The sequence below is a fragment of the Olea europaea genome, chromosome 16 (genome assembly GCF_002742605.1).
Source record: "Olea europaea var. sylvestris chromosome 16, O_europaea_v1, whole genome shotgun sequence".
Lineage (NCBI taxonomy): Eukaryota > Viridiplantae > Streptophyta > Magnoliopsida > Lamiales > Oleaceae > Olea > Olea europaea.
Window position 1 is genome coordinate 19,203,147 of NC_036252.1, and position 72,089 is coordinate 19,275,235.

Below are 72,089 nucleotides of genomic sequence, written 5' to 3' on the forward strand. Positions count from 1 at the left end.
TCAAAACATTTGGTGCGCCTTCTTTTTCATGCACATACTTTTTCTTTTCTTTTCTTTTCTTTTTTTTCCCTCAATTTTCTTCTTTTCATCCTTTTTTTTATTTGCAGCATTCTCCTCTTTAAACTTTCTAAATGAACTATGTAACAAATTTTAGGTCGATGACTTCCAAACCAGTTGATTTTATGGCAATAGGTTTTAACACCCTTACACACTTAATAACTCGAGTCATAAAGGCTACGAAAAGAAATTTTCAAATAAATTATTTTTTGTTTTGATTAGTGCAATATCCCTCATTAAACACATATCCAAGTAAACTAACTTCCAACTTGGGACTTTCTCTTAGTTTCATCCTATTAACTTTAGACAATCCACACAAGATTTTTAATTTCACACTAGAATTCTCATTTATCTCCATATCTTCATACAATAATGAAATATTCTCAAACTATTCTAAATTTGGTCTAAGGGTGTAAAATTTAGTGGTTTTGGGTTTAGCATGTATAGTCCACTATTTCAACCTATCTAATTATGAAATCAACTAGTTCCTACACAATGTTTAGCTTAATTCACATGCTCAATGTATATCAACTTTCACACGGAAAAGTAAAAATTAACCTAAGTATGCAACATATTCACCATTCATAAATCAAATCATAATTCAATATATTCATCATTGCCAATTAGGCTAACTAACTCACACAAACACAAAAAAAAATAAAAAATTTCTGGTTTTTTTTTTTTTTTTTTGATATCTAAAGAAATAAAGCACACAAAATCAAAAGAAGACTCACGTTTTCGACCCTCAAACTTAAACTAGACATTGTTCTCAATGTCTTAAATTTTAAATTTACATATAACTGGGGAAGGGGGGAGGGGGGAGAAAATGAAGAAAATACTCCCCTAATATGTGCGTGAAATCCAATACTATTCCTATTGCTCTCCGTTGTTTCTTAATCATTACTGGTTTAAGTTTTCTACAACATCACGTTCCTGCACAATACGATTATATAAAACATTTAAGATCAAATATCTAAAACAAGTGTCGCTTAGTTCAAACATCTAATAGACCAACCAAATCTCGAGGACCTAAGGGGAAACGACCAAAAGATGATGAAACTCTAACTAAAACTAATAATTAATATAAATTATCATATGACTAAAAAACATAATAAATAATGGGAAGAAAGATTGGGTTGCCTCCCAATAAGTGCTTTGTTTAAAGTCTTTAGCTTGACTTTATTGTTTCAGCATCATGGATTTTGAAGAACGCTTTTGATACCTTGCTTAGTTTGCCTATTTTGATTTTGCTCCACTCTTCGTTGCTTCTACAAATCTTCGCATTGTCCATTCCAATGTGATATGACTCGCCTAGCTTATCCGATTCAAATTCAACTATATAGACTTTTTCCTCCTCTTCGAGTTTAATTACAACTTCAATAATAGGGCAATCAATGAAGTTGACAGAATGTGAGTTAATGTCTTCTTCGTTAATTACCTCATCTTCATTTTGTTCATTTGTAATTGAACTTTCATCATTTTCATTCTCCTCTTCTATAATTGATATCTTCTCGGATTGAGTGGCTAGTTCACAATCGACATCCACGAGCAATGGAAACTCTTTTCTTTCAAATTTTTCAAGTGGATTATAACCCCACATTTTAAATTCATACCAAAATACGTCATCCCCTACACACAGTTTGTTTTCATCCAACTTTGCAAAATCAATGTAGTATTTTGCAATTACCTCTTCATTCAACATGGAAGGACCAATCCCACAAGAGTGTCAGAAGAAAGACACTTGCCCACAAGCATGTATCATTCAAAAGATGTGTCAATTACTAATCTTCGACATCCTATATATTGTTTAAACCGTAGGAGCTTGAGCTAATAGGGATTAGTGCATGTATTTAAGCAGTAGCCAGTATAATGCACTCCATAGCATAATTCACAATAGATATCTTCTTAGTTATAGTTCATGTTGATATTATTTATTGCAAAATTTTTTTACCATGCCAACGTCAGAATCCTAGATACACTGCTGAACGACACCTGAAAAGAATACAAAATAAGAGAGATCAGGGTTGGTAGCTAAAATCAACAAAAAAATAAAATAAAAATCGAATCTAATATAAACTACTAAACTAAAATTGAATCTGTTATTCCCTGGCAACGACGCCAAAAACTTGTTCATAAAAAAACCCGCAAGCGTACGAGATTGTTATACAAATAATAGAAATAGTGAATTTCAAGTTTATCATTCTCACGAGGAATAAAGTTTAAAATATGGTTAAACAGTTTCTATTATATTCGAGTGAGTAGTGATAGGAAAAGAGTGATTTTGTGATTGTTTATACTACTTCTAATCTATACTAATAAAGCAAGTAAATTTTGATTTTATCGTATGTTAATGCTTGTATTGTATTCATGATTCCCCCTACTTCCATCTATATCAATTATCGATAAATAATCTAGTTAATTTCATGTATTTTTGACAACTGATAACGCTAATATGTTAAATGCTCTCTTCTAAGATACATCAACCTATGATTAACACGACCCGATCATATTCCTAGTCCGAATTCATTTGAAAATAATGCATTTATGTTAGGGTTATCTACATGATTACACATACCATAGATATTATTCATAATACCTATTGTTCATGTATTATTTTACCGTATTCTAAACTTATTGTGAGTATTCGTATACTACAAGTAACTAACTATTTATTGATAACCAAACAATTAAATGGTGCAATGGGAATGCAAAATCAATTAAGAAATAGATAAATTAAAATTTTAAATTGAAATAAACCAAAATAAGGCTCATCATCCATCCAATACAATAGAAAAACTTGCATAACATTCTAATTATTAAATTATACAAGAAAGATTGGAAACATCACCCGAAAAGAAGAAATAATGAAGAAAGTGGAGAAATCCAATTGCTTGGCTTGAATCTTGAAAATGGATGAATATTTTTCAATAAACTTGTATAATTTGTCTTGATCTTGATGCTTAGCCTCGTTCTTCACCTCCAAAATATGTAGAATATAGGGATGTTTAGGTTTAAGGGAGGTTTCCCACGATTTGGACGGCTCTTGGTATAAATAGGGTGCCAAAAATCACACACCAAGAGTTTCCAAAACCAAATAAGGAAGCATAATTTTTTTTGCCGAAGTTGAAACATGCGTACGCATGGCTCATTTTGTGCATACGCATAATACTCTTGTTTTGGTCTTTGGAATGGATTTTTAGAATTTCGAGTATGCAAGGTCAGTAAGCCTATGCTTAAACATAGTACAATTTTTTGCGCGAACTGTCTCACGTGTATTTTAATCCTTTTCAAGAAATTCTCATCCCATTAACTTATCTTCAATTTCATTTGACTCTTGGCATTCTTGAATCATCGTTTTGCAATCCGATCAACTTTTGAAGTATTGCATTTTAGTCCCCAAACTTTGTATTTGATTTGATCTAGCTATTTTCTCTTGTAATCTTGTTCCTTAATCTTCCAATTATATCCAATTAAATCCTTGACATTTTTTATCTTCATTTTGTCGCTCGTCTCATCTATGGATTGTTTGCAATTTAGTCATCAACTTTTGAATTTCGCCATTTTTCACTATTTTTGCATTCCTTTCTCCAATTCTTCATCAAACATAGAGTTTTACCTATTTAACACATTGTAACATGAATTATGCGATATTTCATCAAAAGAACTACAAAATATTATTATTTAAAGCCCTGAATAAGCATATAAGAAACACTTATCAATACCACACAGTACTTTCTATCATACCATCTATATTGTACAATGAATACTAGAGTTTAATGTGCCTATCGTGTAATTTGGTACATCAATTATTTTTCACACAGCACAACTGATATCGACAACATATAGTGTCATGGATTCATTTTTGCAAATAACTAAAAATATGCAATTATTAATTTGTTCTTTCTTTTATTTTGCAAGGACATAACGTAGATAGAACCTACACGTAAGAGGAGGTCCACAATTTCCTCAATGTAAGCGACGAACAAATTAACTATGTCCATTCCTGCATTGCAACAGCCATACTTCAATGTCATCACCCAATCAACAATGAATTACAACACAAGATAGTATTTACGAAAATTAACATGAATCCGCATAACATTTTTTGGTCATATTTCGTCTCAGAAACATGAACATGGAAAACATATATATCGAATACCACATATCATACAATGTGTACCGATGGAATAATGAGATGTTATCATATCAAATTGTCACGTATAGCATACAAGGAACAAGAGATGTACACTTGGAAACAAACTAATCAAATAACAAACAGATTATATGTACTGTAAATTATATTTCATGTTATTGTACACCAATCAATGACATTAATAATATTAGAGATATAACATAAAGAGCAATACTAGAATACTACCAAATATGTGAATGATAATGTTACATGAATTTCAGCCAAATCATAAAGGCCAATTCGATTATTCAATCTAACAAATAGCACGTTATATCATTTCTAACTGAAATAGCACTTTGTACAATCAATAGCCAAAGTAACACAATAAACAAAATAACAAACAAATATGATGTATTATATAAGCTGCACTTCGTGTTATACTGTACACCAAACGCATTAACATGCATGTGATGTTTGATATATAGAGGCATAATAGATTATGTTAGATGAGCAATCAACGCATTCTTTATATCAACTACGGTGTTACATGGATTTTGGCCAACTATAAAGCAACAGCTTCTAATTCAGCCTAACATCTAGCAATTTTGTGACAATAAAAGCACAATACTTGATATGATAATACTAAATGCTCCACTTCGAATTACTAACCAACAACTAGCAATTGATAGCATTCTCACCTATGTCATTTGGCATGGCGAATGATACTAAACCATGTAATGTGTGTATATTACATACCAATCTAATAAACAAATCTATAACAATCTATTAATTGTTCAATTTATAACGTGGGCAGATGAATGATGTAGCACAAAGCATATGTTCCCACAAATTAAATGAAGATATCAGGTTTCAAGACATTCACACAGCTATAGCATTTTGATTCATGAAAATGAGACTCTTATAGGTAGTAGAGATATCATCTAGGATCAACGCACTACTACATTTTAACTACATATTGAAGAATTAATCTTTTTTTCCATATAAATAGTACCTTGTATCTTGAAGCCTTTTGTCATGTGCCAGTGACTATGACGAAAAGAGTATTCCTGATAATGAGGTCTGTGTTAGTCGGTATGACCAGCATTCAAATTCAAATTGTAAGTTTTAGTGCAGAAAGATTTTAGGGATCTCTCAATTAGATGGACATTGTATCTAATTTGCCGGGATTGAATGCAGCAAGATTTTAGGAATTCAGTCACCAAATATATCGCCAATATGGTCCATGTATATTTGGTATATATTATCATAATTTGTAGTACTTTTGGTATTTAAAATCTTCTGTAGTCGTTCTTCAATTTGTTTTTAAATTGGACCTGGAAGTTAAAATTTGGGAAAAGGTAAGATGCACAAAATCAATTTTCAGACATTAAGTTTAAAAATGCAAAAGTTGGATGTTAATTTAATATTTTAATTTTAAATAATAATATTATCAAATTAAATTAATCTTCCTGCACCCATCCCACCAAACAACTATTTGATCTGTGACAAGTCCTCTTTGTACAATCTCAATTCAAACCCAACCCAACCCAACCAAAAACCAGCACCACAACCACCACAATGCATCGAATAAGATCACCCACTACAAAACTACCAACAAATCCCCACATCCTTCTCGACCGACACAACAACCACCTTGACTGCTTGAACAAACCAAACTCTACCCTTTTCAATTCCATTTTCACCTCAGCCAAGTCCACTAGCCTCCCCCATCTCTCCTACATTCTTCACATCTACCGTACAACCACCATCAATGCAGTCATCGTATTATTGACGCTCCATGCAGACCATGCCACCACGTGATAGTATTTCATACATAAATGATACAAAAATTTAAATGTCTCCTAATCATATGGATTTCATACTCTATTGGGCTAGTTTGTTCTTCACCCCATCCCACTTTGATACACCTTCATTGGCCTCTTGGTCCTGTAGTGATGAATTCCACCGCCACCACGTGCAAAACCGGGCTCAGTTTACCACAACATCGACACCAACACCTTGAGACAACTCCAACACCACCCTATGCCGCCGTCGGTCCGGTTGCTATCAATTGGGAAGGAGAAGACCAATAATATTCCCACAGTAGGTTAACCACTAAGGTCACAGTGAAAGGGAAAGGGAGAGGCCGAGAGAGAGAGACCCACAAAGAGGGGAAAATTTCACTCCAATGGAGGCCGAGAAAGGGAAGGGATTATATGCCAAGTATAGTGTCCAAAATAAGAAAGTTACAATTAGGGTTAAGTGGTGGACCAACAAATAAGGCTCGACTCAAATAAGTGGGCTTCAACAATAATAATATAGCCTTCCAAGGAATGGTGCGGGAACCGTGAGCAACACTATAAAATAGGTTGCTTCGAACGGTCCATAACAAAGTGGATTGTGTTGTCTCGATAATTGTGTCGATGTACTAATCAATCATTAGGCCGAGGCCGATTGATAATAAACAACCGAGGTTACATCATCGCCCGGGAGGTCGTTTGACAACAAAATTGCCTAACAACCTCCACCTTGGTGTCAAAGGACCTGCAAAGAAAATTGTCTCCCATTAGTGACACCTCTAATAGAAAAACAATAAAATTGGAAATCATTTACCTGTACCAATGTTTAGAAGTTCCTTGCAACTCCTAAACTTTGCCAGTGGCAGTACCTTCGTCCCCATATCAGATGGGTTGTAGTGGGTATGGACTTTCTCAAGTCTTACCACCTCTTGAGATACTATATCTCTAATGAAGTGGAGTCTAACATCAATGTGTTTAGTGCGCTCATGAAAAATAGGATTTTTGCATAAATGTATAGATGACTGACTATCAGAATACACTACCACATAATCATTTAGGACACATAGTTCATGAAGTAGACCTCTAAGCCATAGAGCTTCTTTAATAGCTTCAGTGGTAGCAATATATTCTGATTCTGTAGTGGATAGTGCAACAATATGTTGTAACTGTGATTTCCAACTTACACATGAATTAGATAAGGTAAACACGTAAGATGAAGTAGATTTCCTACCATCCCTATCTCCCGCATAGTCAGTATCTACAAAACTCTTTAATTTTATGTCTTCTTTATTAGCACTAAACTTTAAGCCTACGTTACTAGTACCCTTCAAGTACTTTAACAGTCACTTTAACGCTTCCCAATGTTCAGGTCCCGGATTAGCCATATATCTACTGAGAGTACTAACAGCAAAACCTAAATCAGGTCTAGTGCAAACCATCAAATACATTATGGAACCAATCATATTTGAGTAAGGTACTCTACTCATGTATTCAACTTCACGCTCATTGCAGGAGATTGTTCCTTAGATAAAACAAAATGATTAGCAAGGGGCAACGTGATAGGTTTGCATTCACTCATATTGAACTTCTTCAATGCTTTGGATATATATGGAGACTGATGCAAAAACAAAATAGAATTTGACCTATCTCTTTCGATTTCAATACCTAAGATTCTCTTAGCCTTACCTAGGTCTTTCATGTCAAATTCACCACTTAGTTTTGTTTTTATGTTATTTATCCACTTAGAGGATGATCCAATCAAAAGCATGTCGTCCACATAGAGCAACAAAAAACAGATAATTATCATCAATCTCATTGTGTTGAAAGTACAGGCAGTGATCAAATTTACTTCTTTGAAACCCTATAATGAGTACAAAGGAATCAAACCTCTTGTACCACTGTCTAGGAGATTGTTTTAACCCATACAAGGATCTTCTCAGAAAACACATATAATCAGGTTTTGACTTATCCTTAAAGCCTTTAGGTTGATTCATGAAATTTGTTCATCAAGCTCACCATGTAAGAAAGCAGTTTTTACGTCAAGTTGTTCAAGTTCCCAGTCAAATTGTGCAACTAATGCAAGCATGACCCTAATAGTGGTGAACTTAACAACTGGTTAGAAAATTTCATTATAATCAACGCCCTCCTTCTGTGTGTAGCCTTTAGCCACTAACCTAGCTTTAAACCTTAGGGGTTCCAAACTGCTAGTTCCTTCCTTAACCTTAAAAACCCATTTGCAATCAACAATTGATTTATTCTTAGGCCTAGGTACTAGCTCCCAAGTATGGTTCTTTTCTAGAGAACTCATCTCTTCTTTCATTGCCTTAAGCTATTCATTAGATTGATCACTGCCTATTACTTCTTCAAAAGTTTTTGGCTCTTTATCAGCTAGTTCTTCATAACTAGCCTGGGCAAAAGCTAATTTAGATTCAAAACCAAACCTTCTAGGTTCCCTCGACTGTCTCCTATCTCTATCTCTAACTAAGTTATAGTTAGCTGATTCTCTTCCTCATAGTGTTCTTCTGTCACTATTTCGTTACTATTTTCCACTTCGGATTCCTGAGTTTGAGTCTCCACCTCATTTGAGATAGTAGGGACAGGTAGACTGAGTTTTCCTAACTCCATTTTAAATTGGTCTCTCTCTTCACCTGATTCCACTTCACTCTCAGGTTCAGTTTTCCCTTTAATACACGGAATTTCTTTTTCGTTAAACGTGACACTCTACTTATGATAATTTTAACTCCGTTTTGGCTTCTATCCCATAATCTATAACCCTTAACACCTTCGGGGTATCCTAAGAAAACACACTTCCTAGCTCTAGGTTCCAGCTTACCCTCACTTTGATGAGAAAAAGCTGTACAGCCAAAAGTTCTAAGTATCGAGTAATCACTCAGTTTACCCGACCATCTCTCATGTGGAGTATCACCATTCAATGCAGCAGAGGGTGTAAGATTAATCAAATAGCAAGCTGTCATAACAGCCTCACCCCAAAATGACTTGGGAACACCCGAACTGATCATCATGCAACGTACTTTATCAAGTATGGTTCTATTCATCCTTTCTGCTACCCCATTTTGTTGAGGGGTGTAGGGAACAGTCTTATGTCTAGTTATGCCGGTTTCTTTACACATACTATCAAATTCTTTATTGCAGAATTCTAGACCATTATCTGTCCTTAAAAATTTGATTTTCTTGCCAGTCTCGTTCTCCACTTGTCTCTTCCAATTATTAAAACTATTGAAGGTCTCAGATTTATCCTTCAAAAGATAGACCCACACTTTCCTAGTGTAGTCATCAATAATAGACAGGAAATACCTATTACCACCCGATGTGGGGTTACTGAGAGGGCCCCAAAGATCAGAGTGCACATATTCGAGCATGCCTTTAGCTCTATTAACACTCGTGGAGAAAGAAGTTTTGTGATGCTTACCAAGCACACAATGATCACAAAATGGCAAATCTGACACACGGTCATTACCAAAAGCACCCTTTTCATTAAGTAGCTTAAGTCCCTTGACTCCTACGTGAGCAAGCCTATTGTGCCGTGTGTGTGTGATCAATCTTGGCAGAGGAGATAGAAGAATTCATATCTCTAATCACTTCCCCAGTAGTAATGTATATATCGTTTTTCTTAATTCCCTTAATGGAAACTAAAGCACCCTTGATCATTTTTAGCATACCATTTCCAATTTTACCAGTAAAGTCATCCTTCTCAAGTCTCCCTACTGAAATCAAATTTCTAGACAAATCAGGAATATATCTAACATCCTTTAACGTATACACGAAACCCGTGTCAAATTTTACGTTTATGTCACCAATTCCAGCGATAGTATAGACAAAGTTATCACACAGCACAACATGCCCAACTTTAGATTCATGCAACTTACAAAACCAGTTCTTTTCAGACGTCACATGAAAAGATGCACCAGAATCAAGTATCCACTCATGGATGCAGGAATTAGCAGTTAGATTTAATTCAGCAGTGTATGCAGCTGGACTTGTAATCATATAGACCTCATCACCATTTATATCAGAAGTAGATGCTAACACATTTACCTCATCTCTCTCCTTAGCTTTTAGCTTACCCTTCTCCTTATGACAATCTTTTATAAAATGGCCTGTGTTTCCACAACCATAGCATTTTCTCGCATTAGTTCTAGATTTTGATCTAGACCTACCTTTGCTCTTCTTTTTCCATCCATTACCACTTGACTCGCCACTAGTTTGATATCCCTCATGACTATTTTGTCTAAATTGAGTTCTACCCTGCATCATATGTACTTCACCATTCTTTTTATCATGTTTTTCAGCCTTAATTTCCATTTCTTTACTTCTAAGGGAATCTATGACAATTTCAGGTGTTAACGTGTCTCTACCATACTTAATAGCGTTCTTAACTTCCTTATAGGAATCAGGGATTGCATTGAGCAAAATTATAGCCTTATAAGTTTCGGACACAGTCTCATCATAATTAACTATGTCTTGCACCAATTTGTTAAACACGTCTAGATTGTCATCAAGATCTTTTGAGGGATCCATTTTAAAACTGAAAAAACGTTCAAGCAGGTAAAGTTTATTAGGTGTAGACTTAAGCAAATACAAGTCTTCTAATTTCTTCCAAAGTTCTTTGATGTTTTTTAATTTACCCATCTTTCTTAAAACGGCGTCAGACAAGTGTAAGATAATTGAGGTATAAGCAAGCTCATCGGCTTCTTCTCTTTGTTCTTGTGAAAAATCAGTTGAAAAATTGCTTTCAATGGCTTTTGAAACTTTTTGTTGGAATAAAATACCCTTCACTTTTTGTTGCCAAATAGCAAAGTCACCCTTTCCGTTAAAAATTCCCAAATCAAAACTGTGAGTTGTCATCTTCACACAATAGCCAAAAATGCAAAAACCACAATCAAACCACACAAAGTAGTCCTAGGGGTCACAGACAATATACACCGTTCTAGATTCCGAGGGTTTCTTAAGACTCGCGGTCTTAGATCAAGTGAATGTTCGAAAGGGTAAAGTCATGGTATTTCTAACGGGATAAGTAAGCAGCGAAAATAACAGTGCAGCAAAAAATACGTCTAGCAGATAACTAGTCCCACAATAATTTTGATCACTAAGAATTATAAAACTGGTTTTAAACCCAAAAAACAAATACTCAATCAAAAAGATCAATCAAGAGCACAAAACCCTAATTCTAGCACAAGCAATGGTTGCCAAGCAATGACAACCCCCAACCTATTGTCACTCCACACGGTGACGCGCTAATGCTGAAAAATTAACGGGTTAAGCCAATTTACTAGAGCGGACGTGTCTGAGTCCGTATAATCGAGAGAGATGCAAATCTACTGCTTTAGGACCGCAATCTTGGCCTAAAGTAATTCAGAGATATATGCAGATTCAACCGTCGATCCACCGGGGGCAAAATTGTCCAACTTTTTCTATATAACCTGAAACAGAAAATAAATAGTGTCAGTGCGTTCAGGGGATTAAAATAAGCAAACTGCCCGAAGGAAGTTCGCCCGAAATCGCCGCCACGCGCCGCCGCCACGCCTCAGCCAGTTGATCCCGAATATGGGATCGGTTTCGCCGGAAAGTGGCTGGATTGGCTGGAAATAGAGGTTGCAGCCACGATTTTTCCACCCCAAATCGCGACTACCACCGGTTTTTGTTGATTTTCAGGCTGGAAAGCTGCTCGCTCTAATACCAGATGTAGTGATGAATTCCACCGCCACCACGTGCAAAACCGGGCTCAGTTTACCACAACATCGACACCAACACCTTGAGACAACTCCAACACCACCCTATGCCGCCGCCGGTCCGGTTGCTATCAATTGGGAAGGAGAAGACCAATAATATTCCCACAGTAGGTTAACCACTAAGGTCACAGTGAAAGGGAAAGGGAGAGGCCGAGAGAGAGAGACTCACAAAGAGGGGAAAATTTCACTCTAATGGAGGCCGAGAAAGGGAAGGGATTATATGCCAAGTATAGTGTCCAAAATAGGTAAGTTACAATTAGGGTTAAGTGGTGGACCAACAAACAAGGCTCGACTCAAATAAGTGGGCTTCAACAATAATAATATAGCCTTCCAAGGAATGGTGCGAGAACCGTGAGCAACACTATAAAGTAGGTTGCTTCGAACGGTCCATAACAAAGTGAATTGTGTTGTCTCGATAATTGTGTCGATGTACTAATCAATCATTAGGCCGATGCCGATTGATAATAAACAACCGAGGTTATATCATCGCCCGGGGAGGTCGTTTGACAACAAAATTGCCTAACAGGTCCTTCTATGACCACTTTCATTAGGACTAAATTTGTTGCATTGGCATTATCACCTCAGTGCAATGACAATACCCCTGAGCGATGACATTGCTCAAAGTGAGCGTCGCTTCATGACATCATAATGGTCGCCTCTGTGGTGTCTTGTAGTTAGCGGGTGTCTTGAGTTGCAGCAAAGCGTCAAGACTTCATATCGGAGCTACATCGTCGAAAGGGAGAAGACGATAAGGAAGAAGAGAGAGATTTAAGTTTTGAAATTGTGATTGGGTATGAGATGAGGTTGATTTATTTTTATCAATATTAAAATATATAATTAACACGTCATTTATGATTATTTAAATCTTACACCCGATTTTAACATTGTAATCTTGAAAAATAGACTGCAACTTAATTTCCACTTAAATTTTTCGACAAAAAATTTAACTGGCTGCAATATTGAAAAACAAATTACGCTAAACAATTGGATCATGGCCCCAAGCATGGATAAACAGATGTACCAAGCTTCTTGACTCAACTTTTCAGCCCTAATCACACTTAAAACCTCGAAAAGACATGCATATCCAAATTTAAGTCGAAGACGGTGCACTATTAAATAAATTAATAATTCTTAGCAACTCAATCATGAAACAAATTGCATAAACATAATTTACAGTAACTCAATTTCAAAGAGTAAACGTCAATTTCAATTTTCAAATTTAAACAAATATTTCAATAAGTCAGAAGTTGGAAGCCATATTATGTCAAACAATTAGATAAGCAAAATGGAATATCATCAACTGTACATAATTTTTTTCTGAAGATTTAAAGAATTAAAAGTTTAGGGATTAGGATGTTATCTTTTGCAGATTGGGACAACAGATCGCCACATGGACAAAGAAATAGTAAGGACTTTAGACGGTGGCGTCTTGGCTCGAGATGCGAAGGAGAGTAGGCTATAAGGCGACGACAGACGGAGAATAGGCTGTAGTAATCAAAATAACATGTTCAAGTGCGAGTCCGAGAGATGGTGGTTTGAAGAATCGGGTTAATTACATGAATAGTTATTAAATTTTGACATGTGTTACTACTTAATAATTGAATTAAAAAAATATATTTCAATGGTTATTGAACTTTGTTAAGTGTTACTACTTCATAATCGAACTCACAAATGTATCTCAATGATCACAAGTTATGCATCGTGTTGCTCATTCATCACTTAAATGGAAAAAAATTGTTTAGTTTGTGTGGAGACAAAACATTGAAGTGGGTGACAGTTTTTACATTGGCCAGGTCAAATTTGTCATTCATCATATAAGTTTAACTTACTCTTTATTCACCACAATGGTCTTTTCAATCGCAAAAGACAAAAATATCCTTAATAAGGTTATTAAACTACAAAAACAAACACTTCCAATTGAAAATTTCAAAATCAAGTCCCTTTTTTCATTTGTTTTCTTCAACACAGAAAGCGATTCTTCCATTTTTCATCTACTTAAAACTTCATAAATTTATCAAACGTTCAACAAAATATTTTTGTTTATATCCAACATTTCGAATCGATAAGTATATTTATGTACATTTAATTTCGTTTCTGAATTAATATAGTTTTAATCGTTAAATTTTATTTTGACAGCAAAATGGGAGAAAATAATCTTGATGGCTATAGAGCCGTCGGGCTCTTTGTTAATGGATGGCCATGCCTTTTTTTGATTAATTCCTTATTGTTAATCTAATTTTTCCAATGTTTTGATTCGTAATGCAGATATGACATCAGCATATCTCTCGATTTGCTACTTTAATGAATTAAAATAATGAAATTGTTCGATGGGAATGAAAATTGACATGTTCCCGTCCCTTAGAACAAAATGTAGCTCATTGCTATCGACTGGCTAAAGCAGTTGAAGTAACATTGAATCAATGATATGACTAGAAAACTACATGTTCTTCAATGAATTGGACCATAGGAATGATCGACGTAGTATGGTTATATGCTCCTCATCGAACCCCTCTAAAGTTGTTGCATAGTTAGAAAAGTTATAATACGACGTAACTTCCCTAGATGATCTCTCTTATTGGTGTCGAGATGGTACTACATCTTGCAAAAATAATAAACGTTAAAGCCATGTACAAGATATTATGGAATAAAATCTAATATTTTAAAATTTAACCAACCAGATGATATTCTACTGTATGCAAGAAATAAATTCATTTCCTTACACATTAAAAGGAAAAACAAAAATGAAATCAAGGTAAAAGGTAAATTGAAATAGAAAAAAAAATTAAAGTAAAGTAAAATAACAAAATAATTTAAAGTAAATAATAAAAATAAAAATAAATCAAAGAGAAATACAAAATAAAAGGAATTAAATAATTTAAATGAAAGAGAAATAAAAAATAGCATACAAAAATTTAAATCGAAAAAATAAATTAAAAAGGAAAAAAAAAGAAAACAAGAAAAGATTAATAATTTCCAAAAAATTGATTAAAAAAAGGAAATTATATTAAGGAAAAAATAATAAATAAATTTTAAAAGATTTAAAACTTAAAAAAAAAGGAAAATCGAAATTGAGAAAAAAAAAAAAGAGGAAAAAATGAAAAAGAAAAACAATTGATGGAAAATACATTAAATCAAGAAAAAAGAAAAAAGAAATTAAAAAAAATTATAAGATTTGAAATGGAAAAACTAAAAGAAAATTAAAAAACTAAAAGGAAAAGGAAAAGGAAAAGGAAAAAAGAAATTGAAAGGAAAAGCAAAAAATTAAATAAAAAAATATTAAATTAAGGAAAAAAAAAGAAATTGAAAATAAAAAGAGAAAATGAAAATGAAAAATAATCGATGGAAAAGAAATTAAATTAAGGAAAAAATAAAAAAGAAATTGAAAAAAATATATAAGATTTAAAATCGAAAAAAGAGGAAATAAAAAAATAAAACAAAAAGGAAAAAAGAAATGGAAAAATTAAAAACGAAAAAAATAATAATAAACCGAATTGTCCAAGTTGTTGGGCTAGCCCTAAAGTAACGGATGGCATGTTATTCAGGCCGTCTGAATTTGGAAGTTTGGACGAGGTCGGCTCGAAAGTTCTAATATGTTCATCTGAAAATCAACGAATTTGCTTGAATTGTCATTTCTAACTAGATCCGCCACAAAATCACACAAAAATTGCCAAATTTGACTTTTCTTTCGTTTCAACTATAAATAAACCTTAATACTTGTATTAAACACAATATCTCATGTTAAAAATCAAATCTCTACATTCATATTTTGCAGAACAATGAACTATTAAGATTTCAAATAAATACAGTAAGCTATTCATTTCGTCTGTAAGCGGTAGTCTGGATCTCAGCCTTCTCTTTTTTCTTATTCTCTCTCTCCTCTTCAAATGGAACTATGGGCAACTTAATGTTTTGGTATTTTTACGTTATTATATTTTCATCTTTTCATTTAAAATTAGGCAATGCCATTTTATAATGGGGTTAGGTCTACCAATGATTGAATGTAGGTTTAAAATTTATCTTAGATTTCCAAATTGTTCCTTCGACTGAATCAATTGGAAAGCCCAATATTAGGAAAAAATGGAAATTACGCCTCACCATACTTTTAAAAATTAGTATTCTAAAATCAGATTAGATGTTTCATTATTCAAAAATCAGATATTTCATTATTTAAATATTAAATATTATAAAACAAATTTCATCCAACCCTAATTATTTTCATTTCCCTCCTCTCTCTACATCTTTCCCTTCTCTCTCTTCCTTTCTATCTCTTTAATGTTGATAACACATTTAAACTCCGATGACTGACAGTGAAAGAGCTAGTCCGACCGACAACACACCACAAGTACCCGTTGCTACCGTCGTCGTTGCAGACGAGAACTGCTACTTAAACACAAACCCTAATTAATTTCCCTACATCCTCTTTCCATCATCCCTCTTTTTTCCTCTCTCTCTACACAATATGGCCGACACAGACCCTCTTTTGTAGTAGCATCGTTGCGAGCATCACTGAGTGCATCGAGGCCCACTGCCACTTGCACACAAAGGTACTGAAAGCATGCAGTGATGTCACCATTGGACTGTTGTCCACTGTTGATTGAGAAGGTCGTGGTGGTTATTGTTCATAAGGCGATGGTAGTGATAAAGTGGTGCGACGACCGCATCGGATTTGGGGATCTTTTTGGTGGATGTGGTGATTGAGATGGTGATTGTGATTTTTGTTACATGAGGTAGTGCTGCTGGCCGTGATGTTGATGGTGGTGGCATTTGCGGTGATGGTGGATATTGCAATGGCAAATCACTGGCGATTTTCTAATGTTTTACGATAGTTTCTGGTGATTAGTGGTGACTTTTGCAATAGTAGTTTCTTAGGTGGGCTTGTGATGGTGTTGTTGGTGTTTTGAGGTTGTATTGCGTTGTTGTGGTGTGTGGTAGTGATTTTGTGCTATCTGGTGATGGTGGTTATTGCGGTGGTATTGCTGTCGGAGGTGGTGGCGGTAGATCTGGCGAAGACGGTGGTGGTGTTGCGTTGCTGTAGTGTGTGGTGGTATTTTGTGCAGTGTGGTAATGGTGGTGTGTGTTGCTGTCGATGGTGACGATGTTGGTTCTGGCAATGACAGTGGTTGTGCTGCTGTTGGAGGCAGTAACAAGAAGGTGGTCACATGACAATTTATTTGGTTGACTGTGATCATTAAATTGGTTAATCTTTGACCAATAAACAATATGTGACCAGTGAAAAAGATAAATTGTGACCAAGAAATAGTGTATGATCTAAAAAATTGTTAATTTGTGATCGATAATTTGATAATTTGTGACTGCATAATAAGTTGTGACTTATAGTATTTGTGATTTGTGACCGATAAATTGTAACTTATAAATTTTTGATTTGTGATATATGAACAAATTGTGACCTATAAATTTTTTAAATTGTGATCGTAAAATAATTTGTGATATATAAAAATTTTGATTTGTGAAAGAAAAATAATATGTGACTAATTAAGTCGTTAATTTGTGATCAAATGAAATAGATCTATGGCATTAATATAATTAATTAATTAAATCATAAATAAATTTTAATAAATATATGATTTTTGAAAGTTGAAACTTTTGTTATTAATTTTGAAATGAATGATACTTAACCTCTTAATTATGAATTTTTTTAAAAAAATAAAAATTAATGAATAAATTGGATTGGATTGGATTGGGCCCAAACTTATGCACTAGAATCTACTGGGCTCCATCACTGCCTCAAAAAATATAAACTAAATAAAAAAAAAAAAACCCCAAATCTCCTAACATATACGTTGGTTATAAAGATTATATCATGAAAAAAGAATTAATTACCACAATTGTTACTTGATTTAGTCTTCGAGGCAGCTGGCAGGAGACTTTGGGGATGATTCATAGGGCAACTTACAAAAATGTCCTTAAAATTAGATGTGCTTTGAAAAATCATATGAAAAATTTTTTGGAAGTAAAAAATATTGTGTAAAATGAAAAAAGTGACACAATGTCTCTTTTTTTTTTAATAAGCATTGTCACTTTTTTGACTTTTTTTTTTTTAATTTAAACTCAAAAAAAAAGAGACAAACACTTAAAAAATAACAAAATTCAAAAAAGTGACAAACTCAAAAAAATGACAAACAAAACTAGCACCATCCATTTGTACAACACTAGTAATCATATTCTTAACAAAATCAGCATATCCAGGACAATTCACATGAGCGTAGTAGCGGTTCTTAACATAACCAACATCTACAGGACAATCTAGATGCTGATTATGTTAGGAAAATATAACATATCAGGTCACTTTTTATCTTATTAAATAAATGACAAAAAATTAAAAGGTGACGTAAACTCAAAAAAAGTTACAATGTTACTTTTGAAAGTTCATTGTCACATTTTTATTAGAGAATGACTTAAAATGGCACTTTTATTAAAAAGTGATGTTTGTCACTAAAAAAGTTATAGAAATTTCAAGAACGAGATTGATAAAAAAGTGACAAAACTAAAAAAAAAAAGTAACAAAAAGTTTAAAAAGTTAAAAATACTAAAAAAAGCGACAAAAATTTAAAAAAGTGATGAAAATTTAAAAAAGTGACAAATTTAAAAAAAAATGATACAAATTAAAAAAAGCTACACAGATTAGAAAAAAGTGACAAACAGTCAAGAAAGTGACAAAACTTAAAAAAGTGACAAAACATCGATTAAAACCTTAAAATATATCATTTTATGCAAATTCAATTCAAACTACAACTGAAAATGTACAACAACTACTTGCATAAAATTGATTCAATGCAAACACAATCATTACAAACATAAATACTGTTTATCGAGGAGGAAAATTTCTCTTGACACCAGAATGAAGTAATATATAATAAATACACTTCAATAAAGGGTGAACTGCTACAAATTTCTCTTACTAGTTAAGATTGTAGAAATTTACGGCAGTTGCAACTCATTGGTGTACAGTGGACTAGTTTCACACTGAGAAAATCATCAATAATTAAACCTTTTCCACTCTTTCCATATATATGTTGCAAAAGTTGACAAATAGATAAATTACAAGTCACGGCTTTATCAATCAGCAAAGAGCTAAGGATTCATTAACCTAGCACATAAAACCAGCAAACCTAACATAGAATTAACATGGCCAATTGATTCAAAAATGAAACCATCTTCAAATTCTACTAAGTTCTTCCCACTAACTCTCGGTCCCTCCTCAAGCCATCAAAAGTACCACAATGGATAGTGACAACTTAGGATCTTTCTGCCACAAATTGAACATCAAAGGCTTAAACAGCTGAAGAAATAAAATACCCAAACTCTCAAATAAATCCTTGAGCGAATCTTGCCTCAAAAGAAATTCAAAATAAAAAAGTACACAACAACTAATTTCTTATTCTCATTTCAGTCTTCCTACTCTCCCTATCTCCAATAAATTGGCACAAACTGGCCTAAAATCAAGAAAACAAATAGAGACTAGGGAGATAGCAAGGGAGTAACGTCTTTTTTCATTTTTTGCCATATATCATATTCAACACATTCTTGAGAAATCACTTTGGAAGAATCTTTCAAACCATATTGACATATGGAATTAGATGAATAAATACATTGAACACTTGGTGCACAATTTGATGAACCTGCAGAAGTTACTTAACTAGCATCTGCAATGTAAATCCGCCAAGAAATTTCTCTCATGGTCGGTAGAAGAAGCGTGGTCGATCCGGCCTGAGGTTGATGCAGATGCCAAGGATTGTGACGGACATTGGACTTGCCTTAGACTTGTGAGAAAGTCCCACTAGTTCGTAGAGGTGTAGAGGCGATTCAGTCTGTGTTCTGTAGGTTGTTGGCTTGGATACGACTATGGCGCTGACCGTGACATCAAGGTGCTTGTCAGGTTGAGCTCCACCATCCATGTGCTGCACTTTTCTATCTATTACAGTAATGAAAATGGGAAATAGTGAAGAAACACCAATCAGTTCTCTCTCTATGTTTTGGGACTTGAGATTTTAGACATATAAATTATGTTTTGAATTGTTTAATTAGTTTAAAGTGTATTTTTCAATTTTGTTCCTCATAGGCCGTACTGGGCCTAATTTCCTTATGATTGGTATAACAATGATTCAATTCAACTTGGGTTGGGTACGTCAATAGTGATTGGGAATTGGGTTAGGTTAAGATGTTATATAGATTTGTAGCATTTGGGCTTTAAAATTTACACAAGCTAGCCCTTTTTCTTTAAAAATTACTATATTTACTATTCAACATTTTTTATCACAAAAATACTGATGTAAATAAGTAGAAATAAAAATCATCTAATGAACCCATTCTTCTTATTACATCAAATAAATTCCACCATTCATGCTCCCTTAATCACTTAACTCCTTAAAATAATTCAATTAATTAACCGATTTTGCTCTATTATCAATTAAGCCCCTGTTTGGTGACAAATTTTCATCCTAAAAAATCAATTATTGACCATTATTTTACTATTTCAGTCGTCATTTTTGACTTCTTTCATTCACAGATGTGACTCACTTTTCTATCTAACGGTCAATAAATGAATTCTCATAATAACTACCGAACATGCCCTAAATTTCAATTAATTAAGAGATTGTGATCATCTCATCATTTAGTTGTATATAGATCTGCACCGTAAAAAGCACAAGTTATATGCAAAGCCCTTGTAACTTTCGGGCGGTGTAGTGGATGTATGCACTTTGATATCAAGTCAGATTCTAGATTCGATGCGAAAATATACAAAATTCTGGTTACATTATCATCTTTGGGATAGCATGTAGCTCTTGGTGTCAATATTAGAGTAGCTATCTTTACCTTTTCTAAGAGGCATCACATCTTAAGAAGTGTAGGTAACCCATGGGCGGACTCAAGGAGGGTCTTATAGGGTAACTTGACCCTCCAATTTTTTCCAAAAAATAAAAAATAAAAAGAAAAAATAAATAAATAAATTTGGTTTTAGTTTTCGGGCTCACTATAAAATATCAAACGAAATTAAAATATTACATTCTTAATATCATTTTGAAGTACTCACGGTATAGTATTTCACGTCATTAATAGTGTGCGAAATGGCCAATCGTAGCAAATATTACGACAAGTCAAAGTAGGCAATTCCAAACTAATATTTCGAGAATTTTGATAACAAGCTAACTTTAAAAATTCTTTAACGATTATACGCTAGCCGTTTTCATAAATCTTCTATATCCTCTCGAAACTCATTTCGAAAACTATACTATAAATATATCCAATAATCTAAATGAATATCGAAAATAGTTAAACGTACGTCAAACGTGTATGCTAAAAAAGAGATGTATAACTCGTCTTTGTTGAAAAAAAAATCAATTATTTTATTAATGTTTATTATTTTGCGCGACAAATTTCTTAATATAATTTACATAATTTTATTAGGAAATTTTATGTGGTATGACGTCAAATTTTATTTTTTTTTGACGTAAAAATTCTTAATAAAATTTTTATTACTTCATAGAGGTTATAAATTGTTATACTTCATCTTGATTATTTTTATATTTGAAAAAAAATTATATATAAAAAAATTCAATCATTTTTAGGATTTTTTTTCCTATTTTGTTAAATTTTCATCTCGATTAATTAAATTTTTTTTTTTCAAATGACATCAAAATTTTTATTAGGAAATTTATTAGATTATTTTAAAAAAATTAATTGATTGAGAGGAAAAAGTAACAGTAATAAAAAAAATCCTAAAAATGATTGATTTCTTATATATATATATATATAAATTTAGATGCAAAAATAATTAAGATTGAAAGTAGTATAACAGTTTATAACTCATATAAAGGAAAAAAAAATATTCGTCACTTTTTTTAATAGTTTGATTGTGACCCCTCTAATGTAAAATATTTTGATTGTGACCCCCTTAATGTAAAATATCTGCGTCCGCCCCAGAGGTAATTCCATAGGTTAACGTACCAATATCATGTAATTTTTGACACTTTATGAAAACTATTATTGTAGACGTTGGTTGAGCTAATGATAGCGTATAACATTGCAAAGGCTTGCGGACAATGCAATACAAGGTATCATGCATGCGTAGTTGTTAACTCACTTTCAATATAGATTTTGTAATCAATTCTTTGTCTAGAGATGAAATATTCGCTTGGAGAATAAAGTCTTAGTTGTGCTGATAAAGAATAATAACCATTAGGTTTTCAAATAAAAATAATAATATAAGTTAGATCGAAATGATTTATAAGAACCTGTCCTGACGCTTATAAAGACTAGTCAAAGTTGAAAGTATATAGTAAGTTATTTTAAAATACTTTATAAGTGATGTAAAAATAATATTTGGTACCAGTTTGTTAGAAGATTTGATAAGTCTCGGACGAATTAAAAAAAATAAAATTTAGTATAGAAATTTAAGAGAAAAAATTGTACTCAAATTATACTCTTAAAACTCAATTTCTACGTTCAAATTTTTTGTAATGAAAAAATACTATAAAATAAATTGTTAATAAATAAATTTAAACACCCATTAAAATTTGTAGATATATGAATATGAATAAATTCATCTATAATAATTCTAAATTCATATAATTCAAGATTCATCAAGTGAAAATTCATTGAATCTAGATTAATGTGAATATTAATTAATTGAGAATTAAAAACACAAATTTCATAAACAACAATAATTATGTAATATTTATTACATATCAAAAAACGAAAAGCAATGTATTATTGAAATAATTAAATTGTAAGAGGTTAAAATCGTCAAAAAGTGATTTTCCATTGATATGATACTTTAATAGATTATAGATATTGACTTATACTAAAGTACCTTAACGTGAATCACCTTTTTCTTTTTCTTTTTGTTTGGAGAGTAAAATCATAACATTACTCTGTACAATTTTAAGTTTCTTATGTTGCAGCTAGAAAATTAGAACAAAAAATAAGAAAAACAAGAAGGAATTGGTGATTAACAATTTTTTAATCTCCCAAACAAATAAAAGGGGAAAAAAATAAATATAAATCCAAGAAATTTATTTCAAAAAAGTCAAGATGCCAAGCAAGCTTCCCAGAAGAGCCTATCTTTGTCCCTCTGATTCATCATCTTCGTATCTGGATCATCGCAAACCTTAGGTTTCTTGAATTTCTCGGCCACCTCAGATTCTTCGGATGCATTAGGCGGCCGCGGAGGAGGCACCACCACCTCCGCCGCCTTATAATTACCACAATAATATTGCTCTACCACATCCTCCACTTCCCCATGGTTGCCATCATTTTCAACCTCTTCATCATCTTTCAAGCAAAAAATATCCACCCTTTGATCGGAGTCATTTTCAATCTTCTTAATGCATTTCCAATCAGATGATTCATAACTGCATGATTCTGCATCATCCTCGTCCTCCTCGAATGAGCCCACAGTCGCATCATCAACACCGTCAATCTCAGAATCACCACTGGCCTCAAAAAGCATCAAACAAGACACATCAAGGACTGCCCTCTTATCCATATTATTATCAGAAGAACCCTAAAAACTCACAAAGAAAATCAACAAAAATGAACGTATAGATACACTTTATATACATTTCTTTTTCCTCTGAGAATTTACACGAAAAGATGAAGTGGGCTGTCTTGTTTGACACTTCATTTTCTTTATTGCGTTAACTGTTTGGTTTTGGCAATCTTTAGGGGCCTACTATATACACATTCTTTGCATTTTTGGGGGTGGCGTGGCGTGGTATTAAAAAGCATTAGACAGATTTAGACAGATATGCCTTCTTCTAGAAGGTCAGCACAGAGTAAAAATTCCACCAAAACCCCTATTTTTCTAGGAAAATATTGGAACTAATCACCTCGTACCTGCCAGATAATCATTCACTTAGGATTTAGGACACATCTGTCCAGAAAAACCAACGAGAATTTTTTTTTTCCATGTGTATTTTATTATTCATTTTCTATGTTTTTAAATAAAGAGCACGTTTAATTTCATATTAGACGAGCACTAAGTTTAAATCCATGTTATTTATAATCCGTTATAAGACTTGTGCATAGTTGGGAATTTAGAAAGTCTTAAGTCAAAGAATTGTTGCAAATTACATTATTGATCCAAGAACACCTTGACAAAAATACTAATTACACTAAATCAGTAAACTTAATTTTGAGTTTGTAGAGAAATGATAGTTAAAAGATAGTTTATCTAAGAGTTTACAGTAATTATCTTAGGATGCGTTTAATTACGAGCATGAAATGTGCATGGAAAGAAAATAAATTTTAGGTAATCCAATTGTTTAGAACTTATTTGTATAAATATTATTAATTAAATGTATTTGATTGATATAGTTTTCAACCAAAAAATATTATATTCGTCTATTTTTTATTAATGGGTAGACGAGATAGATGAGAGAGGGAGAGAGAATGAATTACCTGAAAATAAAATTCACACCTCCCTGAAGAAAATATAATCTTGTTTTTGAGAAAAATGTGGCCACGTGATCAAAAGTTAGAAAATATTTTATATGAAAAAATTGTCAATCAAATATTCCAAAAATAGAAATTTAGATAGAAAATTGATATTTTTCATTGAAAATAAAGTCAATCAAACATACTCTTATATTAATTTTTAATATATATCCAAAAGGATAAAGCAGAAAAGAATTGCAAAATATTGTTTAGTGTTTAAGAAAGATTGCTTTGTTAAACAAAAAATGGTAAGACCATAGATTTTAACTGGAATTTGTTATAGACGACTATAATGACCAATTCTCTACTTGACTTGGTGTTGAAAGTAACAGAAATTTTTTAGAGTTTCTAGAATCACGAATAAATTATTATGTTCAAGCAAAAATAAATAAATAAATAAAAATACAATTTTTTTTTTATCTATTATGCGACTTTAGAAAGTTGACTGATAACAAGTCAGCACGATGTGATATATCATGTTTAAACATGAGACGACCGTTCGATAAAAGTTGTTTTTATATATCAAATAATAAAAGGAAAAAGTTGATTGTACAACATTTCTTTTACAGTTTTTTTCACAGTCTCCTCGCAAAGGTGAGATTTACGATTATTTTAATTATGGACCCCACCAATTACATGTGTGTGTGTTGTAGACCATGCTATGAAAATTGATGTACCCATAGCATGTTTCATAATAAAATTCTACAAAAAGGTAAAAGAGAGATAAAATCCTTGGGACACTATTTTATGAGTTACATTGAAGTTATTGTACTTGCATATATGAAATTTCGTATTACATTTGATTTGTGTCAAATAATGATCATCATCCAATTTTCGAAGCATTTTAATAACTAGAAAGAAATAAAGCATCCCGAAAAAAACACTTTTTTAATTTTTTTTCCTCAATTTCATTTAGATTCACCCATTCTATCAATAAAATAATTTTGCACTTATCTTTATAACTTCTCTTTTCATTTTAAGCACATATTCTATAGAAAAAAATTCAATTTTAACAAAATCTATTCTTGAAAAGCTAAGCCAAACAGGGTTTGGTGTTTTGTGCAAATTTCAATGCAAGATTAAGGGTTGTTGGACTCAAGACCCAATAGTTCAGTGGAATGACAGACTACCTAATAAGATTTGACTTTATTAAAATATCACTAATAATTGTGCTTTGTTACATATTTGTTGTACACAATTAATGAATTACAAGTCAATATTTCATCAATATCCAGCATCAAGTTGTACAAATGGGCATAAGTAGCCATTAAGATCTAGACAACAAAATTATAAAGTTTTTGTTTGGAAATTGATTGTCAATATTGGTATGATTATATATTCCAATGTTATATAGTGTATTTATCTTAAACAATATTGTAAAAATTAGTTTGAACATTGATCTAAAAATGATAAACGATCAAATCGATAATAAAATATAAATATAATTCTAACATAAATCAACCAACTTTGGGGTGAAAGGCTGGTTCTTGAATTACTTGGGGTTCTAATTTTCGATTTTTAGATGTAATTATATCTATTTTTGAACTGAATATCGATTTTGTTATTATAATTTGGCGTAAAGATTAAATATTGTAGCAATAGTTTTGACAAAAGTCACAAAACTATTAAAACGTGTAATTGAATTAGACTGCATGGAGGTATGTGGCACTTTGTCCCTCAGACTTGACCCAAATGTAGTATTTTTCGAAGACTTTCACTACCCTTTGGGTCCTTTGGACGACCTTGGGAGCAGTCTACTTTGATAATTTATTTTTACTTATAAATAAAAAATTAAATATTTTAAAAGTAGAGAAACGATTTTATGAGCATAAGTGTTTATTTTATGTTAAATACTAAAAGCATTACATATCAATTTTTTGGTGAATAAATTTGTGGTGAATCTCAGGATTTGAGTTTGTGCATAAATAAGATGAACATTAATACTTATAGATTATTTTTTTTTTATGTAAACTTACTAGTTCGATCGCAAATTCTCAAATCCAATATTTTGGATCCTATCTTTTCATTTTTGATTTATAAAAGAAAATTAGAGGTCGAGTTGGATCACTTGTAGCCGTGGACCTAGGTTCAATATTATGTAGGTAATTGTAGTTTGTCGAGGCAATCTTGCGAAAATTGCAAAGCCTCTAACAAATTTTTTCAACGTCAGATAGATAACTGATTAATTAATGCAAGATAACATCAAATATAACTCAAGGTAACATTATAGCTTGTTCATTACTACTTTGACAACCACTAGGTGGCTTAAGCAAGCATCTTGGGCGAGGAGAGAAGGTAGGTAGTCTTCAAAATAATACAAAACGATTAGGTGCGTACTCGAAATGCGGTACTAGATGGGATTGTAAAGTACTGTCATACCCAACCTCCCAAGTCCCAACCACATGCTTAGGGTACATGTAGAACTCGACCTTTGTAGAGACCCTGATGACCTTCTACTAGTAGAACCTGGAATCATATACAAATGGATTACTAAAAGAACAAGGTACTCAATGATGCACAGTGGAGTCCCTTTTTATGGCTCACTGCAACACAAGTCGGGTTTTAACCATGTCAAAGGCAGCTGTGATCGTGGTACTCGAGCTTCACAATATGCGAACTATAGTTCAATTCTTCAAACATGGATTGGAACTCTTTGTGGATATCAGTGTACAGACAGCTCTTATTTCTTGGCCTGTTGGGACATATCCGCGATTAACCTCTCTCACGCTACTCCAGGAACAGGACGGTGGAGGACCATTAAGGTTGGGGTTCAAATTTTTAGAAATGGTTGACAAAATTGACAAATGAGAGAACTTGACACTTGTATTATCTACACAGAGACTAATCAAAATTAGGGATTCAGAACTTCAAAAATGTAGGTGAGATCATTTCATCGTTTTATTTATTCAATTCTCGTTGGTATTCACATCATGTTTGGAACGAGGATTGACTTCTAAATTTCCACATTATGGTAAAAAGGCTTTCGTATAAACTTGCATGTATATACCAAGATGAGTTATATTACATAATGCCAAGAAAATCAAGAGCTTTCATACAATTAAGTGTGAGACACCACGTATAGAGGGAAGAAAATGTTGGAGACTAGAGTTATTTTGGCATAATTTTGATTGAGGTCGATTATTCTTTTTGAAAGATCGACGTAGATTCACATTCTCCTTTGTAGAAGCATCGAAATCGTATATTTACTTGTCCAATACGATGTTCGAGTAAATGGGAAATTAAAATTTAAAATGTACTCGTTGGAGGTGATTTAAGTGTTGGAGGGAAAGCAATTGTAATTCGTCACTCATGGAAAAAATGATAAGAAAATGACTAATTTGTATATGGCCACATTTTATGAGAGCGTAATAATTTGTAAGATAGATACTTTCTCTTGCACATGCATGTAGGGGTGCAAATCATGAACTTGTGTGTGTGTGTCCTCAGGATTCATAATATGTTTCTATTGTCCGAATTCTAGTGTTTATAAAAGGTTTAGTCCACAAAAATAGAAGTTTGGTACCCGACTTGTTATTGGATTCACCATTATATCCTGATAGACATATCGACTTGGATTTGTCATATGTTGCCAATGGGGATGTAGTTAACGTCGGCCAAGCCCGACCTCGTGGTGAGCGGCCACCTCAGGCACATAAGAGAATAATACATAACTTTTACATATAAGAATCACATTCAAAACTAACCAACTTGTTAAATTATTTCAAAATTCAGGTGTCAATTCCACTATATATATATATATATATATATATATATAAATATTTAATAATTAAATATAATAAAAGTAACAATTACACAATTAATGGTCACATATCTCCAATTATAAGTCACATATTTATTTACTGATCACATATCATCAAATTAATTGGTTACAAATATTTTCGTGGCCACAGATTTTTTCCTGGTCACAAATCAAAAAGTTTTGTTGGTCAAAGATTATTTTGAGGTCGCAAATCAAAATTTTTATATGTCACAGTTCTCATCATTGATCGCAGATGAAAAATTATAGGTCATAGATTATATATTTGTCACATATTTTCGAATTTGTTAGCCACAATTATCAAATTTTAAGGTCACATTGGTCACAGGTCAAACGGTGGATCACATACCACCACCACCTCCTCCGTCACCATCACCCTCACCCTATCACTATCGCTATCGCCCCCACCACCTCGACTAAACCACCATGACATCACCACCAACAAAATCGTCACTACCAGATTTGGTCAACTCTACCAGCTCTCCAGCCACCTCCACCGCCACCGGAAACCACCCAACCTCCACCACCAAACACAATAATAACACCCAAAGCACAATCTCACCACCATTTCCACCCAAATTGCCACTACCAACAACCATCGCCAACAACACCACCACCACACACAGCCATCGTCAGGGGCACCATCATCGCAAAACACAAAATGAAATTTTTTTTAATGACTTGTTGCCTAACCACACCATCTGCAACCAAAACTGCTCGCAAGATCACCACCTTGCCCCCACCTGCATAATCACACCATCTGCGACTACTAATCATGACCAACAATCCACACACCACCACCAAAACCACTGCCTATCCAACAACCCCCAACACGATAGTCGAATCCATCCTTATGCCACTACTGCCACAAACAAAAACCATTCCACAAACAAAAATAAGTAGTCGTCGGAGTGAGTGAGTGAGATCTAAATCTACCAACGATGAGATCGAAAAACCTGATTGGAGATCGAAGAGAGGTGTTACAGAGCCATTGAGTGAGGTTGCTTCAGAGGAGTAGAGAGAGAAAAAAAAAAACATAATCGTCGCCTGTAAGGACTTAAGGTTGACTCAATGCGTCGTCGCCGTTATGAACCCTACTGTCGTCGCCGTGTTTTGTGATGAAAAAAGTGAGAGAATAAGGAGAGATAGAGAAGATGGTAGAGAGAGAAATATGAGGAAAAATATTAGGGATTGGAAATTGAATTGGGTGAAATTAATATTTAAATTATTAAATCAATACCTGAATTTGTATAATGAAGCTTCAACCATGATTTTTGAATTGTGATGTTTAAACCCCTGCTATTGTGTAATTTCCTCTTCTTTAAATGTAGATTTCTAGGTAATTTTTCACACGGGTCCAAAATTTGATATTATTATTTTGATTTAGAACATTGGCCCATTTAGTAACATCCAGCCCAAGCCCAAATCGTATTCTCCCAAATTCTGAAATTGCCGACGTCTCCTCAGTTCCCAGCAATCTCAGTATCTCATCGCAAATCGATATTCGTCCCAACTTCTTCCCTAATCCAATCTCGTCAACCGACTGCAATAATTCGGGTAAGCAATATAAGTATTAGCATAGTGTAGTTTTTATGGTTACGCCCAACAATTTGAGTATGTCTTTTTGCATACCGAAACTTCCTTGATTTCGTCCAAGGGTAGAAGTAGGCCATTTTTGTAATTTTTGTTTGGTTTGATATCTTTAATAGTACTTGTTATGTTCTTTATCTTTGTTTGGGATATGCTTATTGCAATACTTGTGTTTGTTTCTAATTATCATTGATCTAAATAGAACTATACATTGGGTTAGCTTTGAATAGACTATGTTCAATGGGTATGGATGAATTAATGTACCAAGATGAGTAATAGTATTGAATTTGGCTGAATCATTATTGTTTTTGTCGCTAATTCTTGGCTGTGCTGTTGGAATTCCGTGCTTACCTTTGGCAAAATATCTTTAGTTTTGGATAGAAGAATATCTTCGGATTTTTGCTTCTTTTTCCTTTTTATTTTTATTTTTTATCAATCTTTGTTGTATTACTTTGTTTGGGCTGCATCACATCAAATGGCCTGTGTTGCTAATTTTTGTTGTATTTCTGTTTGATTAGGTTTAATCATTTATATGAATTTATGCTTGGTTGTTCTTAAAAGTTACTAGAAGCTACTTTTTGTTGATAAATTTTGTTTCTGATGGAATTCTATTCTCGTGGGAAGATTTGTACTCTCACTTTCTGAGCATCTATGCTGCTGTGGTGAAATCTGTTGCATTCAGTTGGAAGTGGTTCATTCTTGCTTATTTCTGTTGATATGTGGTTTGGTTTGAATAAATGAATACATCATGTTTGCAGACAAGGTGATTATCATAATATTTGACGAAGATTTGTGTTAGTTGAGTAGGTCAAACAAAAAAATAGAAAGACAAAAAAGTATCCCTTTATTTGTTTGAGCTTGATTTTTCAGGGATTGGCTGTATAAAAGACAACTACTTAAGGGCACAACTTCTAAATTCGACTTGGGTCTCAAAATCTCAATTAGAAAACTAGTTGAGTTATGCAGTAAATATGAATGTGTGATTTTCTGAATGTAGGAAATTGTTGTTATGCTTCATGCGATCTAGGGTTTTGTTCTTCCTTCTGGTCTATGATTTTTTTGTTTTGGTTTTGATCTTCCTCAGGTTGTTAACGAAGTTCTTCATATCAGACGATGCCTAGGTCTCTCTCTCTCTCTCTCTAATAAACCTGAATATAGTGTTCATTTTATTTCAATTTTTTATTTATTTGTTTATGTCTTCAGGTATTACTGTGATTATTGCGACACCTACTTGACACATGATTCCGTAAGTCATCACCCTTCTTCTGTAAAAATTTTTTATTTTCCCTTTCAGTTGTTCGTTTGAATAGTTTCTTCTTAATGAGTTCCTGATATTCATAATCTATCCATGGAAAAAGAAACGAGACACTGATGCTATTGCTCCAATATTGTGTAAATTTATTACCATTGTTGTCGTGTGAAAAATTGTTCTCTGTTCATTTTCTGTTATTATTTCTTATGAATTGGTTTTGCAAGCATAAAAAAATAGGGGGCTTAACTTTATATCCCTTTTCTTTCTCCTCATGGTTATTTAGCCTTTTTAGTAAATTTGGTTTTTGAAGAACTATCTGGATCATTCCTCACACTTCTAGCATTTATTTGATATTTAATTTAGTAGAGTCTTCACTTAGATATTGCTTATTTTTTTGGGTGTAATTACAGCCTTCTGTTAGGAAACAACATAATGCTGGATACAAACATAAGGTATTTTCTCAATTCCACCTGCCTGCAACTTTGTATTATTTCACGCTTGAAGGGTTACATAAATGTCATTTTATACATTTATCTGCTAACTGAGCAGGCAAATGTGAGAACTTACTATCAGCAATATGAGGCACAATTGAACCAAAGTTTGATTGATCAAAAAGTCAAAGAACATCTTGGGGCATTTAGGCCTCCTGCTCCATACCCTCAGCTGAGACCTGGTCTACCGATTCTACCTACTCCCATGCCGATTCCAGGTGCACAATTTCCAGGATTTAGGCCTCCAGTTTTGCCAAGGCCCACGCCTGGAGCTCCAGGTATGTGAAACGTTTTGATGTGATGCCAGTCTTTTCCCTTAAATTTTACTTCCTTGTTTGCTGTTGCCCAGCTCATATTGGATCCAGCCAAATGTCCCAGGAATAACACGAGTTCTAGTCTTCTAGGTTATCTATGTGTCTTACGATTTAAGATAGCAAAACACTGAATGATCTGGGACTTATAATCCTAGGAATTTTTGTATGGATATCATTAGCTAATAGATATTCTTTAGAGCATGTTTGGCTAAGCTTAAAAAGAAGTAAGAGATGAATTTAAGTACAATGCATTTCCAAACATGTTTTGAAAACGTTAACTTTTTCTTTGAGTAAGAAAAAGGTAATGTTACCTAACTGTCAATATAAGCCTCCATTTGGGAAGAATTTATAGACAATTTAAGTTATAAATACATAGAATTGTGTGGTGGATAAGTGTATAGTAATAGTGGGTCCATTGGCATGTGGTTGAAAATGAAATTTGACCATATTATGAATTTTGTCAAACTGGGGCTAAGTAACTTATTTTCAAGACCTATAAAATGGTTATTTATTTTAAAAGTTACTTATTTACTTATAAGTTAACTTTTAAGGTTTTCAAATTTTCTTTTTCACTTTTGTTTGAATTCACATGACCTGGCCAGTCCAGGGCACCACCACGTGCCAAAATGCTCTTAGTCTGGTCTATCTGAATGGTTAAGTTAACTTTTAAGCTTTTCAAATTTTCTTTTTCACTTTTGTTTGAATTCACATGACCTTGGCAGTCCAGGGCACCACCATGTGCCAAACATGCTCTTAGTCTGGTCTATCTGAATGCTATTCTGCTTCTACAGAACTTCATATCTACCGTCCTTTTATGTTGCCAGGTTATGTGGGTCCTCCGATGCCCCAGATGGCACCTCCACCTGGTGCTCTATTGCCTGGACAACCAAATGGTCTCCAAATGCCTGCAAGTGCTCCTCCTCCTCCAACGGTTCCTGGAAGTGCAGGAACGCCTACTTCTGGTGGTGCCCCACCAATGTTTACACCACAATTGTATCAAGGGAATGCCCCTGTACCAACAAGTGGAGGCACTGATGTTTCTAATATGAATGCCCATGCTTCTGAGACTAATCAGTAGTTCGTTACTAATGCATTCTTGGGCAGTGGCATCAGTATGAGATTGCTGTAAGATGACTGATAAATTGTGCTGAGAAGTTAGTGGTCTTGGCCTTTTTTCTTCCTTAATAGAACCGTAGACTGCAAATATGTACCTAGAACTGAAACCATCATTTGAGGGAGGGGCTTCAGAACGCTTAATGTCCTCTGATCCCCTCTGCAGTTGTTTCCTTGAAATGAATTGTCATTTTTGGCATTCGAAAATGTTATGTACACCGTTTTAAGGTTGAAGTTTGATGCTAGTGAACTTTTGAATCTAAGGGGGAGAGTATTCAATCGAGAATTTTAATGACTTTTTGGGATTTAAAAAGTTTAGGGTATTCAATTGAGACTTTTTGAGATTCTTTGAAAGTGATGGTGTATTCAATTGATACTTTTATAGACTTTTAAAGAGTCTCTAAAAATTACGGTGTATTTAATTAAAACTTTTTAGAAGTCTCTATAAATTTTGGGATATTCAAATTTTAAGTCTTTTGAGTACTAACTTCAAAGTAGAAGTACTCATATAAAATTTTAAAATTTATCTCTCATTAATTACAAGATCTTGGGAGGCTCTCACGGAAAAAAATACCATTTTTTTTTCCAATATTTCTTTCGTTTAACCTTTCATGGACATAATTTTTTTTTTAATTGATTATATTTCATTTCTCTCTCTCTCTCTCACGTTATTTATCTCCATTTTCTATGAAAAAAGTGAACTGGATTCTTGTAGCTTCTTTTCTTTTTTCATTCATTTTTTTTTATATTTGATTATTATTCATTTATTTAAGGTCTTAAATCATTATTATTATAATATAGGAAGAAGAAGGAGAAAGAGAAGGGGAATTGTGGGAATTTACACCTCATATATGATAATTTCACACTAAATCTAAGTGAATTTTATTATAAATGAAAGTTTTCAAAAGTTTTTTGAATTCCATAAAAACCTATAAAAATTTTAAAATGAAAATTCATAGAAGCCTCCGAAAAGTCACAAAAGTCATCACTTAAAAAAGTCTCAAAATTTTCAAAAGTCTCAATTTAATAAGCTCCCTAACTAAGGGTCCGTTTGGTAGGGATTTTGAGAATTGATTTTTTGACCGTTAGAAGAAAAGTAGGGTCCACATATGAGAGAAGAAGTCAAAAATTACGGCTTGAATAGTAAAATAACGGTCAAAAAATCAAATTTTTGGGGCAAAAAATCCCTACCAAACGGAGCCTAAGTCTATGCAATTGTTGATTTCAATATACAAGCACATTAGCATATTAGAAAAGAATTACATGTTGGGTTTGTTTAGGGAAAATTTCATAAGTGAAAGATTAAGTATGGTAGATTTCAAAATTAAAAAAACAAGTTTCAAAATTCAAAAATCAGATTTTTATTAAAATCTATTTATAATTTAATTAATTATTTTATTAATTAATATATTTAGGTCACAGTTATTTAATTAATTAATCACAGATTAATTTTTAGTCGCAACTTATCAAATTATTGATCGTAACTTATTTATTCAGTCACAAATCAAAAACTTTATAGGTTACAGAATATTTTTTGGTCACAAATCCAAAAATTTTATTGGTCACATATTATTTATGGACCACATATTCAGAACTTTTATTTGTCACAATTTATTTACTCATTGCAAATTATTGAATTAATTGATCACGATTAATTTTTCGATCACAACTTAATCAATTGTGAGTCACAATTGAAAGTCATAGTCACAATTGAAAGTCACATATACAATTGCTAGTCACAATTTTCCTCCACCACCATATCCACCATCTCAAAACAAACTAACACCCACTACCAAAAACCATTACAGGAACCATCACCACGGCACCACCAAAAACGAAACTAGCTCACAACCAGCACCACCATGAGAACTACCGTAACCGCCAGATAGACCACAACTAATAGCGCCGCCACCACCCAAATTCACTACATAACCACACTACCGCAAAACACCACCACATCACAAAAACCACCAACTGCAGGAACCTAGTGAACTCTCGCTATCATCATAAACACCACCAATGGTATAGGAATGTGTAAATCGCTCGTCGCTCTACTCGCACAGCAACATCCCCAACCACCGTCACACACTGCCTCACCATCCCAAAACTAACAAAAACCACCAGCACAACTGCCAACAACAACGAATCAATCTGTGACCATCACCAAACAAGATCATTGCTGCCACCACAACCACCAACAAAATCGTCGTCAAAACACCAACCACCACCCCAAAACCAACAAACCAATTAACCTGATTAGAGAAGCGTTTGGCGGTGGAAAGAAGGCGGTTGGACCGCAGAAGAGAGAGGAGGATGGAGAAGATCTCCTATCCGATCTATGAACACCGAATCCTGAGTCGGTCGGATTGAAAGATCAGATATAGGGAGTCCCGACCCCGGATCGGATGGTGGATACAGTAGTCTCGAAAATGTTGCCTTTGACGTTGAAATGTTGCCTTTGACGTTGAGCTTGATGCAGTCACCTCCGATGGCTTGGGTGGCGAAAGTATTGTTGGAAATTCTGTCCTTCGTGTACAATTGTTACTAGGAGCTTATTGCTTGGGATCAGTTCACGATCTGTCGTCGCGAGTGGCAATGGTGCGAGGGAGGAGTGGCGGCAATGTCGTGAGTGGCTGTGGTGGAGGGAGGAGAGAAGATGAAGAGAGGGGGAAAATGATGGAGGGAGAGACGGCCATGAAGAAAGGGAAAAATGGTGGAAATAATTTTAGGGTTTGGGATGAAAATTGTATATTTAATATTTAACATTTAAAAATAATATATCTGATATTTGAAAGGTGAAACTTGCCATCTGATTTTAGAACTCACATTTTTAAAAGTATGATTTTTTGTAATTTCCACGTTTGTTTATTAGGATACAAGTCCAAAAATTGTGGTAGTTATTTTCTCTTAGTTTTCTGACACTGATTATATTTGAGGAAATTTCTAAAAGTGAACCCAAGTAGGTACTTTCAAATGTTATTTGCAACAAAAATTGAGCTAACAATAATTAAAACTTAATTTCTCGGTACTAGAAACAACGAAAGAAGAAAAGTATTACAGGTTTCTCAAAATGTTTTGCATCCGTTAAGCAGAGAAATAAACACAGGGAATGGATCGTCTGCGCTTGAAGAGCTCAATATCAGTTAAATAACAGCGACAACACATAATATTTTCGCTGAAATCCAATCCCAGACCAGAAATTTCCGACATCCTCCTGCATTCACATGGTGGTCTTGAACGAGATTTTCTTTAGCAAATGTGACCAAAATCATTCACTGTTGGTGGAGAAGTAGAAGACCAATAATATTCATTGGAAGTATACGATGAGCCGATGATATACATTAGCTAAAAAATGCTACTGGAATCCATGATGTACCATCTATCTTGTTTGGAAATTCCATCCTGAATTAAGATTGATTACCAATCCCGGGGAGCAACCCACAGTTTATATCTGAATTGCAGCAAACTGGTGGAACAAATTCTCAGATTAAACAGTAAGGATAGTGCTAATCCCGACAGATTCAGACAAGAATAGACCCACGCGACTCATCAATCAGCATGCAAAGTCTTAGCATAAAAGGTACATCACATCCTCTCAACAGTTAATCTGATATTCTTCACGCAGATGGGTTTTAGGAGTCTTGAACTCAAGTACAGAAATATAATGTACAACAAAGAGAATTTATGCAAAGTTACAACTCTTCGATGAAATCTTGATCCACACAAGAAAGCTTGAGAGTGGAAGATGTACCTCTTAAAACATAATTTTTGATGAAGATAACGAGACAAATACAAAGATTACACTCAGCGCCGCGAGACAGAGGGTCCTCCAAAAGAATAGCGGTCGGAGACTGTTGTGGATGTGGATTTGCTCTTGCCGCCAAGGAGGTTGTATCTCTGATTGTATTCAGATGGTTCCCTGGAAGCATGTGATGGATATGGTCTTCGATTGTATTCTGACAGTTCATGAGGAAAATATGATGAATATGATCTTTCTCCATCAGGAATCATTCTTCCAGGATTAACTGCAGCACCACTGGTGGAGTTTGGATAATTTATAGGAGAATGTAATCTGGCAGGTGCTGTTGCTGTCATTGGTGGCAGCGAGAGATATCGATTTACCAACGATGTGGTGCTTTCATCATAAGGATTATATGCCTCTTTGGCAGCTTGATTAGTTCTTATGACAGGAGACACTTCAGTCGGCATTTCATGGGGACCTCTGAGTCCATAAGTGCGGTACTCTTTTTCACTGAGAAAAGTAGCATCAGGTCGACTGACTTCTCTCTGTTGTAAAGTTACATTGTTCATAGGAGCAGGGTTCCTTTGAAACTGATCCTTCTCTTGTTCAAGATTTCTAGGCTCCCGTGCATGGCCAACAATACCACCTACAGCAGTTGGCAAGAGATTACTTCCCTGTCGAAGACCATAATTTCTGTATTCTTGCTCTGTGAGAAAAAGCGGACGCTGTGAAGGAACATCAGTAGAAATTAATTGGTGCTCAGATAATTTCTTCTCTTTATCAAACTGGAGAATATCTTCTCCTGTTTTGCTACTGCCTTGACGCTTGAATTTCTCCCCAGTGTGCAAAATTGCTGTTGGCAAAATGTTTGGTGCAGGCACGGGTTCCGAACCCCGGACCAAAGATTTACCACTTGAATGCAACTTTGGGGTTGGCTGGAATAAGCTTGACAGGTGCTTTACCTGCAAGGAAGAGACAGGGGTTGGGAATATTTGCAGTTCGACTTTTACAAATAAACATTTTGAAAAATATAAAAATGCTGATAAATGAAAAAGACATGGTTATCTTCTTACTTGGGATGCGGTTAACTCTGTCTTGAACTTGCGTGTCCGTTCATCATAATTGTCTTTGATTGCTTTCTTAAATATATTCTCAGGTAGTGGAAGGCAGTCACTATGAACAGTGAAGCGGACCTGTAGAATGACAAATCATCATTGTAAAAATATCCTCGGGTTAAGAATGAATGCAAAACAAAGATGGGGTATCTAAAGAGAGCAACCTGAGCAGGGAAGGCCCCCCCATATGCAGCCGGTTCAAGTTTCATGCCACCAGCAGAAGATGCTTCATAGATTCCATACAGGAGCTTGAGATCAAAATCATAGAGGAAAAGCTTAAGACCAGGCTTGATGCCCATAACAAACTCTTTCCGGCTAGCTGAGATTCCCATCACGTGGTAACGGAAACAATCCGGTTTGGTTTTGGTATTGCACATAAAAATCAGTCCACCAAGATTTTTCCCAGACTTCTCATCTTCCTTTTTCCCCTCTTCATTCTTCTCCTTTATAATTCCCCTTTTCTCTTTCCCATGATGTGAACTTGCATCGCTTATATCTTCTTTTTTATTATTATTACTTTCTCCCACTCCTTCATTTGTTCTCTTCCTTTTATTGCCTTTTATGGCCTGAACTTCTGAAATGGTTTCTGCTTCGTTGCCTGGTGCATAATTCTTAATCAGACATTTGCCTGCAATCTGAGATTCAGGCTCAAGAGCCCTGAGAGGCTTCTTGCCAGAAAGTCCTGCTATTGAAACAGAATCCACAGCAATTTCGCCTTTTCTCTTGTTTTCCACTGGTTTTTTGACAGAAACTACTTGTTTAAATTCCGTGGCATCCCCACCTTTTTTCTTGTTTTTTGGCATTTTCTTGTTAGAAACCACCTCTTCAGAAGTAGATTCAGTGGCTACACGACCTTTTTTCTTCTGCTATCCAAACCTCTTCTCAACATCAGATGAAATATTGCAAATACCTGAGATGCGACAATTGTATGCATGAGGAAAGTGAATTCATTTCTAAATCACAAAGAGCATTCTGACATTAAGCAACAGCAAATATAGACACTCAATGGAGAATCTCAGGCCAATAAGCTATGACTACGAAACGAATTGGATCGGTTTTCTTCCATTTATTCCAAGGCAAGAATTCAACAATCCCTTAACCAAAACTAGGACTTCCAAAAACTAAAGAAAGAGCGGAATCTCCTCCGATTGCTGCTTTCGCGACCTGACTCCTGGGTAGGAGGGAGGCAGGAGCGTAGGGGGCGTAGGCCTCCCAAAAGGTAACGGAGGCGTGCAAAGGTTAAGAATTCCAAAAAGCATAATACTTAAAGAGTAAATGAAAGTCTTTTGCAGCTAAACAAAATGTATTGTTTTGGATCAAACAGAAAAATTGACAAGTTTCTTTTTTAGTTCAGCCATTTGGAAATGAGAAGAACATTTTCCGTGTGATATATTCGCATTTGAAACACCAGCAAGACAATAATTTTACACTTATGAAAATGGTCTCGAGTATGAGAAAGAACAAGAACAGTTCATAACAAGTGATATCTTTACAATCAAATGTACTATAACTTTCTAGTACTTTTTGATAGCCAGATACTCCTACCTTTTCATTTTCCCCTTACTTTCAAAATTGGTTTAACTCAATGCCTCTCCATAACTTTCCTTGTGTATTCACATATGGTAGCTAGGTTTCACATCTGATTTTAATTGTCTTCAGTTCATACAATTGACAGGGGCAGAAACTGAATTCACCTAAAATTTACGAACTTTTCTACTCCCATTATCTTCTTTTTTGCAGCAAGAAATCATAAGCAAATTAAAACATGATTCAAAATCCTACTCGGAAAAACCTTTATTAATTTTGCATATATTCGGTAATAACGTATTCAAAAACCTAATTTCTACTCCCCAAAATTAAGTACTGCCAAAAGTTAGACAAGAGAAAATCTCGAGCAAAATTGAAACAACCGGAGAAAACTTACAGCGAAAACAACATAAAAATCACAGGAAATGTTTATTCATCCCTATACAACCATTAATTGCAAAAAAATAAAAAATAAAAATAATAATAATAACAACAACAATTTCATAATTAAGTAAAATTTCTAGAAATGACCTCGAATTGATGCTTGGTCAATCTGAAGAAAAGAGTCGATCAAAAGAGAGCTGAACGAATAGATCAGATGCAGTTTTCAGGAAATTTTATACCGGTAAAAAACGATGATTACGTTTACATACGGGCTGGGCTATTAGAGTATGAAGTTATATTGGGCCCAAATTCAGCGTATCATTCAGGCTACCCTAAAACAATAATTTATATAGGACTTTATATTCCCCGTTTGAACCGCATTAATTTTCATTATTTTACATTTCATTTTTTTTTTCTTTTATTTTCAACCATACAATCTTCCATAAAATAATATTACACGTAAATCAAAAAATTTTCCTTCTTTTTATGTTTTACAAAAACATTTGATTTTGTTGCGTTTTTTGAAATAACTCATAGTCAGTTTTGGTGATAGATTTGACATCTAGTCAGCATCTATCATCGGCGCATGTCACTTTCGAGTCCACTAGGGTGATTCGGGACGGGTCGTGTCAGTAGATTTGCATCGTGAGGAAGATATAGACAGGAAGATGGAGAATTAAAGTAAGAATAGATTATTACAGTTTAAAAATGGTCTGAATTTTGATGGTCACGTGTCGGCACTCGGAGTTGGAGGAATCTTCGATGACGGTCGCTCCTTGACGACGATGATAGTGGAAGGATAAGGTAGAGAGATAGAGAGAGAGACGGGATATGATAAGGGAAGAATTTAGGGGAAATGATTAGGGCTTTAATTGAATTGGATGGATTAAATATATATAATACCAGATTTTTGCATAAGTAAACTTCATCCCCTAATTTTGAATTTGAAAGTTTTAATACTTAGTTTTATGCAATTTCCTCAATTTTATACTCCTAAAATCTTAATCCGTCAAATGAAAATTCGAAATTCTCTTTTCAAAAAATCGTTAATAATGAATAAATCGAAGGGTGCCAGTGAAAACAGTTAAACCCATCAAATCAAATCGAAACAATCTTTTTCAATGGTTAGTAATCCCACGTGCTTCTATCAATAGCCGTAAATATTTAAAAATTTGTTTTCTAATTGACTATTTAGGCCTCGTTTGATTGCGAAGAATGAAAAGGAAAATGAATTCCACCTAAGTTGGAAAACAAAAAATCACCATACCCATAAAAATTCGTTTTTCATGGAATTGACAAAAAACGTGCTTTAAATGGTTGTACATAAGAATTCGAATTCCATTTCCACATGCGAATCAAATAGTCAAAGTAAAAATTATTTTCCTTGGACGAGACATTTTCCATTGAAAATGTTGCAATCAAACAGGGCCACTAATTGAGCTGATTTTTAATTAATTCATTTTGTAATTGTTTTCCTCTTAGAGATAATTATGAATTTCAATTAATAAAAGAAACTTGATATTTTATTTAGTGCATGTGTCAAGGTCGATAATTTAGATTATACACAAAACATTCTTAATTTCTTGCTGGATTATTAATTTATATTGTTACTAATTATAGAATTGTAAATACTACTCATTTTAACTAAAATAAATTACTAATTGTCTATCTTTATATTGTTAATCCCAACTTATGTTATATAATTCTCATGAACATTGTGAATAATTAATCCATTTAATGAAGGAAAATAAGATTAGTTTATATTTCAAAAAATAGAATTAATAATTTCACCAAAAATATTCAGATTATACAAATATAGCACTCTTTTTCTGCTTCTCCAGAAATATAGAAAACAGTGGCTTTCTATTTAAATTTTAGTTGAAAAAGTGCCATATAAAATTAGCTTACAAATCAAAATAAGAAGGGAAAAGGGGCATTCCGAGAATCGAACTCGGGACCTCTCGCACCCAAAGCGAGAATCATACCACTAGACCAAATGCCCAGATATGCATTTTGCATTTTACTACTAATATATCTCCATTTTCATTTCAGAAGTTTATGAAAAATACAGTCTCCGTACAATCGTAAGAACGTGTATGGAGACTGTTAAAGATTATTTTTATTATAATTATTTTTCTTAAACTATTTTATCGATTGTGAATGGTTCCATTTAATGTATACGATTCCAAATTTAAGGTCGACCGTGCAGACAGAGACATATACATGTACAATTGGTACCCGACTCCCATTTACTCGATATATATAACTAATGCGACTTTAAATGTGCAAGTAATATTACTGGACTAGGAATTCTAAATAAAGTAGGATTCAAGAAAAGTTCAAACAAATAGAGTTTAGTTATTATACTTCACTGTACCTCTCTCTGTTATGAATTTCTCGCCAGTCACAGCGATCGTCCTCTCAAATGGCATATTTCCCCACAAATTCTAATGGGTAAGTGCAGAAATTCGATTATTTCCTCAATGATATGCTGTTATAGTTTTTATTTTTTCCATTTTTTGTTTTCCCGCGCTGTGTTTTTCTTCAATTTGAAGATTTTGTTTGCAGGATGTGAAAAACTGTCTATTATATTTCGTTTTTCCCGAACAAATAGATAGTTTTATTGTTTTTGAATTTTTTTATTTATTTTTTTAAATTGGGATTAAACATTATGTATCACTCTGAATCTGAGTTGGATGTTTTGGGATAAATGGAATGTCTTGATAATAATTTTCTCTAATTAACCTGAAATCATGTTAATTATGCCCTATATTTTTTCCGCAGAATTAAATTGATTTATGAAAAAAATTTAGACGGACGTCACGGGGAATCCATTGCTCAATGGTGTTAAAAGCATTTAACATCGAAATCGAGCAGTTTACATGTGAGGCTCAGATACTGATCCTCAACTGCATATTGTTTCCTACGAATTAGCCTATTTGGTGAACATAGAGGGATTATTTGTCATTTTTTTCAGTTATATGTGAGCACAATCATTATGTGAATAGGACGCAATCCGAGTGTGAATTTAGAAGTTATGAATCTGAGTTTGAAGTATATGCAAGTGCAACGAGAATTAACCTTCTTTCAAGTTAGATGTTTTTTTGGTATCTTATATATTTTTCATGCAATTAGCGTTTTCCTTGATCATTATTCTTTTATTCTTTGTCAAATTCAGTAGTTGCTTCGTCCCTTGATTTCATCATCGCATTACACTAATTTTCTTTTGGAGATTCGAGCAACAAGAAGCTCTGATAATATTACTTGTTTATTTCGTATTTATTTTTCTTATTTATACAGGTGGGTGATGATCATTTATACAATGTGTGTCAATGTTTTTTTAGGCCGTCTTTGAGTGAAGTTTGAAAACGTATGTTATATTTAGTTATTTATTTTAGCATAATATGTAATTTTCATTTATTGTAAGTTTCCTATTATTTTTAGGTTTCCTTGTAGTAGTATAAAACCTGTTTTATACTTTCTTTGAAAACTCAATTGATGGCTTAATAGATTTTGGTTCCCTCTTTATTCTTCTTCTCTTTTCTTCCTTTTGAATTGATTCAACATATTGATTTGAGATTCATTATATTGTTATCATGGTATCAGAGCCTATAATTGAGTTAAAATTTGTGAAATTTCTGTTTGGGTCGTGCTGAAATCAAGATAGAAATCAGGTAAAGAAAGTTTGTATGAAAAACCTATTCGACAGCAACTTAAAATCAAGATTCCGACCAAACTGGAGATCCATTAAGAAAACGGAGACCAGATCCTTGTTCAGCAGGTTGAGACGAAACGTCCGGTCAGACGCGTATCGGTTTTTGGCAGCGCGTGGCGGTGGCGCGTGAGAACCACGCGCAGAGGCGGTGGTGGCGCGTGAAGGCGCGTGAGTGGTTTTTTCGGGGTTATTCCAAAAGGCAGTTTATTCCTTGGTAAATTTCTGATCTTTTGGTGGTATTAATTTGGTTATACGTATACTGTGCTGTATATTTTAACTATAGTTTGTGGAAGTACGTTGGTTATTGTTGGTATTTATTGACTTTATGATGGCTACTGAAAGAGATGATTCACTTCAATTCATTAGTGTCAGACTAAATGGTAAAAATTACTCGTATTGGAGTACAGTGATGAGAAATTTTTTAAAGGGAAAAAGATTATGGGGCTATGTTAGCGGAACTATTGTGAAACCCGAGAACACTGCTCAGAATTATGTAACAGAGTTAGATAATTGGGAGTCAAACAATGCGAAAATTCTCACTTGGATTCACAATTCCGTTGAGCAATCTATTGGTACACAATCAGCAAAGTTTGAAACAGCAAAAGAAGTTTGTGAGCATTTTCAAACGTTATACACTAAATCTAACTTTGCAAAACGGTATCAGTTGGAAATTGATATACGGGCTTTACATCAGAAAGATATGAGTATTCTTGAGTTCTACGCTGCTATGAACTCTATCTGGGATGAGCTGGCTCTTACGGAATCAGCAGGACTGAAAGCATGTGAGGAATATATTACTTTTAGAGAGGAGCAGCGATTAGTTCAATTTTTGATGGCACTTCGCAGTGATTTTGAGGGACTCGGAAGCTCTATTTTACATCGCACTCCACTTCCTTCAGTTGATTCGGTGGTTAGTGAACTTGTAGCTGAAGAAATACGTTTAAAATCTCTTGTAGGAGAAGTATCTCTTCCTCCATCTAGCACCTCAGTGTTGGCTGTACCTTCTCGACTGTTCACACAGAACCAGAATAAGGGTTATGTGCGAGCTGCTACTGATGAGTGTAACTTTTGTAAACAAAAAGGACATTGGAAGTCTCAATGTCCAAAGCTATTGAAAAAGCAGCAACCTCAATCACACCAGCGATCTTATCGTCCCAATGCTAACATAGCTGCCACCATGCCACCTAATGATTCATCCATACTTGGAGCACCACCTTCATCCAATCCCATGTTGACGGACTTAGCAGAGCAGTTTCAGAAATTCTTAGCCACACAACCACATGCTATGTCAGCCTCCACTCATATAGGTTTGTTATCACAGAATCACTCAGGTATTTCTTCCTCATGGATCTTTGACTCAGGTGCTTTCAAACACATGTCGTCTAATTCAAAACTCTTTAATGACTTGCGTCCTTCTAACCCATCTATGTCTGTTATGACTGCTGATGGTACACCATTACCTTTAGCAGGTGTTGGTTCAGTTAATACACATAATTTGTCACTGTCAGATGTCTATTGTGTTCCAGCTCTTACTTTGAATCTTATCTCTATTGGTCAATTGTGTGATTCTGGATACTTAGTTCAGTTTTCTTCTACTGGTTGTCATGTGCAGGATCCTCAATCTCAGAAGTTGATTGGGATAGGCCGTAGACAATGGGGGTTATATGTTCTGGACAATCTAAGATCATCACACGTTGCAGCCTCTAGTGTTGATTTGTCATCTTTTTCTTTGAATTCATCGTCTTCTAGTTTTTATTTATGGCATTCTCGCCTTGGACATGTTTCCGCTAGTCGTTTAAAAATTTTAGTTTCTAAGGGTCAATTGGGAAATATACAAACTCATGATATTTCTGATTGTAGTGGTTGCAAATTAGCAAAATTTTTTGCTTTACCTTTTCCTCGAAGTATTTCTCATTCTATTGCACCATTTGATCTTGTTCATTCTGATGTGTGGGGACCTGCTCCAGTTACTACAAAAGGAGGGTCTCGATATTATGTGTCCTTTATTGATGATTATAGTCGTTATTGTTGGGTTTATCTTATGAAGCGACGATCTGACTTTCTTTCTATTTATCGATCATTTAGAGCACTTATTAAAACTCAACATTCAACTGCAATCAAATGCTTTAGATGTGACTTGGGTGGAGAGTATACTTCATCCGAATTCTCTAAATTGCTTACTCTTGACGGCACAATTCATCAAACCTCTTGTGCTAATACCCCACAACAAAATGGCATTGCTGAACGAAAGTATAGGCATATTGTGGAAACTGCTCGTTCACTTCTTTTATCTGCCAAAGTTCCCAGTGAGTTTTGGGGAGAAGCAGCTCTTACTGCTGTTTCTTTAATTAATAAGATTCCATCTTCCCACAATTTAGGTTTATCACCCTTTGAAACATTGTATGGGCATCCTCCGGATTACTCCTCATTGAGGGTCTTTGGTTGTACTTGCTTTGTTCTTCGTCCTGAAGTTGAACGTAATAAGTTGACATCTCGGTCTGCTATTTGTGTTTTCTTGGGTTATGGGCAAGGGCAAAAGGGTTAACGTTGTTTCGATCCCATTAATAATAAATTATATGTCTCTCGTCATATCGTGTTTCTTGAGCACATTCCACTCTTCTCCGTTTCTGATAATACTCATAACGTAACCAAAATCGATCTCATTTATATTGATCCATTCTCTGATGATATAAACAATTCACCTTCCCATACCCCATGTACTATTGATTCTTCATGTCCTGCAGGTACACATGCTTCAGATCATGCTACCCCTCCTCCTTCTATGGCTTCCCAAGCACCGCCTGAGATTGTTGATCCAACTCCTGCTTCATCTCTTCCTCGTTATTCTCAACGTATTCGTAAGTCCACTCAGTTACCTGATTTTGATTATTCTTGTTATTCTGAGTCCTTTTGCTATCTTCTAACATCCATTCATAAGTTAGTTGAACCATCTTCCTATAAAGAAGCTATTTTGGATCCTCTTTGGCAACAAGCTATGGCTGATGAACTTTCTGCTCTACATAAGACAGACACTTGGGACTTGGTTCAATTGCCTTCAGGTAAACATACTATCGGTTGTTGTTGGGTTTATAAGATTAAAACCAAATCTGATGGTTCGATTGAACGCTACAAGGCTAGATTGGTTGCTAAAGGTTTTAATCAACAGTATGGTTTGGATTATGAGGAGACTTTTGCTCCTGTTGCCAAGATGACCACTGTTCTACACTTATTGCAGTTGCATCTGTTCGTCAGTGGAGTCTCTCTCAATTGGATGTTAAAAATGCCTTTTTAAATGGAAATCTTCAAGAGGAGGTTTATATGGTTCCTCCTCCTAGTCTTTCTCACACTCCTGGATTTGTTTGTAAACTCAAGAAGGCACTTTATGGCCTCAAACAAGCACCTCGTGCCTGGTTTGAAAAAATTTCCACTGTTGTTAGCTCTCTTGATTTTACATCCAGTCATCATGACTCCGCTTTATTCTTTAGATGCACTTCAGCTGGTCGCATTCTATTATTGCTATATGTTGACGATATGATTATTACTGGTGATGATGTTGATGGAATTGCAAGTTTGAAATCAGAATTGGCTTGTCGTTTTGAAATGAAGGACTTGGGCACACTGTCTTATTTTTTGGGGATCGAAGTTGCTTCTTCTCCTAGAGGTTATCTTATCTCTCAGTCCAAGTATACTATGGATGTCATTGAGCGTGCTCGTCTTACTGATAATAAATCTGCTGATACTCCTCTTGAGTCCAATGCTCGATATTCATCCTCTGATGGTGTCCCATTGACTGATCCCACTTTGTATCGCACTATTGTTGGATGTCTAGTTTATCTTACCATCACACGTCCTGATATTGCCTATGCTGTTCATATTGTCAGTCAATTTGTTTCAGCTCCTATTACAGTTCATTGGGCAGCAGTTGTTCGTATTTTGTGTTATCTTCGTGGTACATGCTTTCAGAGTCTTTTGTTTCCATCAACCTCATCCTTAGTGCTCCGTGCCTACTCTGATGCTGATTGGGCCTGCGACCCTATTGATTGCAAGTCCACTACGGGTTTTTGTGTATTTTTGGGTGATTCACTTATCTCTTGGAAAAGTAAGAAGCAGACTGTTGTTTCCCGCTCCTCTATAGAAGTAGAATATCGAGCTATGGCATCCACCACCATTGAGATTGTGTGGTTGCGATGGTTACTTGCAGACATGGGTGTTTCTCATTCCTCCCCAACTCCCATGTATTGTGATAATACTAGTGCCATTCAGATTTCTCACAACTCTGTGTTCCATGAACGCACAAAGCATATTGAGATTGATTGTCATCTGGTTCGTCATCATCTGCAGACTGGCACCATTTCCCTACCTTTTGTTTCTTCATTGTTGCAGTTTGCTGACTTCTTCACTAAGTCTCATCCAGTTCATCGTTTTCGCTTTTTGCGTAACAAACTCTCGCTTCTTCTTGCTTTAGCATCTTGAGTTTGAGGGGGGATGAAAACGTATGTTATATTTAGTTATTTACTTATATTTAGTTATTTATTTTAGCATAATATGTAATTTCCATTTATTGTAAGTTTCCTATTATTTTTAGGTTTCCTTGTAGTAGTATAAAACCTGTTTTATACTTTCTTTGAAAACTCAATTGATGGCTTAATAGATTTTGGTTCCCTCTTTATTCTTCTTCTCTTTCTTTTCTCTTTTCTTCCTTTTGAATTGATTCAACATATTGGTTTGAGATTCATTATATTGTTATCAAAGTTTAGATTGTTCCATGGGTTGATCTACCGCCCGAGCTTCTGTCACTAATTACCAGTTCTTTGGGCATAATTGATCTTCTTAGTTTCCGTGGTGTTTGTAAGGATTGGCGCTTGGCTCCTTGCACGGCTTCGGCCGAGGTTGAGTCCGATCCAAGCTCTAAGCCCTGGTTTATACTCTTTGGAGAGACTGAATATTGTACCTTGTACAATCCAAATGACAAGATCTATAGTATCAATTTTCCGGAGCTAAAACATTCGACTTGCCTTGCATCAAACCAGGGATGGCTACTTCTCTTCCAAGAAGGCTCCATTTTCTTCTTCTGCCCCTTCTCACAAGCCAGAATCGATCTCCCATGGTTTCCTCACCAAGAAATCTCCGAACATATTGCGGCATTCTCATGCCCTCCCACTTCATTGGAATGCATCGTGTCAATCATCAATCGATGTGATGAAAACACATTGGAGATAAACGTGCTTAAGAGAGGAGAAAATGCATGGACTACACACACATTTGAACTCAACAAACAGAGCTTTGGCACGATTATTGGAGGCATATTCGATGATGAAATGGGAACCTTTTATTATTTAGATAATGCCAGCCAAACTTTGACCTTCTCTATGGAGGCAAGCAAGGAGACAAACTACGTTATATATCAAATTGTAACCGATTCACCTGATGACAAGAGTGTTGGCTACCTGCCATTTTGTTTCGAGAAGAGTTATTTCAGACATTCGGATTTACAAGATAGGATAGGACTCAAGGATGAATTTTCGATTTCAATCTGTGGGGCAATCATACGGGGACATGGGGTGAACATTCTTATTAACAACGAATGCATCGAGGCATCAAACAGGTCAGAAAAATGCCAAATGAAAGGAATATGGATTCAACCAAGATTCTTCAAAATTCCTACAACTCAGAGCTGGTAAATTTGATGGTTTGTTGTTCTTCTAGCATTAGCAACATTCTAATTTTTGTGCTATTTATTCATTAGGCAATTTTGAACACTGGGAGCAACGTATTCATTAGCATGTAAAACTTTAGCCGTTTCTTGTTTTTCCTTTTCCTTTCCTTTTCCCCCCCTCGATCCGATATACTTCTGCACATTATTACTGGAGATTGACAGTAAATGTTTCTCATTGCATGCCTTTTCTTTTACTATCTTTGCCCCCTAATTGGTGGGGATTAAATTTAGATATTTAGTAGATTTTGGAGTGTGTTTGAGCCCCTTTAATTTTGAAAAATGTATTATGGAATAGTAGATTGATGGAGAATACGTGATTAAAAAATAATGAAAAGTTTTTTATTTGCATATGATATTATTTTAATGAAGATTGTATACTTGAAAATGAATATTATAGAAAAAATAATGTGGTAGAATGTAAAATAATAAATAACAAATAGGGGTTTGATAAAAGTTAATAAAATGTGTTGTTAAAAATATGCGGGTTTCATAAAATATGCGATTATAATTAATTGTTGACTTTGATTTATATCAAAATCTAAAAGCCAGTTTGTCTTTCATTATAGGAGAAATTACAGAGTTTTAAATAATATCTTTTGGAGAAAGTTTTGTTAAAATTTAAAGAAACTTTATTGGTTTGTGTGTAGAATGTTTTATTATGTGGATGTTTGGTAGAAAATGTTACTATAATGAACAATTTAATTTGTTAAATGATGACAAACATGAGCTAAATTTTAATCTGAACCAAATAGGGGCTAATCTTGTCGAATATTGTTCAATCTATCTCTGGTCAAACTCTACAGTTAATTTTGACCACATGTTTTATGGGATCCACACTTTTTATTATCAAAAATTGTTAAAATTTCTAATCCCCTCCAAATTGAGACTAAATGTAAACAAGATACCATGACTATATATATTTTTTTATCGGTACCACATTGACTATATTTAATTGTACTTAACGAGTACTAAGCCTCCATTTGGAAAATTTACTAATCGTTTATAAATAGGAAAAGTAAGATGAACATCAAGAAATGTGTGGATAATAATGTGTAAGTAAGTGTCTTTTTATCATAATCTGAATATACTTTTCTTCCTCACCTCCACATCCAACCCCTTCCCCTCGCTCGAGGGGGCAGGGCAGCCGCCGTGGAGATGCAAGAGTGGGGGAGGTGAGATGGGGTGGGATGAAGTGGGGAAAGAATGGTACTTATTTTACTGAAGACAACAAACATTTGATCTTTTACTACAAAACATAGGCTCCATTTCACCAAGGTAAGGTAATTATAATTTATCTTTTTCATAATCTTTAAATTCGATCTCGTTGAAAAATGTGTCATCTTATCTTTTAAAAATTGAAATTTTTTTTTTTAAGATGATTGATAATTAAATCATTGGTACAGCCCCTGAGCTAGAATTCAATCTCATCCATCCAAAGTCTAAATCCAAGAACTCAAATTATTCCAAATTGAATAGAAAGCATCCCATGTGCAATTTGAATATTATAAATATCCATGGTTTTTCTTAAGACAGAAGAATTTCACGGGCTATGAATACTGAAAAACAGGAATAGCCACTTCAGAAAATGACATGAGCAACCTATTCACCATGTGTTTCCAGAACATATGCCATTCATCAAATCTTGTCTCTTTGCTCAACTTGACAATCTGGCATTTTAGCACTACCATAAACTTCTCTCGATTTTTGTGTCAAATGTTCATAGCAGACGTCGACGGGACTGACCAATATAATAATGAACAAGATTTTAACTTCTTTATCTTTTCCAATACTGTATTATGCTACCCGTAATGAGAGAGATTTTTGCTTCTTTTTCACCCTTCATATTGAATACGCCATCAGGATAATGTTTTGTGTGCCGTACTTTTGACAGAACTGAGAAGTAGAGCCCGAACTACTTCTTTTATACTGTCCTATAACATGTTATCCCACTTCCAAAACTAACCACCATAGTGATATATTGATAAATTTCCTCCATTCCAATCATTCATTTCATCATTCTCTTAAAAATCAATACATTCATTTCAGTGCCCTCTGAAGAATTAATGGCTTCCTCCATAAGTTCATTTCTCTTTTTTGCTATGTTTTTCATGGCATTTTCCTCTTCATTCGCCTTAAGAAAGGCATCCCAGTTGAGTGAACCAGCCTCTACTATTTCTGCTGCACCTGCATTATTGCCTTATCCTCCATTATCTGCACCACCACCAGCTCTATCACCAGATATTGCTCCACTCTTTCCCTCTCCAAGTGGCTCTGAGCTTTCTCCAAGCGAGTCCTCAATGCCTACCATACCTTCCAGCCCCAGCCCCCCGAATCCTGACGTAATGGCGTCTCCTGGCCCTGGAGTCGCACTTCCGCCAGAAGAGCTCCTGCCGGATTCCTCTGCATTGCCTCTAAACTTACAGGTATCTGTATGTTTCATGTTGGCTCTGTCTCTGGTGGCATTTTGATCAATGCAGCTTTCCGGTGCACAAAATTGAAGGCCAAGGTATTTTGATGTTGACAATTCCAATTATTGTTGAAGTTTTTACTTCTTCTAAGGATTACATATATATGTGTAGATTGTGTGTTATTTGTTGTCAAGTTTAGTACGTAAAGATTGTTAGTAGAAACTGGCTTGTTGACTTGTATGGCATATTTATGAAAATTGATTGGAATCCAATAAAATATATTAGTTCAAAGATATCTTCTGTTATACAAAACAAATTTGAATGGTCGGTGCCGGGAATGAAGCCCTCGTTCTAACTACGGGATCAATAATAAGCAAAACGAACTAGAAACACGTAAAGCAGACACTCAGATTTTGTAGCTGAGTCTGTAGAATCTGTACACATGAATCCTTCAGCGTAAAAATATCTGTTCTACTAACTCGACAGCCCAGTCTCAAAGACGCAATGAGTACCTTTTATATAGATCATACACACACCACCTTAAGTTCTAGGATGATGGCATTTGGCTTCTCTACATGCTCAACAAATATTAGAGATTAAGAGGATATTGGATGAAAATGTGGCAAAAAGGCCAATAAATGAATGAATGGTAATAGAAAAACACACTACTATGTTTTAGTTCAGAAAAAAATCCTATGACCGATATAAATCCTTACACACCACATACTATATATCAATACATACTGCCGAATGGCGTAGATTCATATCAAGACTCTAAAGAGCAACTATATAATGCCTGCAATGGTAGAAATCCATGGAACAACCTTCCCAAGAAACTGTCATTAGACCTGTTGAATTGGGGCTTTTCTTTCTTTGGCATGTTTAAAGCGTTACAATTCTTCCTCAGCCTGACATTTTCCTCCCTCAGCAAATCCATGGCAAAACTCAGTTGTCTAATGACTTCCAGTTTCTCATCTTCCTTTTGCAGTAGCTGCTCCTTGAGAACCTCGTTCCCTTCTCTGAGTCTCTTCAATTCTTCTTTCAGCTTCATCAGTTCCGTTTTTTCAATTACGTCATTATCTTGTACTGTTTAAACTTCTTCTGGATCGTCAACCTCGGACTCATCCGATTCCTCTGGTCCATAAGTCTCTGAGTAGCTATCATATGCTTTGTCACACAAGCTTATAGACTTCTCAAGTAGAGATTTGTTAATAGATAACGGAGATGACCATGGTGTTGTTACAAGGCGGGTTCCAGATTCAGACTTGACCTGATCATATCCCTCAGCTAGTGAGCGCTGGGCTTGATAAAGATCTTCGACTGTGTTAACGAGTTCTGGTCTTCTCTTGTAGTACATTTCTGCACGTTTGGCGAAGAAATCTGCATCTTCCTCGACTAGTTTCAGCATTGTTCTCGTTTTCTCATCAAGCCCTGCAAGATTTTCATGAAGCACATATTAAATATTTCATTTTCAGATACAAATTCTAGGCATACAATTATTGCCATTATCTTCCCAAATTGTACCATCACCTAACACTTACTGAATCGAGACCAACTGCAGGGAAAATGTCATCTGATTAATAAAGTCATTAAGGCATGGATAGAACAGACATCATAAATTTTGATGAATATACTGAAATGTAGCACTTAAGGAACAAGATTCCTCATCCTCGTAGAATCTTTCTCATCTTTACTCAAAAGTAACCACACTTTGCATTCATACGTGTAACGGAACTACAGGGGTTCCATAAATCAATAGGCTATTAAAAACTACAGCCATCCCACCATCACATCACGGATAGGAAATGTTTGGTTCACTGCACCGGAGAGAATCGGACAATACAACAAATAAGATTGTAACTTTTTTTTCTTCACCACCAAACATCTTAATAACGGTTTATCGAAGAGTGGATATCATATAAAGACCTCAAATTTCAATCAAATGACCCCTGTGACATGCATTCATAATACTGTTCCACTGACTCATAATGCCTGTGGATCCCTCCATATTACACTTCTGACACTACAAAGACTAGATCTTGAAATGTTAGAAGAAAATTATCGAGTGGTGGACCAAACATTCGACCGCGAATCGTGTTCTTATTCAACAGTTTAGACAAAAACCATAATGGGCAAATCCATGTACGCCTAAAAATCTAACACCTAGGTTCTTTTATCTTCAAGGATACTGATTTCAACCCATAAAATTTTAACCTTTTGGAGTGTTTTGATTTATATTCTACTTGCGTAAGACAAAATTGCAATTTCACGATAGCTTAAACTTCTTGAGGAGAAAAAAGAGAACACTAAAGGAAGTGGGTTGACCTGCAAGTGTGGATTGAAGCCCATGGAGATCGATTTGAGCTACTCTTGTTGTGACTTTCAAACCACCAATGGTCTGATGACACCTTGTTTTTTGCCTCCACCATTTTTTCTTCTTCTCTCCTTCAAAAACATACAAAAAATTCCCAATCAACAACTTATATCCTTAACAAAAACTAAACAAAAAAGAAACTTATATAAAAAAATAAAAAAAACACTGGTATACACTCCCTTTTCACACAGTTCACCTTCACTGTGTGCCAGAAAATGCGTGAAAAAACACTGGAATGAGAGAGCTACCCTAGTTTTCTTCTTCCAAGAAACGATCGACTCGACCGGTGGAAAATTGCAGCTGCCTCCCTCTCACTCACTCACAGAATGGAACAGTGAAGAGATGACTGTACAATCACCCTGTGTTTTTGTCTTGTCTGACTATTTTTAACCCGTTAGAAGCTCCCACGTGTTTTTTGTCTGGAATTCTCAAAATCCACGAAGAAATGGGTTTAAATAGCACACGCAGATTCAAGTTATTCACTTTTGTACCCTGAGGAATGGTCATTAAATACAACCAAACCAAGGTACCTAGAACATAAAAGGTTCAACTCGTTGCTTTTCAATTTTTGTGGAGGAGCGCCTCCAAATAAAAAAGGCACTGCAACGGTCGAATATTTGCCTACTTTTTTTAATATATTAATGCTATTTTGCACCATCAATGTTAAAACGTCAGTCTAAATATCATTATGTAATAGGATAAACGAAAGATACAATTAAATAATTCATTTAATTATAACTCTCATTTAGGGTGTGTTTGAGCCCCATTATTTGGCATTATAATGAGATGAATAGTATTTTTTTTTTGAAAAATGAGTGGTTGAAATTTTTTTGATTTACATGTAATATTATTTTATTGAAAATTGTGTGGTTAAAAGTAGGAGAGAGAGAGAAATTTAATTTAATTTAATGACAAATAATGGGGCTCAAACGGGGGCTTAAATATCATTATAGCGCTATCTAGATGGGTGTTCAAACACCAGTGATACTAAATAATATTATTCTTTTTTTATATACTGAATTTTTCTAAAAGTATGTAAATTTTGTAATTGATTTTGTTAAGAATATCAGAAAATTAAGAGTCTATTTGGGAGTGGTTTTTAGAATTGATTTTTTGACCGTTAGGAGAAAAGTGGAGTCCACCTGTGAGAGAAGAAGTCAAATACGATGGTTGGAATAGTGAAAATCAATTTTTTGGGTGAAAAAATCGAGTCCAAACAGGCTCTAAGTGTACTGGTTTGTTGATTCATGGAGCCTTGAGTTTAAGACATAAATCAAGTGAAAGATGACATTACTATCGAATCTAGATAGATTATTTTTAAAATTAGTGAATGTGTAATGACGTAATTACGATAACAAAATCATTAAATTTTTTAAGTTCACAAAACCGAACTCTAAAAATTTGATACTATTTAAGCAAAAAAATTGCGCTGCAAAAAATTAGGCCAAAAATTGAGTGTCATTTAAGTATGGGGAAAAATACTGCCTCAAATCCTTTTTTTTCCCCCCTCAAAAATACTTTTAATATCTCCACAACTGTGATTTTAGGAAAATCGGACGTCGTCACACTCTAGATTTCAATGAAAGGATATTGAAGTGATTTTTGTCAATTGAAGTTCTAATTCTGGAAATTTTTTAGCTATTTAATGTAATGAATAGTTCTTTTCAAATTAAATTTACTCTTTTAATTTCCTCGATAAAATACCTTTTTATTCTTCTGAAAAAAACTACAATCTTGCTAGTGGTACACAACCGTGTACCTAAGGGTGTACCTAATGGACACCCTACACCTCGGCATTGGCCGAGACACTTGCCATGTCGGTGCCCACAGGCGCCTCAGCCAATACCGAGGCGCCGGGTGTACATTAGGTACACCGTTATATACACGGTTGTGTACCTTTATCATAATTCAAAAAACTATTACCCCCAAACACAAGTTTTGTAACCTATATAGAGAGTATTGGTTCATGATCTTACCTCTATAGACAAATCCATACATCACCATGTTAAACTTCTAATCATTCTTAAATTTCATCAAAACCTTAAGCCTATTAGACTAAAAATGATCAAAGATGAAAAAAAGTAAGATGTCTATATGTTTTCCTTTCCAATTTATTTCAATTCAACGTAACAAACACTATCAAAAATCCTAAACACAGACCATGCTTGTAATCATCCACGTCCACGTTACAAGGTTATCCCGAGTCCTTCATTGTCATTGTTACATGCTCCAATCTCACGTCTCTCCTAAAAATAATCTAACAAAAAACAGAAAAGGAAAAGGAAAAGGAAAGAGATCAAGAAATAGACAATCATAAGGCTTGTTATTGTATTTACAAGCAGACAATCTTGCTTACTGTCTATGTAATGAATGTTGCTAGCATGATTTCTGCATTAGAACGAGGACAGTTGCAAGAACCTTAAAAAAAGGGTTCTACCACAGACTACCAGCATCCTTAGGAGCTGCTGGTATTTCAAAATTCTATGTTTTTTTGTTGTTCTATTTAAGGATACTGCATGTTCCTATGAATCTGGAATATATGTCAAAATCAAAATCCTTTGTCTCCTAACGAGGGATGCATGAAAGCATCATCGATACGATATCAAACAGGCCAAGCGGCTCATCGGCTGCTCGGGTTCGTCAAATGATGTGCCTGAGCACGAGCCGAGCAAGGGTGGGATCCAGCGAGCTGAGCAAGGCTCGACTCGTAGAGCTCGCAAGCGTGCCCACAAGCCAAAAGTTCATGAGCCATGGGCTTGTGAAAAATGTGAAGAAAAGGTTTGAAAATTTTCAAAAAATAAAATAAATAAAATAAATCGACCTCGTGGGTTTAAGGACCGAGTCTTGCCACCACTAATCATCGAACTTTCTCTGATAATGATGCTTTGGAGCACGAGTAAATTGGATCCACTCGAACCATTTTTAATGTCTGACTCTTGCTTATCTACAACGCCCCAAATTTGTGGAACTCGAAGTGTTAAAAAAATCTTCTTCTTTGTTTGATCTCTTTAATGTTAACCGAAATAAATTGTAAATAAGAAAAATTTTGGAGTTTGAAACATATAAAATTATAATGGGAGATATTTGTCCATATAGACTTTAGACAATTATGGTGTAATTTGGAGGAAATTCAATAAATACTGGTACGCAGGAGCAAAAAGAGAAAATATGTTTGAATTAGTAAACGTTGACTAAAAACTATGAAATTTTAACAGAGATTATGACATTCATATACGTACTTCTTAAAAAAATTGGGGTCTCGACGCTAGTGTTTGAAGCATGAAAATATTGTTCGACTATGCTGGACAAAAAATCGAAACTGACTCGACGCAGTCTCCTAAAACAGAAATAACTTTTTCTCTAGATAATATTTTATAGTAATTTCAAAGACTACTATGAGAAGACTCATAAACCTTTGAAACTCCACTGATTTCACTCTAAAACGTGCACTGTGGCTCAAGTTACGTCATTTCCAAATAGAAGGACAAAATTTGAGATTCGATCCAGTAATAAATAAATTTTATGCATAATCATTCCAACATTTCCAAATTATGGTTGACATGAAAAGTATATTAAACTAGACGAATTAGAAAATTAAATATTTTAAAAGTGTCATCTAAATGTTCGTAAAAGGTTTACACAACTAAAAATTTTTCTTCTAGGAAGTTGAGATCATTTCAAGTTGACGAGCACTCGCCAACATGCCAAACCACTATCATGTCATCAACTAACATGTAAATTTAGTAGGAATGAGTACCACAAATAATATTCAGTAGGAGATACATAAGTAAATAGATAAAAAAAATATATGTTTTCTAAAATTGCAATCTTTATTTATTTGTGTCATTGTTAATTTCAAGCGAACTGGTGATCAACTAGTCCGCATACTCTTAGGTTTTAACAACCCCAAAATTCATCTCTTAGTTGAAACACCAAAGGGTGCTTCCATTCTCTCATGAGTAACACAATAGCACATTAATGTGAATCAAAAATAACAAATTTTTTTACTCAACTTACAAAAGTGTCGAAAAAAAAATCCTACCTTAGATACTTAGAGTTTGAATATTCTTTTGCATTCAATATGTAATAAAATCCAGAGTACCCTTTTCCTCTCCTTTAGAAATTTTTCAGATTTTTGCCTTGTGTCTATGGAAAAGGGGCAAAATAATTTTATGCATAGGTATAATAGTTTGGGAGAGAAAACGTGGCTTTAGAGGTTGTAGGAGGCTTTTTGTTTTTTCAATTGCAAGATGATAATGGTGATTGGCATTAACCAAAATGGGATTAAAACAATGGTAGTGGAATATTAATGATGTGTATAAATGAACTTTTAGGTTGCATTTTTCATTTGAAATAGGAGTTAGAAACATGCATTTTTTTTCCAAATAAATGGCAGCAGTTTTTTTTTTTTTTTCGCTTATAATTAACATACTTGATTTGGATAGTTATGGCATTAGTATGTGATGCAAATGACAAGTCCAGTGGAGGAAATGAAAAGCCAAGTTGAGGGATAATGAAATAAAAAATAAATAAAAAATTTGAGATACATTAGTGGATGAAAATCGTGAGTGAGAAAAATGTAATGGAATGAAATTGGGATTGTTTGGTACAATATAATCAATTTATCTTTTTTTTTTTTAAATTAAGTACTTAACATATAAGCAACAATTAATATAAATATGTCATCACAAATAACATAACAAAGTAAAAAAAAAAAAAATCGTCGTCTAAGAGAAATTTGACCTTACAATTTTTTTTTAAAAAACAAGTACGCTAAACTTTACCATCGTAACCAAAACTTTAATTTGAACTCTTGGGAGAGGTCGTAGCTACGTAATAAATATAAATCAAATTATTTTGAAGTTCTACAAGAAAAAAAATTTAAAACAACACAACACAAGATATATATATATATATATATATCATAAAAGACCCAGGGGAGTAGGGATGGAGATAGAAGAATAGAAATTTATGAAAATAGATGATTTTATTGAAGAAGAATGAGAATTACAAAGATTCTTGAAAAAGAAAATAAATTTGAGAGAACAAATTACAAAGAGAATAAAACTTCTTCTTGCTAAATTCGCTTTGCCTTGAAATGAAATCTTGATGTCTTCTTATAATGCAGTCCGGACTTGAAATTTCTTTCATTTGAGAGAAAGAATCTTGAAAGGAGGAGTGGACGACATTATCATGAAACATCTTGAAAAGTAGTACAAGCTTTTGTCAAAAGTTTCCAATTTTTGACTTTCTTTAATAAAGTAAACTTCTCTTTATTAAAGTAGTGATTGATGAAGACCGCAAATTTGATTGGAGTCTTGACAAATCTTGCACCACTGAATTTGAACTTGACAAAGATTGAGGAGAATTTCTCTTGATCTGTAGACCCTTGAATTTCTCAAATCATTAAGAAAACTGGGTCCATATAATCATTTATTTGAAGCTTTCTTTGAAGCTTTTTCTTGAGCAAGAAACTCTTCGTAGTCATAACCTAAATCAATTAAGTCATCACCATTATCAGTTTCTTGAGAGAATTGAAACTCTTGATCATCATCTTGATTTTCATCCTCTCATTCTTTTGATTTTGACGATCATTGTTTAGAAATTTGTTCGTAAATTTCTAATAATTCTTTAGGATCTTTACATTTTGATAACATTGAAATGATCCTTTGTTTTTCTGTCAAGAAATCAGCTTGACATTCTTGTTTCTTTTTTGAGAATTTAGGTACACCTAAATTTCTTTGTTCTTGAATCCATGATTGAACTGCTTTTGTACAGCAATTTGTTTCTTTGAACTTTGCCCACCATTTGATCTTGTATCTTCTTGTAATTTTTTGACAAGACTAATCCTCTTTTAAATTTTGATATTGAAAGAAATCCCAGCAAAAAATCCAGGAAACTTTCATATTGAATGCGAACTGAAACAAAAGATTTTCTTGAAATTTCAGAAAAGGTTTTGTTTCATTTTTGAAGTATTCATATCCTTGAAGAGAAAGACTGGGCAAATTTTGCTCTTCAAGTCCATGATACTGGAACCATGTTTGAAAACAACTTGGAAAATGTGGATTGCAATTTTGATTAAAAAGAATGAACCATGAATGGGTAATTGGTCTAAAAAGAAAGACTTTATACCATATATTCTGGTAATCAAAATAATTAAAAGTTTCTTGAGTTGTGAAAAACGTTTTTGAGAGACGAAGTCTCTTTTCTTCCCAAGGGTTTTGTCCCCAGTTTTCGTAAGACAAAACTCTTGTAATACTGATTTTTGAAAACATGATATTTGATTTGTCTTTTGGTTCGGGAGTATGAGAAATTATGGCTGATCCAGTCAGAAGAAGGATAGTCTCATAATATTCTCTGGTTTTTTGAATGTTTGAAGGCATGAACCAAAAGTTTTGAGGTAGGATACTTGAAAGGCATTCATCAAGACCTTTGTATCTATTGAGCCAAGAGGTTTCCATGGTAAGGACTGTTTCAAAAATACTCTTAGTAAAATATTTGAAGGTATTTGGAGGGTTAATTTGAGGAAGTTTTCCGGTACTTTGAATAGCTTTTTTGTAGTTTGAAGGGTTTGAAGTTTCGGCTTTTTGTTTGAGTTTTTGATCTGGTTTTTTGACAAAAGTAGAAATGGTATTTGAAGAAGATGAAACTTCTTTTTGATCCTTCAAAGGATCTTTGAAGAAAGGAATTAAACTTTTCTTCTTTCTTGAAGTTTTTGTTTGAAAAGGATTAGAATCCTCTTCTTCAACCTGCTTAGCCCAACTCATTCTCACTCTTTCGAATGAACTCTCTTGTGAGGAAGTCTGCCAAGAAGTTTGATTTTCCTTGAATAAATAGAAATTTGAAATCAAAATAGGACAAAATTGCCTGCCACCTTGCAAAGATTTGTTTGGAAACAAGATTTTTTACATCCTTTTGTAAAACATCTTTTGAAGCTTTGCAATCGGTTTTCAAAATAAATTTTTTATTGATCAAATCATCTTGAAATTTTGAAATACAGAGAACTATTGAAAGAATCTCTTTTTTATAGTGGAATAATTCTTTTGAGGACCAGACCAGACTCCACTATGAAATCTGACTAGCTGTTCTTTTGACGATTCTAGGGGAAATTGCTTTAACACACCATAGGCACTGTTCAAAATAGGTGAGTTTGGTCTAGACCTGGATGTTTGCTGAATAGACGTTGGTCAGCCCTGTAGACGTTCCACAGTCCCGTTTGTAGGCTTGGTAAGAACCCAATTTATCCTATTCTACTGTTTTTATTGTGTAATTTTATTTTGATTTCATTTTTCAATTATGTCTTCGGTTTCAAATTGGCTAAGGAGATCTAGGTCTAGAAATAGACAACAAAATCAAAATGAAAATAGATCAAATATTTTTCAAAATGAAGAAGAAGTTGACAATGCATCAATATCATCTGCATCTACATCAAATGATTTCAATTCAAATGAATTTCAAATTGCTCAAATTGAACAAAGACTTCAAAATTGGACTATTCTATGAAATAGGAAAATTCGACTTTACACAAAATTATGTTATCAAAACTTTTGAGCAAACAATTTCAATTAATAGTTCAAATGCATACATCAATTTATTTACAAAAGAATCAATTGAATCCCACAGGAAGAAGTTCAAATATCTTCATGTTGGATTGGTTCAAATTGCTGTCAAACCTTTGTTTAGACTTGGTTTAGACATTCCTATTCTACTTACTCTTAGAGATAAAAGGCATCTCAAATTTGAAAATTTTTTACTCACTTCTAGAATCAAATCTAGAAAGTGGTCCAGTTTTTTCAAATTGTTATCCAAATTTTTCAATCAAATTATCTGATGGAGCAATTCTTAACTCCCTCAACCTTCACATTCAAACTAAAAACCTTGAGTTTGATTGTCGATCAAATGCTTTTGCTAAAATATACAAAATATATTACAAGCTCATGAATACTCAACTCAATATTGGAGCTCTTCGTTCTTCTCCGAAAGAAGAAAGTCTTTTGGTAGAAATCAATCCTTTTCATTCAAGTGTGGAAATTCCTAAAAGAATTCCATGGAATCTTCAATCTAGATGTCTTGAATGGAACTTTGAAAACATTCAAGCCCCTGTTCCAGCTCATATTAATTCTATTCCAAATGAAATTCTAACTTTTGCTGATGGAAAAGCTAAAGTTATTTTCAAATGATCCTCATCTAGAATTCAAAGATCTTTCTCATCAAAATCTTCAAGATCTGAAGAAAGAAATAAGAATTCTTTTCAACCTTCAATAAATTCTACTTCAACATCCTTTAAAGGAGTTGATTTCACTCCTAATATTCCAAACCCTTTTTATCAAAATAAAGAAAAAGAAGAAAAATCTGATCAACCAGAATCTCCTACTTTTTCAGATATGGTTCCTCCTTCAAATCAAGATCCACTTGATCATCAATGTAACGTTATTTCTTCTGAATTTGATAGAAGAAAAGAGTTCAAACATGATCAAGATATTCATGTTAAAAATTTTCGAAAAATTTTTAGACATCAATTTTCTTCAAAAGAAAAAGAACAATTTTGGGAATATTATTTTGAATCTTCCATAAAATTAAGTTTTTATGATTGGATTCAAATAAAAGTTTTTGGTAAAAAACCAGAAAAACCTCAAGTTTTTGCTACAAAAACTCCTTCAAAATCTTGGAAAACCCCAGAAGGAAATACTTTCCAATCAACTCACCCTCCTTTGCAAGAGATTTTTTTTTACAGGGAAAAACAGAAGTACTTGCATCTCCACTCAAACGAATTCCTAATCCAAAAGAACGACTTGATGAATCTCGGGTTGTTGCTACGGATATCAAAAACATTCAATCTCAGAACAATTTCACAAATATTGTTCTTCAAACTATGTTCTCTCAACTCAATTGTATTGAATCAAATTCTGAATCAGAAACTTCTACTGTTCAAAAGAATTCTTTTACAGAATACCGTGACAGTAAAAGTAAAGATTAGAATATTTCAAAACCATCAACATCTTCACCCATTTTCAAAAATGATGATTTAATACCTACTTTTGGGAAAACTCCAACTCTTTCAACAGAAAATGAAGTTCTTTCAGAACTTGTTAATCAACTGAAAAATTTTCATATGTCAAAAAACATCAATACTATCGATGAAATTGAATCTCAATTTATTGATGAAAAATTCGATCATATCAATAAACTAAGAAATACTGATTATCAAAATATTCCAAAATTTTATCCTCGGCCTTCATTCCCAGATCAACTTTTCGAAGAAAAGTTACCTGCTCAAAGATCATATGACGATAATTCCGGAGTTGAATGGAACTTAGACGGACTTACTGAATTTCAAATTATCAATCTTATGGGACAAATGACTATTTGTTACAAAACCTTCCTGGCAAAAGATGCTTCAAGGATTCAAGCTACAAATAATATTGTTCTTGGATTCACAGGACAGCTTGGTCAATGGTGGGATAATTATCTCGCAAGTGAAGAGAAAAATATTATATTTTCCTCTGTCAAACGAGATGATTATAACAGTATTATCCAAAACGAAAATGGAGAACCTATTAATGATAATTATACAGTTCTTGGTTTAACTATTATTAAACATTTCATTGGTACTCCAGAAAATTTAATGCAAATTCAAAATGATATTCTTATGAATCTAAGATGTCCAAAACTTCAAGATTTCAAATGGTACAAATATATGTTTTTATCACGTATCATGCAAAGACTTGATTGTCAACAATCTTTTTGGAAAGAAAAATTCATTTCTGGACTTCCAAAACTCTTTGCTGAAAAAGTCAAAACCTCAATTTTCAAAGAATACGATGATCTTCAAACACTTACTTATGGTGAAATTATTAATTTCATCAATAAGGAAGCTCTCAATTTATGTAATGACTTAAAGCTCAAAGCTAAATTGAAAACAGAAAAATCTCAAACTCGAAATGAGTTAGGATCTTTTTGTGAACAATATGATTTGAGAAAGCCTTACCTCCTTCTTCAAAATCGAAAAACCTTTTCCATAAGAAAAGATTTTCAAAGAAAAAGTATTTTCCTGAAGAAAATTTTGACAAAAAGAAATTTTCAAAAAGAAAACAATTCTCAAAAAGAAAATTTTCAAAAAATTTTAAGAAAAAAGATTCAAAAATTACTTGCTGGAAATGCAACAAGAATGGTCATTATTCCAATAAATGCTCTCGCAAAAACAAAATTAGTACTCTTCAAATTGATGAAGATACTAAAGCTCAACTTCACAATCTTATTCAATCTAGTTCTGATAATGAGTCTAACTCTGAATTAGAACAAGTTTTTCTTAATCAAGAAGATTCTGATTATGAATCTACTCAAAATTTCGATTCTTCCATTTCTTCAAATGATAAAGAAATTTGTGGTTGTAAAACTATAAATGTCTTAACAGAAGAAGAAGAAATTATTCAAAATATTATTGATAGGATTGATAATCCTAAACTCAAAACCAAGTTTTCATCTCTCCTTTCCTCTTCCTCCACATCAAAAGAAAATTTTGATGATATCAATATTACCAATATTCTTCGTCGTGCTCCCTGATCTTCAAGGAGAAGTCAAGGATATGAAAAATCAAATCACAAAACTTGAAAAACAAATTCAAGATATTCGTATGGAAGTAATTTGCCTTAAAGCAAAAGACTTAACCAATGAATGTTATTCTCAAAACAAAGGTAAGTCAAAATCCTCTTCAAAACTTCCTTCTTATCATTCTGATTCATCTTCATCCGATTTTTCATCTACTTCAAAATTTCCTCAAACTGAAGAAGAAAAGATTAATGTTATTAATCGAATTCAACTTCAAAAATGGTATTGCAATATGACTATTGTAGTCAATAAAGAATTCAAATTTACAACTCGTGTTCTCATTGATTCAGGAGCAGATCAAAATTGTATCAAAAAAGGACTTGTCCCTACAAAATATTTTGAGAAAATTACTGAGCGTCTTTATGGTGCTAGTGGTAAAAAATTAAATATTAATTACAAAATTTCAAAAGCTCATGTTTGCAATTCAAATATTTGTTTTAAAAATATTTTTTATCATGTGAAAGATCTTGATCAAGATGTTATTCTTGGTACTCCTTTCATAGTTCAAATTTATCCTTTTAAAGCCAATTATAAAGGATTAACTACAAAAATTTTTGGAAAGAAAATTCATTTTGAATTTTCAAATCCCCCTTCTTATAAAGATGTTAATTCTTTAAAAGAAGCTGCAATTTCAAAAATTATTCATAATATCAATTTAAAAAAAATCATGTTCAATTTCTCAAAGAAGAAATTTCATTTCAAAAAACTGAAAAAAGATTAGAAGAAGATTCTTCTATCAAAAATCAAATTACAAATTTACAAAAGAAAATTGAACAAGAAATTTGTTCAACAATTCCAAATGCTTTTTGGGATAGAAAGAAACACATTGTTTCTCTTCCTTACAATTCTGATTTTCATGAATCAAATATTCCTACAAAGTCTCGCCCTATTCAAATGAAAAAAGAATTACTCGATTTTTGCATCAAAGAAATCAATGATTTACTTGAAAAGAATTTAATTCGTCCAAGTAAATCTCAATGGAGTTGTTCAGCTTTCTATGTCAACACTTCTGTTATTGTTTTTCTTGGAATTCAATGTAATAATTTGTTTTCCGCTAGGGAAAATCATTTTATAGACTTTAATGAAATTGGAGTTTATATAGAGTTGTATTCTTTTCCAGGACTTCATTAACAGATGTCTATTGTTTGTCATTTCTTTCCTCATTTTAATAATATATTGAAACATCTTTGATTGTTAGTGCTGTAGCCTGGTCCAAGAAACACCTCAATTCAGTGTTTCATCAAACGGAATCATGGTACACAACATATCACCTTTACCTCAATTTGAATCAAGATGAAGATATATTATTATTATTATTGTTGTTGTTGTTGTTGTTGTTGTTGTTGTTGTTGTTGTGTATTTTGACATATCAAATGTGGTAGCTTAATTTTAAGTCACGAACCGTTGTTTCCTTTCTGAATTATCTAACTTAAGAAGAAAGTAATTTTTCGTAGCTGCTAATGATGATGGGAAGTTCCTTCTTTCTACTCAAAGATGTAGATACACAACATATACAGAGTACTTAATATCTCTAAATGCTAACGATGCATCAAAAGATAGCATGTTCTATGTCGAAAAGTTAAGGTAAATTTGGACTACCTGTGACTTCAATGCTTTCTAAATCGATCATTTCATATTGAAATTTCCTCAAGATCCTTGATTACAAATCTAATTTTTTAGGGACCAAGTTCACAATCTATGATACACAGACCCAAAGTTACTAAGCCCTCGTTTGGGCCCCATTCTCGTCAAAAATTACATTTTTGAATTGTATATTGATGATAAATGTAAGGTTAAGAAATAAAGAAAAGTCATGAATTTGTATGTAATATTATTTTATTGAAAAATGTGGTTGAAGTAAGGTCAAATCACTGTTAAACAATGTATTTTTAATGAAAAAATGGAGCTCAAACAAGGCCATATATCTTGTTCTACGAGGTTAAAGTCTCTCCCAGGGTCCCGTCTAGCAACTATCTTGTGGCCTATATTTCATATGAGGTGAACATCCTGGGTGCTAGGCGAGGGATTATCTATCGAATGTACTTATTCAGCATGATTTTCCAAAAACTCACTTTCTTATTACCCAACCTATTTGGCGTATGAGCTATGGAACCCACATTTGTACGCATTTTGGTCTACGAAATTTTGTAGGCTCTAAAGCTTATAACAAAATGAATTATTTGCCAAAATTATGTTTCGACGTTTGTCTATGTTAAACACTGATGAGGTCCTTGTGATGCAGGACAAAGAAGAGGGTAGCAAGAAAGGGGGAGAGAAACCGGAGAAAATGGGGGGAAGAAATCATACAAGAAGCAAAAATTTAGGGAAAAGGGAAAGGGAGAAGAAGAAGACGCCACAACCAATCTCAATAATTCATATTCATCCAAAACTAATGAAATTCATGACAAACTAGGTTTAAATAATCAAAACAAAACCCTACCTAGAATGAGCTTCGACCAATACAAACTCAATTATATAAATAAGAATCTTAAAATATAAATAAAGTCCAACTAAAAATAAATAAAAAGTAGATGTTCTCATCAATTCTCCCGAGGCAGGAGAAAACTCAACCCTGTCGAGTGGATAGATCAAAAAAGCTACAGTTAATTTGATACTCCAAATGCTTCAAGTTAAGCCACGGGGGACGATCCTTCTGACAAACCAGGTATTGAAATTCCATGATTGAAAATACTGAAAACTGTAGCTTGTTCCCAAGAATATGATCTGGCCAAGGGGGATAGTCTTTCCTTCTAACCAAGTACTGATACTGGACTCCAGATAACCAATACTCATTCACTTCATTTTTAAAATTTTCACATGATTGTACATAATGAGGAGCATAAGAAGCACGTTGATCTACCCAATAAACAAGGAAGTATTGAATCTTGCCATCATTGGTCAATACAATATGTTTATCTAAAATAACATCAATTTTATCTTTGGGTGCTGTGACAGATGGCATTGAAGTAGACATATCAAAAGATTCAGTGTAGGAATTCCCATGTGGAGGTAGAAAATGGTTATCAGAGGGATTAAAATAGCATTTATAAGCAATGAAGTCCTTAACAGTTAAAATATAATGGTAGCCAAAATGTGATAAAAGAGCAATGACATGTGTATTTGAATCGACATACTTTAAAATTTTTAAAGGATCAGAACTACAAACTTGCAATATAATATAATCCCCAATATTAAATTTAAAATATTGTTTATGCCAATCAGCTCGAGGATTATATATTGCATTACTTGCATCAAGATGTTTATTGATCTCAGTATGCAAGTCATGAAGATGATATACAACTGTTTCAGCTGACAAAGACACACTAGCATTTGGGGACATGGGAATAAGATCTGACGGCCGCCTAGACTTATAACTATGAACAACTTCAAATGGATTTAGACCTAGAGACTGATTTACGAAATTGTTATATGCAATTTGAACAGTTGGAAGGATCAAATTCCAATTTCCCAGAGTTTCCTTGCAAAGAGATGATTATACAAAACATCAATACCTTTGGGTGGGATAAAAGTAGGACACACAAATTTGATTGAGAGGTATTGGGAACAAGGGGTACAATACCTAGACTTAGAGGGAAAGTCTGAATACTATCTAAGGGGTGTCCTCACTATCATCCAAGTCATCAAATTCTTCAAGTTTAGATTCATAGATTTAATTTTCTAATCGCTCATCTATCATATTCTTTTGTTCTTCAATGAATAAGGCTCGATTAGAACATTCAGAAGAGATGTGGCCAAAGTCTTTATAGTTGAAGCACTGTAAATAAAAAGAAGTTATTGAAGTTTCAAAATCTTGACATTTATTGTCCAACAGAGGAGGAGCATTAGATGGGGAAGGACCTATAAAGTACTTAATAGGAGAAGGTGGTGTTGATGAGACGAAAGGGGGAATGTCACTACGCCTTCGATACGAAGAAGAAGGTCTTGGGATATCATGAACTTTACACTTATTTTTCCAAATGAGAGGAACATTAGACGAGGAAGGCTCTATGATAGACTTATGATGAGGTGATGCTGATGAGATGGGTGAACAATGGTGACTACGCTTTTCATATGGAGTACTAATAAGTAACTCGTAGTCTCGAGCTAAAGAATAAACGTGATCAAGAGCAGTGACATGTTGTCGATTTTGTTTCGCAAGTGTACGACCCGTAGCAAGTAGTAAAGTGGACCTTTTGAGTTCGGTTATCGATCCCACAAGGACTATTTTCTAGTACTTAATTCAATCTTTCTTTAACTACTATTTGACGAATACAAATCAAAGTTTATAAAAACTGGGTTTTAATCTAAATTCTAGAAAATAAATAAATGTTCACACGATTGGTTGGAGAATCAAATAATGAATGGATGTTAGGGTAGAATAACTTCACCAATTGATCACCTTTATATCTCAAATTAAAACTCAATTCTAATGTAGCCCTCGATCGAATTCTCCTATTATATTCAATTTACCCCTCTCGAATTCTCATTGAGCCTATTCAACTAATTCAATTTTATATCTCTATTCAAATTCAACTTAGTTAAACGAGTTCTATGTTTTAGGAATTCAATTATGACCGCAATAAATGGTATAGGTATCTCTACTCGTTATACCAATGTATTGGATTTTACTACATGGTCTAAATCCTAAACTCATGTCTCTGTTTGTAAAGAATTCACTAAAATCATCAAATTATTGATCGGATAATTTAATACATTCAACTCATATCAAAATCAACACATGGAAGAATTAAAAACTGAAAGTCTTAATAAGAAAATGTAAAAGATCCCAATTGGTTACATTATTCTCCCTAACAATGAATTTAGCTACTCCTAATACAAGAAGAAAAGAACGAGTTTGTCTTAGAATACATCACCGAGTTTGAAATAAAGATGTAGAAGAAAAAGTGGAATTCTTGCACCAAGATCTCCTTCATCTTCCAATGAATGCTTCCAATCTTCAATTCGTGGTGTTAATCTTCTTGAATTTCTCCTTTGAATCTCCGTTCTTGTTGTTCTCTCTCCAATATGTCAAGAAGCTTTCAAAAGTATGAGGAAGATGTATTTATAGGTGCCCCTCCATTTTACGTAGAAGTAGGGTTTTCATGGATTTAAAAACAGCCCAAAAAATGCGCCCTAAATCGTCAATCGCAGCGCCTAGGCACTACAAGATAACTCCTAGGAGCTGGCTATAGCGCCTGGGCGCTACAAGATAGCGCCTAGGAGCTGGCTATAGCGCCTGGGCGCTATGTTTTCAGCGCCTAGGCACTATGGTTGTGGTGCCTAGGCGCTGTCTCTCGGGTCCAGATTTCATATTTTTTCCCGTTTCGTAGCGCCTAGGCGCTATGAGTGCAGCGCCTAAGCGCCGTCTTTCTATCCCAATTCCGTGTTTTTGACCTCTTCATCCACTTTAATACTTCTTTTCACATCGCTTCTCATTATCTTCAAAACAACACTAACAAACACATCAAAAACGTTCTATACTCATAAAATCTAGCATTTAATCAAGCTAAAATTGTGCGAAAATCATGAGTGAAACAAACTCATCAAATACCCCCAAACTTAACCATTTGCTAGTCCTCGAGCAAACACTAAAACCCATAAAAATAATTAATGGACACACAAGCACAACCAAGACAAACAAAATCACTTAAAATAAATTTTGTTAGATAGCTTGCCTTCATGTCTTAGAATTAAAAACATAACTTCGATTCCATGAACCACTTCAAAGCTATAATGCAAAAGTTAAATTCTCACTTATTCAATGCAAAACGGGTGTGTGTGTGGAGAGTCAAGTGCAACGCTGTACAATGATAAGTTGACCCAATTCCCGACCTTAGAAGTCAAATTTTTCCTTACTTTGCTCGTGGGATTCACACACCTCTAAACTTATTTTCTTTTCTCTTTCTAAGGGTGTAACCTAAGGTTAAAATTTCAATCCTAATTTCTTACAGCACTCAAGTTTGGTTAGATTTTACTGATTGTAGTTCCACATGTCAACAAATGAGGATTCTCCTTATTTTTGACTGCTTCAACCTCTAGGAATCAACCAAGTTACTTACCCCTTATCAAAGGTCTAATCCTCTAAAACGAGTGTTCGGGGCTAAATTGAGGCATTTGATATCTATTTTTTCTCTTTTTTTATTAATTTTTTTCATATATATCTTTATTCTTTAATCACTCTTTGTGCGGACGTCCCTCCTTTAAACTTTCTAAATGACCCCTGTAGCGAGCTTTAGGCCGATGACTCCCAAATCAGGTGACTTTAGGGCACCAGGTTTTAAACCCTTACAGGCTTAATCCCTCGAGTCATAAAGGCTACGAAGAGACGATTCACAATGAGATTATTAAAGTTGTCCTTATTAGGATGATCTTTTTTTTTTTTGCGGTGATTAGTGCAATGCCCCTTATTAAACACCTATCCTCGAAAATCGACCTCTAACTTAAGGTTTTCACCCAATTTTCATCCTATTAGTCTCAGACAGTCCACACAAAAATTAACATACACGAAATCCACATTTATCTCCACGTTTCCCTACAACGGTGCAATCATCCAAACGTCCTAAGTTTGGTTTAAGGGTATTGTGATATTTAATGGTTGTTTGAGTTTAGCATCTAAGTTCTCTATTTCAACCTATAAACGTGAATCAACGTACTAATGCATAACGCTACAATCAACTCACGTGCAAAAAATAATTTTCGTTTCACAAGAATAAGCAGAAATCTAACTCAAACACATAATTTGTCCACAATTCATAAATCAACGCATGTTCTCAATTGCACATATCAATACTGGCAAGGTTATCTAACACACACAAGCATGCAAAAATACGAAATTTTTTTTTTGAATAAAAATACAAACACATAAAACAAGTAAATCACACATAAGCATTTGAGGAACTCAACAATGTAAGCAAATTTATTCACACTCTCCCAAACTTAACTGAAACATTGTCCTCAATGTGAAATAGAAACAAAATGGGTAGGGGACTTACCTGACGTACGATGACTAATTGTCGTCCTCGACATCGTCATCCTGGGTATTCAGAATAGGATTGGCAGCGCGATTAGGTAGGAGAGGCGGCTGAGGAAATGTTCGATCGGAGTAAATCGAAGCCAATACCGCATTGAACTCATGTTGATAATGGAATTGCTCGCACAATGTATTTTGCATCAAATTCATTTGCAATTGCATGTCATGAAGCTGAGCGGCAAGGGCAGAAGTGGGATCACTAGTTGGTGTCGATCGGCGTGAACAGGGCGGCTGGTCGCTCCGAGGAGAGGGTGGAGCACTGGTAGAATCAGAGCGGCGTAAGAACTTCCAAGTACGCGCTCGTGTGATAGCCGGTTTAGGGTGCACAACCTCCTCAGTCGGGTATGTGACAACACTACCCGCTAAGTAAAACTCATAAATCAACGATGGGTGCCCTAGACCACCTGTAGTCGATCCTCTCAAAGTGTGTAAGATGTTGTTGTGAATAACTTTACCAATATCAATGGATAGGCGGCATTGAATGGCATAATTGAGGTTCGCCCGTTCTTTTGTTACTTCACTTAAGTTGCTACTGGGAATAAGTTTACCAGAAATGAAGTGGTGCCAAGCCTTACAACCCGAAGTCATACCAGAAGCAGGGAAGTTAATTACATCAGTCTCCGAACGTTTCCATGTAGTGCCAGTTGTGGTTAAGACTTGAATAACCTCATCAGGATCAACACCCTCGTCACGAAGTCTAGAGTACTCGTCATTTTCAATATCTTGCAAATGATAAAA

General features: G+C 34.1%; 5 protein-coding genes, 1 long non-coding RNA gene and 1 other non-coding gene across 7 annotated transcripts; 4 read left to right on the forward strand and 3 right to left on the reverse strand.

Moving 5' to 3' along the window:
• Positions 1-29,380: 29,380 nt before the first annotated feature.
• Positions 29,381-33,018, forward strand: LOC111412406 (U1 small nuclear ribonucleoprotein C-like). Its single transcript, XM_023043330.1, has 6 exons — positions 29,381-29,529; positions 30,647-30,683; positions 30,766-30,808; positions 31,225-31,266; positions 31,364-31,583; positions 32,444-33,018. Exons 2-6 carry the CDS (start codon positions 30,676-30,678, stop codon positions 32,695-32,697), a joined length of 567 nt encoding a protein of 188 aa, XP_022899098.1. The 5' UTR covers positions 29,381-29,529; positions 30,647-30,675; the 3' UTR covers positions 32,698-33,018.
• Positions 33,019-35,724: 2,706 nt separating this feature from the next.
• LOC111412407 lies at positions 35,725-39,812 on the reverse strand. Its single transcript, XM_023043331.1, has 4 exons — positions 39,648-39,812; positions 37,754-38,499; positions 37,548-37,667; positions 35,725-37,436 (listed from the first exon to the last, which is right to left on the reverse strand). Exons 2-4 carry the CDS (start codon positions 38,390-38,392, stop codon positions 36,537-36,539), a joined length of 1,659 nt encoding a protein of 552 aa, XP_022899099.1. The 5' UTR covers positions 38,393-38,499; positions 39,648-39,812; the 3' UTR covers positions 35,725-36,536.
• Positions 39,813-41,430: 1,618 nt separating this feature from the next.
• TRNAP-UGG lies at positions 41,431-41,502 on the reverse strand. The gene has a single exon. It is a non-coding gene; the product is annotated as a tRNA-Pro (tRNA).
• Positions 41,503-41,812: 310 nt separating this feature from the next.
• Positions 41,813-43,019, forward strand: LOC111412408. The gene is made up of 2 exons (XR_002706057.1): positions 41,813-41,954; positions 42,801-43,019. It is a non-coding gene; the product is annotated as an uncharacterized LOC111412408 (long non-coding RNA).
• A 4,681-nt stretch (positions 43,020-47,700) lies between these two features.
• Positions 47,701-49,188, forward strand: LOC111412736 (F-box protein At3g56470-like). Its single transcript, XM_023043653.1, has 3 exons — positions 47,701-47,708; positions 47,801-47,825; positions 47,973-49,188. Exons 1-3 carry the CDS (start codon positions 47,701-47,703, stop codon positions 48,894-48,896), a joined length of 957 nt encoding a protein of 318 aa, XP_022899421.1. The 3' UTR covers positions 48,897-49,188.
• A 1,550-nt stretch (positions 49,189-50,738) lies between these two features.
• On the forward strand, positions 50,739-51,632 carry LOC111412409 (classical arabinogalactan protein 26-like). Its single transcript, XM_023043332.1, has one exon. The coding sequence runs from the start codon at positions 50,995-50,997 to the stop codon at positions 51,397-51,399; it is 405 nt and encodes a 134-aa protein (XP_022899100.1). The 5' UTR covers positions 50,739-50,994; the 3' UTR covers positions 51,400-51,632.
• A 314-nt stretch (positions 51,633-51,946) lies between these two features.
• On the reverse strand, positions 51,947-54,220 carry LOC111412737 (protein NETWORKED 3C-like). Its single transcript, XM_023043654.1, has 4 exons — positions 54,095-54,220; positions 53,910-54,021; positions 53,665-53,784; positions 51,947-52,770 (listed from the first exon to the last, which is right to left on the reverse strand). The coding sequence occupies exons 1-4, from the start codon at positions 54,218-54,220 to the stop codon at positions 52,430-52,432; spliced, it is 699 nt and encodes a 232-aa protein (XP_022899422.1). The 3' UTR covers positions 51,947-52,429.
• Positions 54,221-72,089: the final 17,869 nt, after the last annotated feature.

What these genes read in the sequence shown, in the direction of transcription:
- LOC111412409 (XM_023043332.1), top strand. Translation starts at nt 50,995, where the DNA reads ATGGCTTCCTCCATAAGTTCATTTCTCTTTTTTGCTATGTTTTTCATG.
- LOC111412406 (XM_023043330.1), top strand. An exon ending in CCTACTTGACACATGATTCC is followed by an intron (nt 30,809 to 31,224) that starts GTAAGTCATCAC and finishes GTGTAATTACAG; the next exon opens with CCTTCTGTTAGGAAACAACA. An exon ending in GCCCACGCCTGGAGCTCCAG is followed by an intron (nt 31,584 to 32,443) that starts GTATGTGAAACG and finishes TTATGTTGCCAG; the next exon opens with GTTATGTGGGTCCTCCGATG.
- LOC111412736 (XM_023043653.1), top strand. An exon ending in CTTGTAGTAGTATAAAACCT is followed by an intron (nt 47,826 to 47,972) that starts GTTTTATACTTT and finishes ATCAAAGTTTAG; the next exon opens with ATTGTTCCATGGGTTGATCT.
- LOC111412407 (XM_023043331.1), bottom strand. Translation starts at nt 38,392, where the DNA reads ATGCCAAAAAACAAGAAAAAAGGTGGGGATGCCACGGAATTTAAACAA. An exon ending in GGGGGGCCTTCCCTGCTCAG is followed by an intron (nt 37,668 to 37,753) that starts GTTGCTCTCTTT and finishes GTCATTCTACAG; the next exon opens with GTCCGCTTCACTGTTCATAG. An exon ending in CAGAGTTAACCGCATCCCAA is followed by an intron (nt 37,437 to 37,547) that starts GTAAGAAGATAA and finishes TCTTCCTTGCAG; the next exon opens with GTAAAGCACCTGTCAAGCTT.
- LOC111412737 (XM_023043654.1), bottom strand. Translation starts at nt 54,220, where the DNA reads ATGACCATTCCTCAGGGTACAAAAGTGAATAACTTGAATCTGCGTGTG. An exon ending in TTTTCTGGCACACAGTGAAG is followed by an intron (nt 53,785 to 53,909) that starts GTGAACTGTGTG and finishes ATGTTTTTGAAG; the next exon opens with GAGAGAAGAAGAAAAAATGG. An exon ending in GCTTCAATCCACACTTGCAG is followed by an intron (nt 52,771 to 53,664) that starts GTCAACCCACTT and finishes AAAATCTTGCAG; the next exon opens with GGCTTGATGAGAAAACGAGA.